Source organism: Castor canadensis, chromosome 2 (genome assembly GCF_047511655.1).
Source record: "Castor canadensis chromosome 2, mCasCan1.hap1v2, whole genome shotgun sequence".
Classification (NCBI taxonomy): Eukaryota; Metazoa; Chordata; class Mammalia; order Rodentia; family Castoridae; genus Castor; species Castor canadensis.
The window spans coordinates 176,402,836-176,474,352 of record NC_133387.1 but is presented as its reverse complement, the minus strand read 5'-3'; the positions used below and the strand labels follow the sequence as shown (position 1 = coordinate 176,474,352).

Here is a 71,517-nt window from a genome sequence, read left to right as displayed (position 1 = left end):
AATATTTACCTCGGATAAAGTAGACTTCAAACTTACATTGATCTAATGAGATAAAGAAGGACACTCCATACAAATAAAAGGGGAAATATGCCAAAAAGAAATAACAGTTATCAACCTATATGCACCCAACGTCAACACACCCAATTTCATCAAACATACTCTGAGGACCTAAAAACATATAGAAACTCCAACACAGTGATAGTGGAATACCTAAATACCCCCTTATCACCAACAGAAAGGTCACCCAAACAAAAACTTAATAAAGAAATCATAGAACTAAATCACACCATAGATCAAATGTACCTAGCTGATGTCTATAGAATATTTCATCAAACTTCTGCACGATGTACATTCTTCTCAGCAGCTCATGGAACCTTCTCCAAAATTGATCATATCTTAGGGCACAAAGCAAGCCTCAGCAAATATAAAAAATAGAAATGCATTCTATCTGACCACAATGCATTAAAACTAGAAATCAACAACAAAAACTGCAGTAAAAAACTAACAAACAATTGGAAACTGAACAACATATTACTCAATGATTAATGGGTCATTGATAAAATAAAAGAGGAAATTAAAACATTCCTGGAAGTTAATGAAAATGAAAACACTACCTACCAGAACCTATAGGACACAGCAAAGGCAGTCCTAAGAGGAAAGTTTATAGCCATGAGTGCATATATTAAAAGGTCAGAAATATCTCAAATCAATGATCTATACTACAGCTCAAACTCCTAGAAAAACAAGGACAGGCAAACCCCAAAACAAGCAGAAGGAGAGAAAAATTAAAAGAAGGGCTAAAATCAATGAAATAGAAACAAAACCAATACAAAGAATTAATAAAACAAAAAGCTGGATCTTTGAAAAAATAAACAAGATTGACAGATCCCTGGCAAACCTGACTAAAATGAGGAGAGAAAAAACCTAAATCAATAAAATCAGAAATGCAAAAGGGGAGATAACAACAAACACCATGGAAATCCACAAAATCATCAGAGACTACTTTGAGAGGCTATACTCTAATAAACTTGAAAATTTTGAAGAAATTGACAGATTTCTTGAAACTTACAACCACTCAAAACTGAACCAATAGGACATTAATCACATGAATAGATGTATAACACAAAACGAAATTGAAGCAGCAATTAAGAGTCTCCCAAAAAAGAAAAGTCCAGGACCTGATGGATTCACTGCTGAATTCTATCAGAGGTTTAAAGAGGAACAAATACCAACTCTCCTTAATCTGTTCCACGAAATAGAAAGTAAGGAACACTGCCTAACTCATTTTATGAAGCCATTATTACTGTCTTCCCAAAACCAGACAAAGACACCTCCAAAAAGGAGAACTATATGCCAATTTCCTTAATTAATATCGATGCAAAAATCCTCAATAAAATAATGGCAATCCAAAATCAACAACACATCAGAAAGATCATATACCATGACCAAGTTGGCTTCATCCCTGGGATGCAAGGGTGGTTCAACATATTCAAAACTATAAATGTGATCAATAGAAGCACATCAATAGAAGTACATCAATAGAAGCAAAGACAAAAACCACTTGATCATCTCAATAGGTGCAGAAAAAGCCTTTGACAAGATCCAACAACATTTCATGATAAAAGCTCTAAGAAAACTGGGAATAGAAGGAATGTACCTCAACATTGTAAAGGCTATATGTGACAAACCTATCGCCAACATCATGCTTAAGGGTGAAAAACTGAAACCATTTCCCCTAAAATCAAGAATGAGACTAGGGTGCCCACTATCCCCACTCCTATTCCATATAGTACTGGAATTTCTAGCCAGAGTAATTAGGCAGGAAGAAGAAATAAAAAGAATTTTTTTTTTGGCAGTACTGGGGTTTGAACTCAGGGCCTTACACTTGCAAGGCAGGCATGCTACCACTTGAGCCACTCCACCAGCCCAATCCCTATTTGCAGATTGTATAATCCTATACATTAAAAACCAAAAAAACTCTACCCAAAAACCCTTAGACACCATAAACAGCTACAACAAGGTGGCAGGATACAAAATCAGCTTACAAAAATCATTAGCTTATCTATACACCAACAATGAAAAAACTGAGAAGAAATACCTGGAAACAATTCCACTTACAACAGCTTCAAAAAAATCAAACACCTAGGAGTAAACTTAACAAAAGATGTGAATGACATCAACAAGGAGGATAACAAACCCCTGAAAAAAAAATCAAGGAAGACTACAGAAGATGGAAAGATCTCCCATGCTCATGGATTGGTAGAATGAACATAATAAAAATGGCTGTACTACCAAAAGCAATCTACATGTTTAATGCAATTCTCATCAAAATCTCAATGACAGTCTTCACAGAGTTTGAAAAATCTACCCTAAAGTTCATTTGGAAACAGAGACCACAAATGGCCAAAGCAATCTCAGAAAAAACATCAATGCTGGCTTTATCACAGTGCTCAACTTCAAACTATATTACAAAGCAATAGCAATAAAAACACCATGGTACTGGCCCAAAAACAGACATGAAGTCCAGTGATACAGAATGGAGGACCCGGATATGAATCCACACAACTATATTCACCTTACTTTTGACAAAAGGGCCAAAAATATATGATGGAGAAAAGACAGCCTCTTTAACAAATGTTGCTGGGATAAGTGGTTATACATCTTCAAGAAACTAAAACTAGATCCATGTCTATCACCCTGTATTAGTATCAACTCAAAATGTATCAAGGACCTTAATATCACACCTGAAACTTTGAAGTTAGTACAGGAAGGAGCAGGAAGCACTCTGGAACTAATAGGTATAGGCAAGGACTTCCTCAATAGAACCCCAGCAGCTGAGCAACTAAGAGAAAGGATGAATAAATGCAACTTCATAAAATTAAAAAGCTTCTGCAGAACAAAAAAAATGGTCTCTAAACTGAAGAGACTACCCACAAAGTGGGAGAAAATATTTGCTAGCTATACATCAGACAAGGGACTGATAACCAGAATATACAGAGAACTTTGAAACTAAACTCTCCGAAAATCAATGAACCAATTAAGAAGTGGGCAACTGAACTAAATAGAACTTTCTCAAAAGAAGAAATTCAAATGGCAAAAAAAACATGAAAAAATGCTCACCATCTCTAGCCATAAAGGAAACGCAATCAAAACCACACTAAGATTACACCTCACCCCTGTTAGAAGAGCCATCATCAAAAACACCACCACCAACAAGTGTTTGTGAGGATGTGGGGAAAAAGGAACCCTCGTACACTGCTGGTGGGAATTCAAGCTGATGCAACCACTCTGGAAAAAAATTTGGAGGCTTACTAAAAATCTAAACATGGACCTGCTATACGATCAAGCAATCCCACTTCTGGGGATATACCTAAAGGAATCCAACACAGGTTATTCCAAAGGCACCTGCACACCCATGTTTATTGAGGCACTATTCACAATAGCCATGTTATGGAAACAGTCAAGATGCCCCACTACTGACGAATAGATCAAGAAAATGTGGTATCCATACACAATAGAGTTTTACTCAGCAATGACGAATGAAATCTTATCATTTGCATGTAAATGGTTGGAACTCCAGAACATCATTCTGAGCAATGTTAGCCAGACTCAGAAGACTAAAACTCGTATGTCCTCCCTCATATGCGGTCTTTAGATCTAGGGAAAATACAGCAATGCTGTTGGACCTGTGTCACATAACAAGGGGAGGACACATACGGGAGGTATGGGGATAGGTAGAAAACCCAAAACATGAAAGCATTTGACGTCCCCACTCCAGAGGAACTAATACAGAAACCTTAAAGCCACAGAGGGCAACATGAGCAGGGGATCAGGAACCAGTGTAAAGATCAGTTAGAGATGAACCAACGTGGGTTGTAACACATTTGTACATGAAAGCAATGCTAGGAATCTCTCTGTATACTTGTCCTTATCTTAACTAGCAAAAACGCTATGTTTTTCTTATTGTTGCTTATTTCTACTCTTCAACGGAACTAGAGAAAAGCACAGAACAGGTTCTGCCTGGAAGGGAGGCAGGAGGGGTACAGGGTGGTTACGAGGGAGAGAAATGACCCAAACAATGTATGCACATGTGAATAAATGAATAATAAAAACAAAAGAAATGATCTCACATCTAAGACAGGCTTTTACACATTTTGGAGTGAGCCACTTCAAAAGTACTTAAGTTCCACCAAGGACTTCAAGCAGAACCTACAGGATCATCTCTCAGGGAAACATAAGGAGTTTTTCTCCATGATGCGGGTAAATTAGATGTTTTCTTAAAGTCTAAATGCTAAAATTTATACTCAATATCTGGAGTTTATAAACATTTTGTAGTTCACTATCACCACACTCATTGGCATTTGCCTTTTATCACTTTGTTGTTAATAAAAGTATAAAAATGTACATTTTCCTGTTAATGTAAATTATAATATTGATGAGTACTTGTTAAGAGTAGGGATAATTTCTAACATTTGAACTAATTGCAAAGTAGGATTCCTATACAAAGAAACTATCCCCTTCCATATTACCCACCTTTTCCCTAGAAGCTGCTCTCCTGAAACACAACACACACAAAACACACACACACACACACACACACTCACATGTTCCTCCAACTCTTCTCCCCTCCATTTCTTTCCCAGTCCTAGCTTACTAATGGATTGCTGAACTCAGCCACATGGAAGAATTCTCTTCAGTTCCCTGATTCTCTTCCTTCCATGGCTTGAGAAGATGAATTGAGTAGAACACAGAGTAAGTCTCAGTAGGACAGAAGAAAGCAGTGAGGAGAACAAGGGTTAACAGAAGTAGGCAGACATTTGAACACACATCAATGAATTAAAAATTGCATTGAAAAGGGGAAGAGACATGTTGTCCAAAGTTTCTAGAGAAGTTTCCTCAGTCAAAACTAGTTTGCATAGGAAACATGGCACAGAGTCTTCTCTTGAATACAAAATGTGGATTCCATACATAGCCCGTCTGTTAACCTAATACTGAAATGCTGAATTTATGATATTTTTAAATTGGAGAGTATTAATGGACCTAGAATCTTTTGAGAAAATGTCTCCAATGGCCCAATCCATGGACTCAGGAGGCAGAAAAGAGCAAAGGCAGTAATTACAGGCTTCCATTATATCCTTATATTCTTTCCCATTCTCTGCCTCATTATTTTATGATTTGACATATTCATAATGGAAGTAGTATGAAAACGTATGACCTAGTTCATAAGATTAAAGAAGCCAGAAAAACATTACCTTTCCTCAATCTTACTATTACTAATGCAAATATTTTTGTGTGTTCTTTCCAATCACTCCAACATACATTCACAGAATTAACTACTTATAGTCATGTTATATGCATATAACATATTTTTGTTTAATTTTAATTTAAACTTTTTCAAAATAGTTTTCATATCATTCAATTGTCACAGCTCTGCTACATCCTTCTCTACCTCTGCATGTACCTACTTACTCAAACATCTTAATTTTTCTAGATGCATTATTTTTAATACTTGTCCCATTTTTACCTAAATGAAGAAATATGAATAGAGAGAAAGATTAAAAGATGATAGATTTGAGGTAATATTTTTGCTATAGTCAAATATTTGAACACCCCAGTATCTACAAGTATATCTCTTACATTAATAAAATACACATCAATAAAAAGAATAAATGTATTATATACATGCTGTGGTTTGGATCTTAAATGTCTCCCCAAAAGCTCATGTGATGAATGTTTAATCCCACCAAATGATACTACTGGGAGGCAGTAGAAACTTTAGAAAGTAAACATATTTGAGGGACATAGGTCATTGGTGCAGGCCACTGAATGGTGTATTGGCAACTTGACTCCCTTCCTTTCCCTCACTTTGCTTTCCAGTCTTCATGAGATGAGCAGCTTTCCTGCACCATGTGTTTATGGCTATGATGTCTGGCTTTGCCACAAACCCAGATCAGAGGATTCAGTGATCATGGACTAAAACATCTGAAATCATGAAACCAAATAAATCTATCTTCTTTCTTTTAAGTTGATTATGTTAGTTACATTTTCACACAAATGGAAAGTTGACTAGCACAACATATTAATATGTACCTGTATTCCAAATATAGTTTATTTATATGTGATTCCATTAATTTAAAATTTTTAAATGCAAATCTTATCCATTTTGCTTATAAATGCCTTGAAAAGTGATGAGAAATCAGGATAATTATAGAAGTCATGAGAAGTGATGGACAGGATTGAGTTTGAAATGGAGGTGAGAGGGCTCAAAGGCAGCTGCCAAAGTTTAACTTTCTAAATTGAGTGGTGATGACAAGAACATTTGTATTGTAATAAATTTTTAAGTGTGCGTTTTTGTTTATTAACTTAAATCCACACATGTTTCATGCCACATGCAAGGTAAATAACTAAAACACAATTGCATTAGAAGTTTTCTACTCTGGTCCCTGACACAATCACAGGTGTTAGATTTATCCTGCCACACTAATTAAATAGCAGACTGGATCAAAAAGCATAGTAACAGATCTTTTCAGAATTGGTCAATAGGCAGCAGAAAAGTATAATTCCTGGGAAAGGAGAAAAGTGAGCTGAGTGCTTCTGCTGAAAGGTGTATTCTGGACCATGGTGCATGGATGGAGGCCTCAAGCAGAGCCAGGGGTATCGCTGCCTTGAAGAGCCAGGGTTAGGAGTTCATACTGATGAATAAATAATACCAAATTACAAATTGGCCTTTTAAAAATTGAGTAGGTAGGGAAACTTCCAAGCTCATTGTTTGATTCTGGAATTAACTTGATACTAAAAATAAACAAAGATGTCAAAGAGAAAGAGCTACGAATCTGTGTCCTTTATAGATAAAGATACAATTTTTAAAATTTTAACAAACTGATTCTGTTAGGTATTAAAGGTGATTTTTATCATGATCAAGTGGGAATGATTCCAAGAATATAAGTTTGGTTTAATATTCAAAACTCAAACAATATAATTCATAATACTAACATGCTAAGAAAGGAAAACTATAATCACCTCTATAGATGAAGAAAAGGATAGATTGCAAAATTAATCCTGGTGAAAAATCTCTGATGGGGCTGGGGATATAGCTCAAGCAGTAGAGCACTTGTTCAGCAAGCACAGGGCCCTGAGTTCAAACACCAGAGCAACTACCAGAACTGACACAATGTGCTGAAATGAACACTGAAATTGCACATTGTTGAGAGAAACTAAAGACATAATGGTGTTCATGAGTTAGATAATACTATTAAGGTGTCAATTCTCCATGATTGACCTATTGATTCAATGCAATGTTTATCAAAATCCAGCACATTTATTTGTATACATTAGCAAGTTGATTCTAACATTCACATGGAAATGCAAAGGACTTGTATAGCGAAAATTATTGTAAAAAAATAAGTAATGTTAGAGGAGTGGTTCCATGGTAGAGCCAGGCCAGTGATGAAGCGCCACCCTTCTGGAGTCTTCTTAGAGCATCAGCAGAAATCCCCAGAATGTGGGGATGGAATCAGAGGGGTCTGTCTCCATGAGGAAAGACTATCAGTGCAGATTCTTAATGACGTTGGAAGTTCTGGCTTATTTATCAAATAGAGTCTCACTGGCTTTTACTGAAACAGGGCCAAATAAGATGGATCATTCCTTTTTTATTCTTGAAAAGGTTAAAACTCAGCAAATGTTATTTCTGTGTTCTTCCTGATATAAAAAAGTATTGAACAAGATGTACAGTTCTCATAAAAGATATAAGTAATCCTTGAAAAATAGAAATAGGAGAACAATAATATTTTCTTCCTAATATAGTAACAGAGGAAAGAAAATTAATAGATGCTTAATTTGGAAAAGTAAAGGTGAAATTAATATTACATGAAGATGATACATAACGTTATAGCTATATAGCCCAAGAGAGTCAAGTTGAAGTTAATAGCATTTGTAAAGGTCTGTGAAAAAGCTGAAATGATGTATGAATCAACACAACATAATAGCATGTATTTGACAAAGAGATTTTGAAATATTAAGTAGAGCTGATTGTAAATAAATATTAAAATGATCTTTTGAGGAAGTATGGTGATTTTATATTAATTAAATATATCTTAACCTCAATGCATATCCAGCTCAGAAAATTGAGTGCTGTGACAGATTAATTAGGAGAAACATTAATGCAAGGGGCTTTGGTTCTTCAAAATCTATTCCGTAGAGTGACATTATCCATATAAATTTGACAGCCTTTCTATTAGTACAAAAGGCACAAAAAGCTGAAATTTCCTTCTTTAAAACTAAGAGTGCTTTGGGCTTCTACATCAGATCAATTTTGTCTCTTGTTTTCATAATACCCTTTTCCTGAGAGAGAAGACATAAAGAAAACTATGACTTTTTTTCTTTAATAATAATTCCAGTTAAATTTCACAGCAAACATAAACATGTTTTAAGCTAAGGGAAGGTATAAGGATAGAAGCCTCAGAGAAGAGGAGAAAATCTTTGAGCCAGAAAATATTAACTAGTATCTGTTCTTGGCCAGGAGCTTACCTAGTATAAGTCTGCCAAGTCTCAGAGCCAGGAAGTTTATTTAGTAAGATGTCTATCTAAAATGAATAGTATTCTGAATATCCCTGGGTCAGAGAATACTGACTATATTCAGCAGAAAATTAATAGTTCATTAAAGAAACTACAAACTTCAGTACAGAAATGTCCCTTTGCGGATAAAAGCCCATATTTTCCACTTTTGAAATCAGAGAAGAAATGGGGGGTGGGGTGGAATCAATCATTCCACCCCAGAAGAACTCTTCAAGCCCAGAGCACCATGTTTATTTATTTTGGAAATTAAGTTTTGGTTAAATAAAATACCTTATGAAATGATGGCCCAAAAAAGCAGAACCAATTTTAACAGGTCATTTGCATGAAATTCTTAGTGTTTATCATAATGTTGAAATTTTATTCTCATCCATGAAGAATGTAGAGTCACAGCATTATCTTCTGAGATATCAGATCAGTTTTACCTCTATTTAAAAAGAGTTTGTTTCCATAACATTTTTTCTGTGATTCCAGTTGTGAAAGAAAAAGAATACTACTCATCAAGGATTGAGACTTTTTTAAGCCTTGAATTCTGCCTAATTATGCAAAACTCAGCTGCAAAATTGTAAGTAGGAAAAATTAGTGAAACCTCAGCATTTCTTCATTGTTGAACACTTTGGTGTAATTACAGTGTAATTATGATCACAGTTCTGGTGTTCATCATTCTTGTTTAGCCTTGGGTTAGAGTCTTAGTCATTTTACAAAGGCATTACATGCTTTTATAAAATTCTCTAAGACATAAATGAATTAAGTGCTATCTCTTTACATTGACATTATAGTCCTGACCACCCAACTCAGGTATAGCTGAATTACACAGTGGAAAAGCCCTGTTCCTATCAGAGAGGAAAAAATGAAAATATGCTGCAGGTATGGGTCTGTATGACAGTAGCAGCCAGCCTAGAAATCAGTCAAGAGACGCTCTGTTTTTTGTTGTTTTTTTTGATGAGGTCCAAGAGTCCAGCCAACTTTCCCTTCAGTTTTTCATCCTTTTTCACTACCTTTATCTTTGAGTATTAATTCCCAGGACACCTAGTCTACTCTGTGAAGAACAAAGACTCACGTTCAAGCTCTGGAATAATAAAAATCCTAAAAGCAATAAAAACAATTTTAGACTATGTATTTTGTCTCTATTTTTAGACATACAGTTGTGTTCATTTCATAACAAGTATATTATTATATTTAATTTAGTCCTGAAACTCAAATGCCAGTTATACAGTTTAGTTCTCTTTATTATTTATCAGATATAATTCTTCTTGTGAATCTCAAAATACACTGAGATGATTTTTATCATGCTATATAAGGAGGATGAGTGTTTAATATCTGGAGAGAGAAATAATAAATATTTATATAAATATAAATAAAATAAATTAAAATAAATAAATAAATAATAAAATAAATTAAAATTTATATATTAATAAATATATAAATATATTTGTAAATAAATATATGTTGAGGAAAGAAATGGTGCTCTGACCACTATTGCATCAGTTTAGTTTCAGACTTTTTCATATAATCAGGCTAGAGATATCTGCTGTTAACATCACTTTGAAACAACACACCAATCTAAAATACCTTGAAGGGCTCTCACAAGATGTTAATTGTTCTGGGTTGGTCCAGATAGTCCTACTTAGAAAGAAAAGGCTGCTAAGAAGACTACAACTCTTCCCGTGTGGGAGCAATTAACAGGGTCAAGAGAGATTGTAAGGAGAATTAGCCTCTTTAGGACCTCACAGTGCAGAAACACTGAGGAACACACGTTCATATGCACACATACAGCACAAAAAGAGTTAAAAAGTCATTTGAAATACTTCAGCCACTAATCATGAATGCATGACCTCTGTAGTTATTACTGTTCTTGATCAGCATCCCTATGATTGTAAAATCTGAACATTAGGGCTGGGGTGGACTCAAGTTGTAGAATGCCTGCCTAAAAAGTGTGAGACCCTGAGTTCAAAACTCCAATGCTGCCCAAAAAAAAAAAGACAAGAAAAAAATCACAACTTTTGCGTGCACAAGAACTATATCTAAATAAAACATATTATTAAATCAGAGAGATGAATAACTCAATCCTCTGTGTCTGACACCCAACTAGAAAATTCATGTTAAGAAATTTTTAAACCCATTGTAAAAATTTGAGTCAATAGATCAGAACAACCATGTTCAACGAAAAAAAGACTAGAAACAGAAAAACTTAATAAAAAGAAATATTCCTGTGCAGTTGGATTTGAATATTGCTTAACAATGCAAACTAAAATGGAATGTGTTTAATACAGACAACTAAATTATATTCTTAATTTTGAAAAGATGAAATATCTCCTTCCTAGTGTTCATTTACTCTGAGAATGTGCTGCTTTGCCTTCAGCTTCAATAGTGCTTTCTTCACCTCCTTGTTCCTCAGGGTATACACAGCAGGGTTGAGCAGGGATGTGAGCACAGTGTAGAAAACAGCCACAACCCCATCCACAGCACTCCTGGAGCCTGGTCACAGGTAGATGAAAACACAAGGCACAAAGAAACAGATGACCACACTACAGGGGAAGCACAGGTCTGAAAGTCTCTGTGTCACCCCTCTGAGGTGCGGATCCTCAGGAAGGAACACACAGTGGACACATAGGACAGCACTACCAGGAGAAAGCAGCCACTACCCTGATGTTCACAAAGATGACCATCTCATTGGCTGAGGTGTCTGCACAGGCCAGCTTGAAGATAAGTGGTGCATCACAGAAGTAATGCTGGATCTGGTTGGGCCCACAGTAGGGCAAACAGAATGTCTGTTTGGTCTGAAGTAGGGAGCCACTGATCCAGGTGCCAGTGGCCAGGAGAGCATATGTTCATCCACTCTTCATGGTGGTGTACCTGAGTGGGGTAACTTATAGCTAGATAAAGATCATATGACATGACTATGTAAAGGAAACATTCAGTGCTCCCCAGAAAATGGAAGAAACAGAGCTGAGGCACACAGCTATGGAAGGAGATAGTCCTGCCTTCCAGGGATGCTAAAGTCATGAGCATTTGGGCACTGTGACAGTGGAGAACCACATGTCAATGAATGAGAGGTTGGTGAGGAAGTAGAACACTGGTGTGTGAAGGTGAGAATCTACCCTGATCACAAGAGGATGATGAGGTTCCCCAGCACAGTGAGAATGTAAATCACCAGGAAGATTCTAAAGAGTGTGGTATCCAGTGAGGGTGGGTGGGGAAGGCCTGTGAGGAAGAATGTTGTCACTATGCTCACGTTTGTCATTTCTTCCATCTTCAATCATATTCCCTGTAGAGATACGGAGCAACCACCTGTTGGCATGCTATTGAGAACAGAGAGCTCCTTCTCTAAGTGACAACTGCAGCATCCATGGTAGAAAATGCTAGAGTTGTACTTGACTTTGTTTCTTATAAAGCTTCTTTGGTAAAGGAAATGGAATAATTTTAGCATCTTTCTCACTCACATGCAAACACACACATAGGCAAAGACAGAGGCACACACAAATATATGCAGAAGAAAGTATGAGAAAATCACCTTATTAACCTATTGATGTATCATGATTTCCCACAAACTTAATAGCTTAAAATATGCATTTTTTTATCTCACCATTTTTGTGGGTCAAGTCAGCTAGAATATCTCCCCAGATCTCACAGATTTTGATTGAGATGTGAACTAGAGATGCAATCTCGTCTGAGACTCAGGATCCTACTTCAAGCTATTCAGGTTGTTGGAAGAATTTAATTCCTTGAAATTTTAGGACAGAGATCCCCAGGTTCTTACTGGTGTTGGCACAGCACATCATTCTACATTCTGAGAGGCCACAGTAGGTCCTAAAAAGTCCTAGCCACCTGACCTTCTCACACCATGCACAGGCCATGAACAAGAGTCACTCTCTTATTGCTAGGACAACATGTTATATGATAAATAAAATCCTGGAAGTGATATCCCATCATGTTCTCAGCCCCTCCCCTGCACGCAAACACTCACAAAGAGTTGATTAAGTAGAGCATATATACTAGTTGGCAGATATTTTGGAGGGTATTTGGAATTCTACCTACCAAATTCCATTTTCTATTCAGAGGTCCTAGGGAAATTGGGAGAACAAAAATTTAATTGTAGTAATGAATATTGATGAAGGCTACAGCATAATTAAATCATTTGTTAGCATCCTCATATGCATATAACATTAGAAACATCACCTCCATAACTAAGAAGCTATAAACAGTGCTTTGTTTATGATTGTTCCACAATAAGTAATAGTGAATTGTACAACATGTCTTGCAACAGTACTATAGACCTGCCTTTTGTAGGATGGTTGAGTTAGAAAGAGAACAAGTAAATTTTGGATGTGTTTCCAGGCAATTCTCAATTTGAAAGTTAGTTTTTGAGGAAGCCTTTTACCTTGCTCATGTTCCTGGTGCCCCCATTGCTGTCTAGGTCTGAAGATCCTCCCTTGACCTCTCAGTCAAGTCAGACTGTCGTTTACTTCCATAGTGGGATTCCCCACAACCTGCCAAAAGTTCAGAAAACAGTAAGGTTCATACACGGCTGACCTCCTGCTTCTCCTCCTCTTGACCTCCCTTATGAGAATCTAAGAATACAAACTTTGCGTGTGAGCTCCCAACTACAAAATAGAGTAGGGAACAGTTTTCTGTCTCAGAACCTTCTTTTCCAAACATCTGAATATTTTCTTATTTTGGCTTTTTTAGAGATATTTTGCTTCCCACCCTCTCTCATAGATCCATACAGTGCTCTCATAGGAGGAGTTAATTTTGCACGTCTGTGCTCACGTTCAACATCTGCAACCTGAAAAAGGAAAACAAAAGTAATGCAAGCAAAGGGCCTTATGTTAGCTCAATGTCAAGAAAAGTGTGCGAATTCTGTGCTACTGAGGATGAAATGATGTTTTCGACTTAATACGAAATATTTTCTAGAGGTGATGATTGTTGTTAAATTCACTGTGTCAGTAATTGTCATATGAAACCAGTTCTTAGGAGAGAAAGCAGGATCTGCTCTCAGCAGAGCCCAAAGGAAATCGGTCTTTACTCTAGGGAATGTGGCTTCAGCTTTATTAAAACTGCACTTTTTTAAAATATGAGAATAAATAGCAGATACCAGATTATTGCAATCACTTATATGAATGCGAAACTCCTTCAATGAAGGAAATACAACTTTGAAATTTCTATCCTATCAACTTGGCCCAATCACAAAGATAGCTTCATATTTAGATTTGATGAAAAGAAACATAACATGAGGCTTAAGGCAGGAATCTCTATCAGAAGTGTTAATGTTTGACTTGACTATCTGCTATATCAACTTGGTCACTACTTATAGCCACTCAGTCCATTAATCCATGTATCCATCTATGTACCTACCTATCTACCTATCTTCCTTTCAAAAAGAGAAAAGTAAAATGCAGATGAAATCTAACAATTTTCCAGTAAGATTGCTGTACATGAAGGTAAAGAAAAGAGGGAAATCAGGGGGAAATGAGCTAAATCTACCTAAGAACTCACTTTATAGGACATGACTCATTTCTGTAATAAAACTTGCCTGAGTTGTTTCTAAAAATTTGTCATCTTTGTGTTGTGCCCTGTACTAGTTTGCAAGCTATTACTCAAAGAACAGAGACACCAGTTATGAAAGACTGGTCAATTTCTAATCAACCAAACTAGTTAAAATGCAGGGAATAGAGAGTAACATGCCTAAATGAGTAGGAACTTAACTTGGTTTGGTGTCTCAGGGGATGAGACTACTCTTGGGTTTCTAGTTTCCCTCAGTGAACACGCAAACAACAGAAGACCCCAAGGAAAAGTTTGTCATAAACATGGGCATTTCCCCACATGTTTCTCATTTGAACCCTCCTCAGATGGCTTCTGTCTTCCTGGAAATAAAGAGGATAGATGTGGCACTCAGTTGCTCTTTTCCCACATTAGCGATGAAGAGATGCTTACAAATGCTTGCTCTCCACTTCAAATTCTCCAGAATCCATATGGGCATCACTTGTTTGCACTCTGCAGCTTCATATTACTGTCTTTTACCATCTTTCATAGTCAACTAAAACATCCACATTCCCAACTTTGCTGCTTTTGTTCTTTAGGGCTTTGCAACCATTTTTCCCAAAGCAGTATTTACGGATCCATAAAAATTTCCTAATTTTATAGGAAAAATTTGATAGCATTGATGTCATAATTTTCACTGATTTTACAAGCAATGGTAAGGACTTGATATTACCAAAGTACATCTTCTTTTGTAAATTAGCTTCTCAAGAATTCTATTACAGTCCTTATTGAGATAATAGTTTTTACTTTATGCATTAGCCTGAGTTTTTACAGATTCAGAACATTAATTCATTGTTCTATTATAAAGTAAAATATGCTGTCATATTTCTCATTGTTTATTATTGCTTGTTTACATATTTTTAATGCTCTAAAAATTTATCAATTGATTCCTTATGGTTTCTCATCTTGATATTTTGCTTTATAAAATTTTCCTTATACACCACTTATTAATTTTCAGTTACACAGTATTTTAATATTTTAAAGTTTTTTCCCTTCATTTAAATCTTTACCACACCTGGGATTAATTTTAATTAGGTCTGACATAAGGATTTTACCCATATAATTTGAGACTATACCTGTAGTTACTCCACTAATTAACGTGATATTTCAAAATTTGATTTAAATTCTCAGCACTTACATTTTTTATTTACTTATTATGCCCTAGATTTAATACATCATGATCAATTAAAACAAGCTCTAAAATTTGTATTTTACATATAATAACTTAACCTAATTTATCATTCTATGGTTAGCCTCTTTTGATTGTTTGGTCTTCAAAATATCTTTACCTAAGCAAATGTCATTTAATGCCACAATTATATTTACAATCCAGCTATAATTGATATTATCGATGTGCACATTGCTCTCAATATATTTGAGATTCTTTGGGTTTCACCAAAATACCCATTATCTCAAAATAATTTATTGAAATGCCCATCTTTCACTACTGCTTTGTGGGTTATCTTTGCAGATGAATACTCATCTATCTATGTCTTTACTATTCTGTTACTTTGTTACTGTTCTAAGCTTATACAAATATTACTCTCCCTGAATTACTATGTATCCGTGGTTACTTTTCTATGTGGTGTTGAGAATCATCCCATTTTCTTTTATTTCTTCAAGATTATCATGACTGTTTAGGGACCATTTCAATGCAAACTTTGGGATCCATATATCTTTATCAGCAGAATAAAATGCTTAAGTTTATCTGAAAATTCAGTGGATCTGTGGAACAATGTGAGAGAAACTATATCTCTAAAATACTGAGTCTCATAATCCACGAGCATACATTAACCTTTCATTTATTCAGCAACTTTTTCTTATTAAATCTATTGTCATGGTCTTACATTTAGATTCAGATAAAGATTTCTTAACTGCAACACTATGGAAATTTTTGGCAATGTAAGTGTTGCTCTGTGGCTGTCCTATGCATTATGGAGAGTTTACCTGTATTCTGGACATTTAAACATTATTTGGATTTCTATAAAATATACACAGAGAAGCACAGAGTCACTAAAAAGGGTTGAAATGCATTTGAAGGGTTACAGCCAGAGAAAACCATGACCTCTGATAATTGCTGCAACCTTTGAACAATATCAGCATCATCATATATACTCCCAAATTTGTGTACATAAGAAATAAAGCAAAAAAAGATCATCTTATCAACTTAGTTTAAAAAACTCAACCCTCATATTGTATTTCATTTCTATCACAGTGTTTACATTTATTTTAAAATGTAAAACAAATATTTTGGGGAGAAAGTAGATAAAAGATTAGATATGAGCACATTCACTATAAAGTAGAGATTTCTTTGAAACTTTTATTATTCCTTAGAAAATATATGAAGGATATATTCCTGGGGAGCTGTTTTTAAGCAATGATTTATAACTAAATTACATTATTTATTTTGAGAAAATGAAATATTTCCTTCCTAGTGTTCACTCGCTCTGAGAGTGTGCTGCTTTGTCTTCAGCTTCAATAGCGCTTTCTTCACCTCCTTGTTCCTCAGGGTATACACAGCAGGGTTGAGCGGGGGTGTGAGCACAGTGTACAAAACGGCCACAACCCCATCCACAGCACCCCTGGAGCCTAGGTAAATGAAAACACAAGGCACAAAGAAACATGACCACAATGCAGGGCAAGCACAAGTCTGAAAGGCTGTGTCACCCCTCTGAGGTGCAGAGTCTCAGGATGGAGCACACAATGGACACATAGAACAGCACTATCGGGAAAAAGCAGCCCAAAGCCACTACCCTGATGTTCACAAAGATGACCATCTCATTGGCTGAGGCGTCTGCATAGGCCAGCTTGAGGATGAGTGGTGCATTGCAGAAATAGTGGGTTTGGTTGGGCCCTCAGTAGGGCAAATGGAATGTCAGGGTGATCTGGACATCAGAGTGAAAGGAACCACTGATTCAGGTGCCAGTGTCCAGGAGGGCACACGTTCCCCCACTTATCATGATGCTATACCTGACTGGATAACTGATAGCCAGATAGTGATCATATGACACAATTGTGTAAAGGAAAAACTCAGTGCTCCCCAGGAAGTGGGAGGAATAGAGCCGGGGCACACAGCTGTGGAAGGAGATAGCCCTGCCTTCCAGGGATGTCAAAGTCATGAGCATTTTGGGCACTGTGACAGTGGAGAACCACATATCAATGAAGGACAGGTTTGTGAGGAAGTAGTACATGGGTGTGTGGAGGTGAGAATTGACCCTGATCACCAGAAGGATGAGAAGTTTCCCCAGCACAGTAAGAACATAAATATCCAAGAAGATTCCAAACAGTAATGGTGTCCAGGAAGGGTCAGTGGGGAAAACCTGTGAGGAAGAATGTTGTCACTAAACTCAAGTTTGTCATTTTTTCCATCCTCAATCAGACTCCCTGTAGAGATATAAGGAGCAATCAGTCTTTAGCATGTTACTGAGAACTGAGAATCCTCTATGTGGCAACTGCAGCATCCATGATAGATAATTCTAGAGCTCTACTTGACTTTGCTTGTTACAAACTTCTTTGGTAAAGATGATGGGATGATTTTAGTCTCTCTCTCTCTCTCTCTCTCTCTCTCTCTCTCTCTCTCTCTTTCTCTCTCTCTCACACACACATAACACAACACAAATATATGCAGAAGAAAGTGTGAAAAAATCATCTTTCTCATGAAGGACAGGTTGGTGAGGAAGTAGTACATGGGTGTGTGGAGGTGAGAATCCACCCTGATCACCAGTAGGATGAAGAGGTTCCTCAGCACAGTGAGAACATCAATCATCACAAAGATTCTAAAGAGTGTGGTGTTCAGGGTAGGTGGGAAAGCCTGTGAAGAAGGATGTTGTCATAGGCTCACATTTGACATTCTTTCCATTCTCAATCATGCTCCCTGTAGAGATCTAAGGAGCAACCAGCCTTTAGCATGAAATTGAGTACAGAGAATTCCTTCTCCAAGTGGCTCCTGCATCATCCATAGTAGATCATCTTGAGTTGTACTCAACTTTGCTTGTCACAGAGCTTATTTATAAAGGTGATCAGATGATTTCAGCAACTCTTACTCTCATATAGACTCACAGAGAAATATAGAGAAGAAAGTAGAAGGCTATTTTGTTACCTATTTATTGGTATGTTAGTCATCTTTCCATTACTGTAACAATCACCCGAGTCAATTTGTTTAATAAGGAAAAAGTGTTTCTCAGTCTCTCAGTTATGGAGGCTTTAGTCTGTGATTGGTTAGCCCCATTTCTTTTGGGCCTCTGTTAAGGCAGCCCATCATGGCACCAGCACATGGAAAAACAACTCATCTCATGGCCAGGACATAAAAGACAGAAGAAGAAGAAAGGGGCTGTGTCCTCATGTCCCCTTTAAGAGCACATCTCCAGTGATGGGAAATCCTCACACAAGACAAGATCCTTTAACTGTTCCACCAACTCCCAATAGTGTCACTGGTTGGGGAATAAGAGTTTAACATAAGAGCCTTTTGTGGGACACTAATTCAAATTATAGCCATTACTGTATTTTAAAATTAGCACAAGCTTAGTGAATGAAACACCAATTTATTATAGCACTGTTTCTGTGGATCAGGTCAGTTGGAGTATCTGCTCAATGTCTCTTCAATTTTAATCAAGGTGTCAACTGGGGATATAATCTCATCTAAGACTCAAGATTCTCTTCTATGTTATTGAGACTGTTACTAAAACTGAGTTCCTTGCACTTTGGGACTGAAGTTCCAGTTTTCTTGATAGTTCTTGGCAGATCAAATCACTCTAAGTTCCTGGAGGCCACTCTAGGTCCTAAGAAGTCCTATTCACCTGACCTTACATATGGCAGCTACTTTTCCAAAGCCAGAAAGAGAATCACTGTCTGATTTATAGCACAGTGTTATGTGATACTATGTAATCAACAGAATGAACCCCCATCATATACACAGGTCCCACACACTCAGGGTGATTTTTCAGGGAGTATTTACCTATTAGAAGGAGATTTTGAGGCTATTTGGAATTCTACCTGTTATATTCTATTTTCTTTGAATTTCATAAAGAAACTTGTAGAGCCAAGAATTTAATTGTTGATAGCAATTAATATTTCAAAACTCACAGTAACCTTCAATCATTCTCCAGTGTCCTCGCTTTTTATCTGATGTTACTAATACAAGCTTCCTGAGAAGTTACAGGCAGTAAATAAGATGATATGCATAAAGTACTTAGTACAGTTCTTCACAATACTAAGCTTGTCATGTGATAACTGCATAATAAATGATAGTGAATCACACAACATTGTGCCTTTTCAGAACTTAGAGATATAGAGAAGTAAATTCCCTTTGTATTTCCTCATACTTCTTATTTTCAAAAGGAGCTTTTTCAGAAAGCTTTCCTCTCTGTTATTGTTACTATTGTCCCACTACTGCCAGTTTCTAATAGGGTTTCTCCATGTTCTCAGAGAAAGTAAGAATATCATTCAATCTCCACATTGGGATTCCTCTCAATAACCCGTATGTTCCAGATGGAACTAACCTCATACATAGGCCAACCTCATGCTTCTCCTTTACTTAACCAACACTTATGAATTCTAAGAACATCGTAATTGCTCCCCCAGCCATAATCTATCAGGTAAGGGACAGTTTTTCTGTCATGCATCCTTCCATCCTCAGTATCTGAACATTTTCTAATATTTATTTTATTAGGAATCACATTTCATTCCCCCCACTTTCTCCTACTCCTCACACTCATAAACCTAGACAGTGTTCTCCTACGAGGAGATGATTCTATCAAGTGTATACTACTTATTCAATATCTACAACCTGACACAAAAAATAGAATCAGTGCAAGCAAAGGGGACCTATGCCATCTTTATAGTGAGAAACATTGGGAAACTGTACAGTTGAAATTGAGGCAGAAATGCTTTTGACTTAATACAAAGTACTGGAAAAAGGAGAATGATGGAGGTGGTGAATTCAACTATGATATTTTGTAAAAACTCTTCTAAATGTAACACTGTGCCCCAATACAAAAATAATAAATAAAAAGTTAATTTTATTCTGAAAAAATACAAAGTACTCCTGGTGATTAATTTTTATTAATATAATATGCTCATTGTTATTAAACCAATGATAGTTAATTGTTCTGTGGGAGAAGAGCATGAAACTCATTCCCTACTCAACTCAAATAAAATGTATCTTATCTCCATGAAACATGGCTTAAGCTACGTTAAATCTGTATTTTTTCAAATATTAGAATAAATGGTAGAGACAAGACTATAAATTACTGTTATAACTACCAACATGGTTCTTAGAACTGCAAAAATAGAACATTTCTGAAATTTCTACTGTATCAGCAGGACTTAATCACTAATATGGGTTAATATTCAGATTTAATAAAACTGTGGAAATTTTTCACCAGGTAAAGTCTAAGATAGCCTGAGACTTAGGCAGGAATCTCAGAGAGGTCAATGTTTGACTTGCAGAGACACGGTTGCTTTCTGTACTCACCCAATTATTCTGTCAATCAATTATCTATCACCTGTCTATCTGAAACTATTATGATGAGGATGAAGTTTAACAATCTCACAGTAACACTGTGTACATGAAAGCTTAAGGTAAACAAAAGAAAAAAATCAGGGTAGAATAAGTTATATTTACCTAAAACTCACCTTATAGGACATGATTCATTTCAGTAGTAAAACTCACCAGAATTTTTCCTACAATTTTTTGACAACTTCAAGCAATATACAGGCACTAGTTTTCAAGCTGTCACTCAAAGTACAAATACGCAGTATTTTCAATAGGAATAGTCCATTTCTAATCAAGAACCAAGCTAGTTAAAGGGCAGAGAATGGAGAGTAACACGGTAAGTGCGTAGGGGCTTAACTTGGTTTTGGTCCCACAAGTGATACAATTACTCCTGGGTTTCCAGGTTCTCTCAATGAGCACAAAAACAAGAAGACCACAGTAAAAGCTTGTAATAAACACAGGCATTTTCCTACATGTTTATTTGAACCCTTCTGGGATGGCCCATGTCTCCTGGAACTAATATTTATACCTAAGAGAGAGGTAGCACCTAGTTACCCCTTTCTCTCACAGGTGATGGAGACACACAGTTTGTTCTCAGTTTAAAATTGTCCAGAAGTCACAATGGTCATCACTTTTGTGCACGCTCCAGTTCAATATCACTGTTTTGCTATCTTTTTAGAGAAAGTTAAAACATCCCAATTCTGTTTTATAGGGTTTTAGACTCATTTTTTCCAAAGAAATACCTACAAATCCATAAAGATTTACCAAATCATTATGTAATAATTAGTTATTTCTGTTAATTTATCATTGCTTTTACAAGAATAAGCAAACACGTGTGATATTTCATAGGTTTATCTTCTTTTGTAAATTAACTAACTCTTCAGAAACTTTATTCATTTCTTTTGAAGTAGTAGTCTTTTTCTTATTGATTTGTCTGCAAATTTACAAATAAAGAATACCAATTCATTGCTTTATCATAAGGTGAAATGTGCTTTCAAATTTGCCTTTGTTTAGATATTTTATTTGCTTCTATATATTTTTAATGTGCTATTAAATTATATCAGTGGATTCGAATATGGTTCTTGATGCTGGCATTTTGCTTTACAAAGTTCTTTCTTACATGAAATGTTTATCAGTTTTCACTTGCATAATATTTAGTGCTTTGAATTTTTTTTTCCCCCTTACTTCATTTGGAATTGATTTTACTTTAGGTAATGTTAGGGGAGCAATGACAGAGGTAACTCCATTTTAGATGAGTGAGGCATTTTAGAAACAGACATGTAAAAGCCTCTAACCAAAATAACAAAATGCAACTGCAAGATGTGCAGCCCAAGTCCAGGGCGAGGTGACCAGACTTTCTTGGATCTAATGTCCACATATGAGGAGGAACATACGATTTTTGGTCTTTTGGGCCAGGCTAACCTTACTAAGAATGATGTTCTCCAATTCCATCCTATTACTAGCGAATGATAACATTTCGTTCTTCTTCATGGCTGCATAAAATTCCATTGTGTATAGATACCACATTTTCTTAATCCATTTGTCGGTGGTGGGGCATCTTGGCTGTTTCCATAACTTGGCTATTGTGAATAGTGCCGCAATAAATATGGGTGTGCAGGTGCCTCTGGAGTAACCTGTGTCACAGTATTTTGGGTATATACCCAAGAGTGGTATTGCTGGATCAAATGGTAGATCAATGTTTAGCTTTTTGAGTAGCCTCCAAATTTTTTTCCAGAGTGGTTGTACATTCCCAACAACAGTGTAAGAGGGTTCCTTTTTCCCCACATCCTCTCCAATACCTGTTGTTGGTGGTGTTACTGATGATGACTATTCTAACAGGGGTGAGGTGGAATCTTACTGTGGTTTTAATTTGCATTTCCTTTATTGCTAGAGATGGTGAGCATTTTTTCATATGCTTTCTGGCCATTTGAATTTCTTCTTTTGAGAAAGTTCTGTTTAGGTCACTTGCCCATTTCTTTATTGGTTCATTAGTTTTGGGAGAATTTAGTTTATTAAGTTCCCTATATATTCTGGTTATCAGTCCTTTGCCTGATGCATAGTTGACAAATATTTTCTCCCATTCTGTGGGTGTTCCCTTCAGTTTAGAGACCATTTCTTTTGATAAACAGAAGCTTTTTAGTTTTATGAGGTCCCATTTATCTATGCTATCTCTTAGTTACTGTGCTGCTGGGGTTTCGTTGAGAAAGTTCTTACCTATACCTACGAACTCCAGAGTAGTTCCTACTCTTTCCTGTATCAACTTTAGAGTTTGGAGTCTGATATTAAGATCCTTGATCCATTTTTAGTTAATATTGGTATAGGGTGATATACATGGACCTAGTTTCAGTTTTGTGCAGACTGCTGATGAGTTTTCCCAGCAGTTTTTGTTGAAGAGGCTACTATTTCTCCATCATATATTTTTAGCTCCTTTGTCAAAGACAAGTTGGTTGTAGTTGTGTGGCTTCATATCTGGGTCCTCTATTCTGTTCCACTGGTTTTCATGTCTGTTTTTATTGTTATTGTTTTGTAATATAGTTTGAAGTCAGGTATTGTGATACCACCGTCATTGTTCTTTTGACTGAGTTTTGCTTTGGCTATTCGTGGCCTCTTGTGTTTCCATATAAATTTAATGGTAAATTTTTCAATCTCTTTAATGAATGTCATTGGAATTTTGATGGGAATTGGCATTAAACATGTAGATTACTTTTGGGAGTATCAACATTTTTACTATGTTGATTCTACCAATCCATGAGCATGGGAGATCTCTCCACTTTCTATAGTCTTCCTCAATCTCTTTCTTCAGAAGTGTATAGTTTTCCTTGTAGAGGTCTTTCACATCTTTTGTTAGATTTACACTTAGGTATTTGATTTTTTTTTTTGAGGCTATTGTAAGTGGAATTGTTTTCATACATTCTTTTTCAGTGTGCTCATTGTAGTGTATAGAAATGCTAATGATTTTTCTATGCTGATTTTATATCCTGCTACCTTGCTATAGTTATTGATGATGTCTAGAAGCTTCTGAGTAGAGTTTTTTGGGTCTTTAAGGTATAGGATCATGTCATCTGCAAATAGGGAAATTTTGACCATTTCTTTACCTATTTGTATTCCTTTTATTCCTTCTTCTTGCCTAATTGCTCTGGCTAGGAATTCCAGCACTATGTTGAATAGGAGTGGGGATAGTGGGCATCCTTGCCTGGTTCCTGATTTTAGAGGGAATGGTTTCAGTTTTTCTCCATTAAGTATAATACTGGCTGTAGGTTTGTCATATATAGCTTTTATAATGTTGAGGTGCTTTCCTTCTATTCCTAGTTTTTTCTTAGAGTTTTTATCATGAAATGGTGTTGGATCTTATCAAAGGCTTTTTCTGCATCTATTGAGATGATCAAGTGGTTTTTGTCTTTGCTTCTGTTAATGTGGTTTATTACGTTTATTGATTTTCATATGTTGAACCACCCCTGCATCCCTGGGATGAAGCCTACTTGGTTGTGGTGAATAATCTTTTTGATGTGTTGTTGAATTCGGTTTACCATTATTTTATTGAGGATTTTTGTGTCGATGTTCATTAAGGAGATTGGCCTATACTTCTCCTTTTTGGAGGTGTCTTTGCCTGGTTTTAGGAGAAGTGTAATACTGGCTTCATAAAATGTGTTTGGCAGTTTTCCTTCCCTTTCTATTTCATGAAACAGTTTAAGGAGGGTTGGTATCAGTTCTTCCTTAAAGGTCTGATAGAATCCAGCACAGAATCCATCAGGTCCTGGACTTTTCTTTTTGGGGAGACTCTTGATTGCTGCTTCCATTTCATCTTGAAGTAGTCTCTGATGATTTCCTGGACTTCCATGGAGTTTGTTGTTATCTCCCCTTTTGCATTCCTGATTCTACTAATTTGGGTTTTTTCTCTCCTCATTTTAGTCAGGTTTACCAGGAGTCTATCGATCTTGTTTATTTTTTCAAAGAACCAACTTTTTGTTCCATTAATTCTTTGTATTTTTTTTTGGTTTCTATTTCTTTGATTTCAGCTCTTATTTTTATTATTTCTCTCCTTCTAATTGTTTTGGGATTTGCTTGTTCTTGTTTTTCTAGGAGTTTGAGATGTATCATTAGGTCATTGATTTGGGATCTTTCAGTCTTTTTAATATATGCACTCATGGCTATATACTTTCCTCTCAGGACTGCCTTACCTGTTTCTCATATGTTCCCGTAGGTTGTGTTTTCATTTTCATTGACTTCCAGGAACTTTTTAATTTCCTCTTTTATGTCATCGATGATCCATTCTTCATTAAGTAATGAGTTATTTAGTTTCCAGCTGTTTGCATGTTTTTTGTCTTTACTTTTGTTGTTGAGGTCTACTTTTACTGCATTGTGATCAGATAGTATGCACAGTATAATTTCTATTTTCTTGTATTTGCTGAGACTTGCTTTGTGCCCTAGGATATGATCTATTTTGGAGAAGGTTCCATGGGCTGCTGAGAAGAATGTATATTGTGTAGAGGTTGGATGAGATGTTCTGTAGACATCAACTAGGTCCATTTGATCTATTGCATATTTTAGATCTTGGATTTCTTTATTGGTTTTTTGTTTGGATGACCTATCTATTGATGATAATGGGGTGTTAAAGTTTCCCACAACCACTGTGTTGGCATTTATATATGCTTTTAGGTCTTTCAGGGTATGTTTGATGAAACTGGGTGCATTGACATTGGGTGCATACAGGTTGATAATTATTATTTCCTTTTGGTCTATTTCCCCTTTTATTAGTATGGAATGTCCTTCTTTATCTCGTTTGATCAATGTAGGTTTGAAATCTACTTTGTCAGAGATACGTATTGCTACTCCTGTCTGTTTTTCGGGCCATTGGCTTGGTAAGTCTTCTTCCAGCCTTTCATCCTAAGTCTATGCTTATTTCTGTAGGTGAGATGGTCTCCTATAAGCAACAAATTGTTGGATCTTCCTTTTTAATCCATTTCGTCAAGCGCTGCCTTTTGATGGGTGAATTAAGTTGGTTAACATTAAGCATTAGTACTGATAGGTATGTGATAATTCCTGTCATTTAGTTGTCTTAGTTGTTTGAAGGTTTGATTGTGTGTACCTAAGTTGAGGTTACTCTCTACTGTCTTGCTTTTACTTTTCCTGTGGTTTGGTTCTGCCTGTCTTTTCATGGTTAAGTTCGGTTTCTCTTTCTGCGTGCAGAATCCCTTGCAGAATCTTTTGTAGTGGTGGCTTTGTGGTCACATATTGTTTTAGTTTCTGCTTATCATGAAAGACTTTTATTGCTCCATCTATTTTGAATGATAGTTTTGCTGGGTAGAGTATCCTGGGGTTGAAGTTATTTTCATTCAGTGCCCGGAAAATCTCACCCCACTCTCTTCTTGCTTTTAATGTTTCTGTTGAGAAGTCTGCTGTGATTTTGATGGGTTTACCTTTGTATGTTACTTGTTTTTTCTCTCTTACGGCCTTCAATATTCTTTCCTTAGTTTCTGAACTTGTTGTTTTAATGATGATATGTCGTGAAGTAGTTCTATTTTGATCTGGTCTGTTTGGTGTCCTGGAGGCCTTTTGCATCTATATGGGAATATCTTTTTCTAGATTTGGGAAATTTTCCATTATTATTTTGTCAAATATATTATGCATTCCCTTCGCTTGCACCTCTTCTCCTTCTTCAATGCCCATGATTCTCAAGTTTGGTCTTTTGATGGAGTCGGTGAGTTCTTGCATTTTCTCTTCACAGGTCTTGAGTTGTTTAATTAATAGTTCTTCAGTTTTTCCTTTAATTACCATTTCATCTTCAATTTCTGAGATTCTGTGTTCTGTTTATTCTATTCTGCTGGATTGGCCTTCTGTTTGTTTTGCAGTTGTGTTTCATTCTTCTTTCTGGGGTTTTCCGTATCCTGGGTGTTTTCCTCTTTAATGTTGTCTATTTTTGTCCTGAGTTCATTTATCCATTTATTCATTGTGTTCTCTCTTTCACTTTGGTGTTTATACAGTGCTTCTGTGGTTTCCTTTATTTCTTCTTTTGCTTTTTCAAGTTCTCTATTTTTGTTGTCTTGGAATTTCTTGAGTGTCTCCTATACATTTTGGTTGACCCTATCCAGTATCATCTCTATAAAATTCTCATTGAGTACTTGTAGTATGTCTTCTTTTAAATTATTCTTGTGGGCTTCATTGGGTCCTTTGGCATAGTTTTTCTTCATTTTGTTGGAGTCTGGATCTGAGTTTCTGTTTTCTTCATTCCCCTCTAGTTCCTATACTAATTTTTTGCTGTGGGGAAACTGGTTTCCCTGTTTTTTCTGTCTTCCTGTCATTGTCTTTGGTGTTGTTACTGTCCCTGTACTGTGTGCAATTAAGTATTTTCTAGCTTGTAATATAAGAATGGTAATATTTAGAATGGAAGGGTGAGCTGAGATGGAAAGCAAGAAGTTAAAGAAAGGGGGAAAACAAATACACAACAAGAAGGAGAAAACAGAACAAGGTGTCAGACAAGAAAGTTTCAAAGGTTTAAACAGGGAGCATTAGTGTACTAATGGACAGTAAGGTGAACAGACATTAGAGACACAGAGAGAGGATTGAAAATCAAAAATAAAAAAAATAAAGATAAGAATAAAAATAAAAAATAAGTAAACGAAAGAAATACCTATATATAAAAATGAATTAAAATAAGATGAAAAATAGAAAAATTTTTTTAAAAAAACAAAAAACATCCAAGTTCAAATGCAATGAAGTTTCAGTCTTAATAATTTGGGTGTCCATCACAGTCTCCAATCCTGGAGATGGTGTCTCAGATGTTGTTCTGTAGTTGTCTCATGAAAGGCAATGCATAAAGTAGAAGAAAACTACACACACACACACACACACACAAAACCCCACCAAGTGTCCCAAGTTCAAATGCAATACAGTTTCAGTAAGTTTTTCAGCATGCAGGTGTAATTTGGTTATTCTCTCATCAAGGGTAGGGAGAAAAAGGATAAAAAGAGTCTGGAGACTGTTCTGAAAATGGTATCTGCAGCTGTGGCTTGCCTGCCCACTGCTGTCAGCCTGCTGTTGCTGGCAGCATTATTTATGCAGATCTCTGGGGTGAGCTTAGCTCTCACCTGGCCCCACAATGTTTGTTTGCTCAGAGTTCTCTTGTGCGGGTGCCTCTGCTGCAAGCTTTCCCCTTTCCAAGCACACTGGGAAAGGTGACACTGCACCTGCATTGTCAGGCCTGCATGTTTATTTACAGTTCATGTGGTTCGTGGGTCTTCCCCCCTCTACTGTGCAGTTTTCCTCCCACCGCCACTTTCACAAGCTTTCCTGCTCCTGATTACTGGGCGGTGCTGCTGCTCCTGCCAGCCACCATGTTTGTTTACAGTTCACATGGGAAGTGGGTCTTCCCTCCTCTCCTGTGGAGTTTTCCTCCCTCCGCCACTCTCACAAGCTTTCCCGCTCCTGGTTGCTGGGTGCATGCCCCCGCTCCCGCCAAAGCCTTTCCAGCCTGCCTGGCTTGTTTATTTACAGTCCCAGGAAGGAATCCCTTCCCCCAATCTTCAGCGCTCAGGGTGCCCCACCCTCTTTCCCACGTGTCTTTATTGTTCTTATTGCTTATTACTCATTTTCTCTTTCTTCCCTGTGTGGAGGTCAGTCTGTCCAGAAGGCTATGTTGCTCTGGCCCAGGCTTGTCTGTGGGAGTACCATTGTACTGCAAAGCTCACCTGGTCCGTGTCTTCCCAAGCCATCTGGGCGTGGGCAACTGGTGGCCAAGGGGCCCTCCTGGTTTCTCCATTTAACATGAAGTGGAGATTCTCTGAGCCAGTTGGTTAGCTTCAATGTGGCTGGTTCTTCATAAAGGGTTTTTTCCTGAGGTTTCTCAGGACCATGAAACAATACCCCAAGTTTTGTTCAGTAGGAACTTGAGATTGGATGTAGCTTTAACCTTTTTGGTTCCAGGATATACTGGTAATATAGCTGAGGATGTGGATGCTTAATTATCACAGCTGCATTGAGAGATTTCAGCTAATAAAGAGCAGTTGCTCATTCCAAACATCACTGGACTGTATGATTTCCAAAAATTGGACTCTCTGAGAACTGCAAACTCTTTCTCTCCTGATCCCCAGTCCAATGACAAAGTTATTGTTCAGGGTAAATCTGGCCAGCCCCTAGAGCACTATATTACCCAGCCTCTGTTCTGCTCTTGGGGAGACCTCCTCTTCTGTCACCCTTTCCTCATAGTACCTAAAACTCCAGTCCGTTTTATTGATTGACATCGGGTCTTGCAATCTTTCTGATCTCCACCTCCCAAGTAACTTGGATTATATTCTCCCATGCCTGCACTAGATGAATTCTTTCACCTGTTCCTCCTACTCAGCCTTAGAGAGCATGTAAATAGTATCTGCCAGTCTTTGCTAAAACTGAGCTGTTATAGTTTTAAATTCTTTCCACCAGTCTTTTTTTTTCTCTTCTACTTCAAAAGCAGAAGAAAATATAGGGCCTCACTGAAGAAGTTTCCCCACGTCTTTCCATGTATCCATTCATGTAGAAAGTCAATTGGAAAAGAAAGGGAGGTCAAGGCTCAATATTGAATATTGCTTTGGTTCAATAATAGAGACAAAAGTTCTGTCCTAACTTCTTGAGGCCAAGAATTCACATTGGAACCAAATCCTTTTTTGTAGTCAAGCATTCATTTATTCTTTATAAATACATGTTCTCATCTGGGATATCACAAGTCAGGAGTGCTTCCTGTGAGGAGAGGAATAGATGCTTGAAGTTTTAGGTCCCATTCTTCTTCCTTTCTATGTAGAATTATCTATTAGCAAAATCTGAATACTGACTTACATCCATGAGGAAGTAAAAAAAAAATCCAGGAAATCATGTCCATGCAATACAGAAATATATTGATAAATACAAGCCAAAATACTTGATGTTGGCTTTTATGATTCTTTAATAGAAAATGGCTCATCCAAAAAATAGACCAAGGACAATGTGTATTTCACAACTATGCTTCTTTCAAAAATGCACAGCAATAATATCTCAACTTAATTACAATGTATTATTAAACATTAAACAAGAAATGTTTTTTAAAATATTTGTTGATCTATAATTTTTCCAACAGAACCTGGGTGATCAAATCCGTAAAAAGATGAGGGGACTACTGAGTCCTGCTCAGTAGCCACCTTAATGAAGCATCCTTTGCTTTTTATAAACTCCTTTTACACAGAGAGCATTTGGTCAGAAAAAGTATGCCAAGTATTACATGTCAAGTTTACATTAGTACAGGGAAGCATAGTTAAAATTAACTCTTTGTTATGTCTCCTTTAAAATGGGAACAGAGGAGCAGGAGAAGAACAAGGTCAACATAACTTTCTTATTTACAACTGAAGTACATGAAGCCATCTGGGAACCTTGAATACTGTTTTTCTGGATGCCCAGCTTTCTCACAAGGCCAGATACCAACTCACACAGGCAAGGTCTGGTCTGAGACTTTTGCCCCAGTTCCTTGGAGCTTTCTCACAAGGCCAGATGCCAACTCACACAGGTAAGGTCCCACTGATAGCTCTGACAATTAAACATTAAACAAGAAATATTTTAACAAATATTTGTTGATTTATAGTTTTCCCAGCTGTACTTCAGAACTACAATGTACTCTATTCCCAGAGCTGGATGAATCCATAACAATTATCTACATAGACTTGAATGGATGGGGGAAGGACAATGATGGAGGGGCGTGAATTCAACTATGATATATTGTAAGAACTTTTGTAAATGTCACAATGTACTCCCCAGTACAGTAATTAAAAGAGATTTTTTTCTGGGCACACTTAAATTAAGAAATATAATTCTAACTCTTGGGTTCTTAGAAAATGAATAAGTTGCAATCTGACTCTCATATAAATCATAGATCAAACTGAAGAAAAACAACAGGATGTGTATTTTTTTATCAACCGATTTAATTTTAATGTGATTGTATTTCATCCTGACTTAAAATACTCTGTACATGTTCTTATCATCAGTTTCCTGATTATGTATAGTACCACCCCCACTCCATGAGGATGGGTTCCAAAACCCCCAGTGTATGCCTGAAATCACGGATGGTACCAAAACCTATACATGCTTTGTTCTTTCCTTTACTTAGATACATGATAAATTTATAAATTAGACAGAGTAAAAGATCAGCAACAATAACTTATAATAATTTTGAACAATTCTAACATTATACTTTAATAAAATCTGTGTGAATGTGATCTTTCTCTCTTGAAAGTCAAGGTTAATATTTTGGTCTGCAGTTGATTGTAACTAAAACTTTGGAAAGCAAAACTAAGGGTAAAGAATGGCCACTGCATATATACTCTGTAACCTCTAATTTTGGACAAAATTAGTGTTCCCCCAAACCAAGAAAAATCTCAGAGTTAGGGAGATAAAAGGAGAAAAACATAACAATAAGCAAAGAAAGAGAGTAAGAACCAGAGAGAGACACAAAGACAAAAACAGAGACTCTTCTGACCAGATCTGAGAGTGACCAAGTTCCTGAGTCATGCCTAGAGATGTTTCAGGAATATTAAACTTTCCACTCTGCTACTTCCTTTGGCAGATGTGAACAGCAAGGAAATGTGCAGTGGAAACCAGACTTCTGTGTCACACTTCAGTCTGGTTGTTCTGCACCAACCAGAGTTGGGGACACTGCTTCTTCCTACTCTTGTCATCTACTTCCTCACCATCTCTGGTAATGGGCTCATCATCCTCACTGTCTTGGTGGACATCCAGCTCCATCACCCCATGTATTGGTTCCTATGTCACCTCTCCTTCTTGGATATGACCATTTCCTTTGCTATTTTTCCCCAAGATGCTGTCTGGCTTTCTGGTGGATAGTAGGGTTATAACTTTAGGGATTGTGTAATCCAACTTTTTTTTCCATTTTCTGGGCTGCAATGAATGCTTTCTTCATACATTCATGGCTTATGACAGGTTCCTGGCCATTTGTAAGCTTTTACACTATGCTACTATCATGACCCACAGTGTCTGTAATTTCCTGGCCTTGGGCACCTGGCTGGGAGGGACCATCCAGTCATTTTTCCAAACAAGTTTCATATTCCTATTGCCATTCTGTGGCCCAAATCCCTGCCATCCTCCATCTAGCCTGTGTTGACACCACCATCAATGAACTAGTCACCCTTGTGGACATTGGATTCCTGGCCCTCACCTGTTTTATGCTCATTCTCAATTCCTATGGCTACATTGTGGCTGGCATCCTGCGAATCTGGTCATCAGATGGGTGCAGCAATGCTTTCTCCACCTGTGCTGCTCACCTCACTGTTGTTATTGTTTACTATATGCCCTGTACCTTCATTTACCTACTGCCTGGCTCACAGGAACCCCTGGATGGGGTGGTAGCTGTCTTCTACACAGTTATCACTCCTTTGCTTAACCCCATTATCTACACACTCCGCAACAAAGAGAGGAAGGCAGCATTATGGAAGCGGGGGGGCCTCAAGGAAGTGCAGACCAACTGACTTCCTCATCACAGGCAAGCAGTAGACACAGAAATGGAAGACATTGGATAGGATAGCAAATAATTGGAAAGATTTAAGACAGAAAGAGAAAGGATCCATGTAGAGAGGAAAGGACTCTCAGAAAGGAGAGATGGGACCCTGGAAAGTTCCACATTTTAACCTACTCTCAAAGATTGTTTTCCTTATCTTCCCTCACTACCATTAAAGTCAATTGAAGCCACTTATCAAAGATGGCACCTTGAAGGAAAAGTCCACAATCCTGAAATGTTCACATAAAAGCTCTGTTTCTTAGTGAAATCCACCTATGAGTATATTATTTATAATCTCTGTTGATACAAATAACCTTCTGATTTGACCTTCACAAAAACTATGTAACGCTAATGTTATTATTACCATGTAACTGTTGGAAAACTGAAATTCAAGGAAATAAGTGGCTTTCCCAAACTTCATTTCTTCTGCCTTTTACGTTGGAGAAGAAGATAGGAGATGACCTTGGACTTGAACTTGAGGGAGCAATTTCACCTTAATGTGAGGAATACCTTACATGTGCACTGGACCATAAACTGCATAGGTTTAGTCATCTGAGTTTACACAGATCTTCACTTTGGTAAAGTTGAAGTAGGTGTGTCAAGTCAAGGTAAGCTTCCTGCCCCTTGTCCTGCAAATTTAACTGAACTCCCTAATCTTCCATGCATTTTTTGGGAAGTTATTTTTATTTGCAGTACTGGGGTTTGAACTCAGGGCCTTATGCTTTCTAGGCAGGCATTCTACCACTTTAGCCACTCTGTGAACCCTGTTTTGTGTTGGATGTTTTCAAGATAGGGTCTCATGAACTCTTTGCCCAGGCTGGCTTCAAACCACCATCCTCCTGATCTCTGCCTCCTCAGTAGCTAGTATTACAGGCATGAGCCACCAGCGCCTGGCATCTAAAGCAGATCATCCAAGATGATGGGCAGGTACATGTGCTACCACACTCCTGTATTTGTTATGTAGTTTTGGGTGTGAGTGTGGAGCAGGGTGGAGTATAGCATGGTTTCAAGAAGATGATCAAACAGTGACCTGCAGCCCATGCTAGTGGCCTTTCTTGTAAGAATCTTGCCAGAACCTAAGTGGAGTGGAAGGGTGTTCTTCATTCTCTGCACCCCTGCATGCTACATATGCTTTTGCTGATGTTCCAAAAGTAAGTACATTGATAAATACAGCCCAAGGGTCACTATATTCCCCAGACTCAACCACAATTATTTAAAAAAAAAAAAAACTAGGGTAGTGAAAGACTACTGATTGCTCAGTACCAGAAACTTTGTAAGAAATGTGTGGTGTCAGAGAATTCCCTTGCTGTCTGTTGTTAACAACAGAGATGCAAAGTTAAACATCAAAATATGTATAAACAGGCAATTCAATTCCACTCAGCACAAATGCATTCAGTGTAACTCCAAATCAGTGACATTATTGTCTATTCCAGACCACTTTCTAATCTTTAGAGAAGAAAATTCATTTAGATATGAAACATGGTGGAAATATTTGACCAAAATGACTAAGAAACAATTGACATACTCCATTGTATAATATTGTTCAGGAAAAGAAGAGAATAAAGAAAGAGACTTTAGGCCTGGAATTTACAAAGCTAGATTCTGGAAAATATAAGATAATGTGTGCTTTGAGTGTTTTTTAAGACCTAGTTAGAAGAAGAGGGTACTTAGAATTTTTCATGTGATGTGAAAAAATAACCCCCTAGGGATAATCCTGGAAGAATGCTCTAGAGAAACCTAATTAACTATCTTAGGAAGAGCAGCCCGAGACAGTTACCAACTGTCTTTGGCAATACACAAAACTGCAGTGCCAATGGGCACCTCATGTACAAACCGAGGCAGAAGCTGGGTTTAATAAGGCCCTGTGGCACAGAACAGAGCCCAACTGGAAGTCAGATAAACATGAACACCAAATTCTCATCAGACCCAATGACAGACACAATGAGCCAAAAAGTGAAGAGTTATTGAAAAAAACTCTTTTTTTCTTTTTGCAGTCCTAGGGTTAACATGGAGGGCCTCATGCTTAATGGGTCAGGCCACCTGAGCCAATCTTCAACCCCAAGAAACTTCTTCATTTGTTGCTTTATATTTAATGAAGAAATACACATATTCCTCATTATTTTATAAAGAAAACTACCACAAAAAACAAAAAGGAATAAACTTTATTTTATTTTTTGTCCATATTTTTAAAAAGCAATGCAGCTAATATATGAACTTATCTGTGTCTAGAATTTGAACTCTCCATGCTACATATAGCAATATTTTGTTCAAATTCACCTTTTATAAGATACTATGATTTTAGATTTGTTTTGAGGTTATCTAACCATGAGAATGAGAAAAATAGCAGGAGAGAAAAAGTAGTGCTTTGTAGATACTTCAGTACTTAAAAATTTAATAAACTTAACTATTGTTTAAACTTTTAATAGTATGTTTTGACTTTTTGAGTTCCTATTCTAAAATTCATATGTACATGTTAATATATATCCAGATTTCATTAATTTAGTGTTTGTTAGTACCAAACTTTTTAAATAGCTGAGGCTTTAAAATACCCTTAAATACCCAGTAAGGCTTTTTACCATTCTTTTCTATTCATGTTCAGATAATTTTGGGGTATTTTCTCAAATTTATTTAGGTTAATTTCAGGATATTTTGTGAAGTAGTAAACAAAAATATTTCTGGCATCTTCAGTTCACATTACTTTTAGAAATTATCTTAAAAATAGTTACTTTCCACATTATATACAATCTGTTTTTAACATGACATGTCTTCTATTCAAACTTTGTTTTTCTGTCTTTGAACATGATTTCTTAGGGGCTCAAGATTTCCTGAACACACTTCATCAGACTGCCCTGCTTTTAAGTAATATATTGCTTCTTGTCATGACTGGATAACATTCTATCTAAGTTGTCTGCTCAGATCACTTTTATAGTAATTTTTCATTTTTAATACACAGCAAGAACTCTGATTTGTCTTTAGTTCTAAATTACTAGAGGATATTTCTGCTTATCACTCTCCACTTAGTTGCTTATCATTAACTTTCTTTATCTGTAGAATAAAGTTAATCAAGATGATCTCTAAGTTTACCTATATTTTGAGATTCAAAAGTTCTATAACTTTTTCCCTCCTACTACATCAATAAATGGAGGTGGTAAATGCTCCCAAAACTAGGTGTAAGGGACAAAAGTATTCTTGAGAAAGAGATAAGAAAAGAAATATCACAACAAAATTGAAAATTTTTGTCAAGATGGAAAGTCATTAGCCAAATTATTCTCATGCACCATTTTATATGCTGTATGGTATAGGTAATGAAATATAGCAAATGTGGTTTGTTTAAAAATTTATTTCTGTTTATTTAGTGTGTATTTTTACCTTATTTCATTAATTTCAAAGAACTAATTAGTAGAGATTTAAGTGTCCTGATTTCAACTATATACAAACAATAGTCTAATTTAGATGCCAATCTACTTAAAAAGGGTTTTCTATGAGTTATTTTTAGCATTTTGATTGTGGTATGCCTTATTTTTTAACATTTGCAGTACTTGACATTTATTGAACTTATCTGTCATCTATGTTTGCTTAAATTGTGGAAAAGTTTTAACCATGCTTTCCTCAAATATTTGTACCTAACCCACTCTGTTCCTGCAAATTCCTACTGCATGCACTTAAAATTATCCTACACATGATTATGGCTCTGTTCTTCTTTTCCATATTTTTTTCCTACATTCTTTAATTTTGGCAATTTCTAATACTATGTATTCAAGTTCACTAAACTTTTCTTTCACCCTATTTTAACTATGATTACTCTGGCTCAGAATCTTTTCCATTTTAGTTATTAACTTTACGCTTCTTTTTGGTTTTTATGACAGGTGCAGGGCAGTTGTACTTTAGGTCTTATATAACAAGGACTAAGACAATAGCTCTGAGGAGTCCAATGCTCTGGTGTTATGCTGTGTGGCAACCTGGAACTGCCTCTAATTTCAGCAGTGCTAGGATTTATTTCTTTAGTTTTCCTTCTTGCAAGAATAATATCCCTGTACTCTATTTAGTCCAATGGCTGAAAAGAGTTTATTCAGACATTTTGCTTAGTTTCCTACATTTTTATACTAAGCTACATGCTTAACAGTTCTTTTTGTTTCTTCCTTTTTTTATGAAACTGAGGTTTGAACTCAGGGCTTCATGCTTACAAAGCAGGTGCTCTACTGCTTGAGCCACACCTCCAGCCATCGTGCTGTGGCTATTTTGGAAATGGAGTCTCACGCCCGGCTGCTGTTCATTTTTACCAACAGACGCAGAAGGTGCTGACTGATTTTTGAATATTGGTTTCACACTCTAAATGTTTGCTGAGTTATCTTACATGTTATATTATTTGCCTGTGATTTCTTTTGTTTTGATTTTGAAGTTCTTGTCTAGAAAAGAAAAGACAAAATGTGAAATAAATATTTTTATTGTTCTCCTTTTGTTCAGTCTTCATGTAAAAAGAAAAAAATAATCATTCTGCATGAAAAAAACAATCTCACTGAATGTGTTTCATTCAGATACATTGCTGTAAGATACAGTGATAAAGAAATGGAAATAAAACGAACAATTTTCACATTCTCATTAAATAGTAAAAGCAAATGCTATGAGATTAAATTTCACTACTGTCTTCCCTAAAACCTAAATACCAGATATCTTCTTTTGGATTTTCCTGTCATTCATTAAAAAGACATAAGTGTTGACAACTGGATCTACATTGTAGAGGCCTAAGTACTTACAATGTGCCTTTAACCTCCAGGCTTGATAAAGCCCTTGGATCCCAATTTTTCATCTTTCACAGTAAAAACAAGTTACTTCATTTCACATTTATTATTCATTGTGTACATTGTAAGAAAATATAAATGAATTTATATTTAACATTTACTTCTCCTTTATGTCACTCAATAAATGTAAGGAATGTTTAGAATCAAAACATATCCATGTTCTCTTTTCTCTAGCTTATTGCATTGCCTAGTAACATCAGAAAATACAGAGTAGGGAAATTTTAAATGGGCATATTGTTTTTTCACTAACTTAAAGAGACATTCAAGCCAGGTTCTGGTGGCTCATGCCTATAATCCTAGCTATGTGGGAGGCTGAGATCAAAAGGTTTGCAGTTTGAGACCACTCTGTAAATAGTCATGAGACTACATCTCCAAAATAAACAGAGAAAAATGGACTGAGGATATAACTCAAGCAGTACAACACCTGCTTGTGTGCTCCTTCTTTGCCCTGAGTTCATACCCCTACTCCACCAAAAACCAACAACAACAAAATAAGCAAAAGGAATTCATCTAAATTTTCAACATTAAATGGGCAGTTTCTACAACAGTTGAGCTAGCAATTCTTTGTCATGCTTTTTAAACTTCCTTATTATTTTACTGATATAATGACTATTGAAATTTATTTAATACTTTTCTGAATTTATTGGATATTTCTCATTAATTTCTCAATGTGGTGAATTATAATATTTTTGTGATATAAAAATAGACTTAAATGCAAATATGATTCATGTTATCAAATGCATTTTCTTATTTCATGTGCATCTATATTCATAAAGTTATTCACATAAAATTTATTAGTTTGGTGTCTTGATTTGGTTTTGGTGGTACTGGGAATTGAACTCAGGACCTCACACTTGCTGGGAAGGCACTCAACCTCTTGAGCCACTCCACTAGACTACTTTCTTGTTTTGAAATTGATGTCCAGAATATGCTAATTCAATAAGTATGTTTTTTAAAAAAAAGCCTAGTTTCTGAACTAACACATAAAGTTATATCCAAGACAGATCTTAGTAAAACCATTATGTTTTAAATATAAATATAAAATTATCCAACCTTCAACCAAATTATCAAATCCTTCACAAAGGCAAAAGAATTAGACCATGCATCTCACACACACGTGCACACACACACACACACACACACACAAAATCATACCTCTAAATATGATGGCTTACACCTGTAATCCTAGCTACTTAGCATCCCAGACATTATGGAGATCCTACCTCAAAAAAATAAATAATAAAAGTAAAAGGTCTGGGGACATGGCTAAATGATAGAGGGATTTCAGAGCATAAATGGAGGTACTGGTCTATAGTATTGCAAAGAAAGGGGAAGAAGAAAGAAAAGAAGAGGGGAGGAAGGGGAAACAGAAGAAGAAGATGGAGCAGAAGAAAAAGGAGGGAAGAAAAAGAAGGATGAAGGAGAAGGAGGAGGAGGAAGAAGAAAAGGAGGAAAGAAAAAGAGGAAGGTGGTCATCAAAGTGACCAATATACATAGCAAGGCAATAATAATGCAAAAATGAGGAACATTATTCAGTGATAGTATTCAGAAGTCATGTGAAACATTTGACACATAAGAACTTAAGGAATTCTGCATTCATCAGCCCTTACCAAAGAATTTCCTAAATAATGAATATTAACCAACTTGAAAATGACTGGGCAAACCTCAGCAAAAGACAAATAGTGAACATTTTAACTTGCAGAAATATATATCCAAAACTAAACAAATGTGGAAGAGGATTAAAGACTAATGAACAAAGTTATATATTCTAATAAAGTAGAAATCAGGCATAGCAACCAGAACAAGAAGGACCTAACACACTTCTCTTTGACAAGAAATGCAAGTGACAACACACTTCTCTTTGAAAAGAAATCCTTCTTTGAAATTAGTCATTTCTTGAGGATCCAAGATGGCGACTAGAGGGCAAAGTCAGACAGTATGAGGTCCATGGATCAAGAATTTTGCTGAGACACTGGAGCCACACTTGGCAGAAAAAAAACACCAAGAAGAATAAAACTCTGACAACCTGAACCCTCAGCCCAAACAGGGCTTCTCCATGCCAAATTATGCAGAGAAAACAGGAGGGATCCCACACTGCCAGACACTGGCTCTAAACCTGCTTGGTAGACATAGACCAAAAGGTGAGCAAATAAGTGGCATGTGGTACTCCCACAACCACCCTTAGGGTAAACCAGCACAGCTCCCTGGACAGACTGATCCCTGACCCACCAAAAAATAAAACCTGAATAACACATAAGGAACATGCAGCAGAGGGGGCAGGGTGCTCTGAATGCACTGGAGAAGGGAGAGGGACAAGGAGGGTGGGTGATAAGCTGCTGCACCAGAGAAGGGTATAGAGGCAAGGAGCTCATCTCCACAGGAACTTTCAGTAAACAAAGACTGGAAAGGCAGAAGGGCCAACAGTGGGCGGGTAATAAGCTGCTGTCTGAAATAAGGCAGATAGGGGTCCCCAAAGCTCATCTCCTGAGCCAGTGAGCAACATCCAAAGTCAGACAATGTTCTAAAATTTAAAAACACTCACCAAACCAGCATAACACGCTGACAGAAGAGAGCTGGCTAACAGATCTCTGACCTTGCACCAGAGAAAGGGCGTGAGGCAAAGAAGCAAGCCCCCAATACACCAACACAGTGAAAACCTAACTCCAAAGCAAGATAGCTAGGGGGCCACAGAGCTGATCTCCAGAGCCTGAGGATGGGCCACAACTCACTGAGGGAGGAGCTGACTAAGCAGAAGCTGCTGAAAGACAGGGAAAAAGACATGGCAAGACTTCCCAACTACCTGGCCATACTAAGACACAGAGCTTCTGATTAAATACCAAAATCAGGACTGGATGCTGAAAAAGTAACACCAGAATGACTAAGAATGAATTTCCCTAAAAACAAGAATGAGACAAGGATGCACACTGTCTTCACTCCTATTCAACACAGTACTGGAATTCCGACCAGAGTAATTAGGCAAGAAGAAGGAATAAAAGGAATACAAATAGGTAAAGAAACTGTCAAAATATCCCTATTACTAGATGATATAATCCTATACCTTAAAGACCCAAAAACCTCTACCCCAAAACTCCTATACACCATCAACAGGCACAGCAAGGTGGCAGGATATAAAATCAACAAACAAAAATCATTAACTTTTCTATACACTAATAATGAACAAAGTGACAAAGAATGTATGAAAAACATTCTATTTACAATAGACTCAAAAAAAAAATCAAATACCTAGGAGTAAAATTAACAAAAGATGTGAGTGACCTCTACGAGAAGAACTACAAAATCCTGAAGAAAGAGATTGAGGAAGGTGGAGAGACCTCCCATGCTCAATGATTGATAGAATCAAATAGCAAAAATGGCTATACTACCAAAAGTAATCTACATGTTTAATGCAATTCCCATCAAAATCACAATGACATTCATCACAGAGATCAAAAAATCTACCCCAAAATTCATTTGGAAACACAAGAGACTGTGAATAGCCAAGGCAATACTCAGCATAAACAACAATGCTGGAGGTAGCACAATACTCGACTTCAAACTATATTACAAAGCAATAGCAATAAAAACAGGATGATACTGGCACAAAAACAGACATGAAGACCAGTGGAACAGAATAGAGGACCTGGATATGCATCCACACAATTATGCCCACTTTATTATTGACAAAGGTGCTAAAAGTATACGATGGAGAAAGACAGTCACTAAACAAATGTTGTTGGGAATAGTGGTCGCCATCTGCAAAAAACTGAAACTAGATCCATGAAATAATATCAACTCAAAACGGGTCAAGGACCTTAATATCAGACCCCAAACTGCTAAAGTTGGTACAGGAAAGAGTAGGAAACACTTTGGAAGTAATGGGTATAAGCAAAGACTTCCTCAATAGAACCCAGCAGCCCAGCAACTAAGAGAAAGGATGGAATAATGGGACTACATGAAATTTAAAAGCTTCTACTCAACAAAAGAAATGGTCTCTAAACTGAATAGACGACCCACAGAGATGGAGAAAATATTTGCCAGCAACACATCAAACAAAGGACTGATAACTAGAATATACAGGGAACTCAAAACACTAAACTCTCCCAAAATTAATGAAACAATAAAGAAATGGGCAACTGAACTAAACAGAACTTTCTCAAAAGAAGAAATTCAAATGGCTAAAAAACACATGAAAAAATGCTCACCATCTGTAGCCATAAAGGAAATTCAAATCAAAACTACACTAAGATTCCACCTCACCCCTGTTAAAATAGCCATCATTAGAACACCACAACCAACAGGTGTTGGTGAGGATATGGGGAAAAAGGAACCCTCATACACTGCTGGTAGGAATGCAAACTAATACAACCACTCAGGAAAAAAATTTAGAGGTTTCTTAAAAATCTAAACATTGATCTACCATATGATCCAGCAATACCATTCCTGGGGATATACCCAAAAGACTGTGACACAGGTTATTCCAGAGGCACATGCACACCCATGTTTATTACAGCACTATTCACAATAGCTAAGTTATGGAAACAGCCAAGGTGCCCCACTCCTGATAAATGGGTTAAGAAAATGTGGTATTTATAAACAATGGAATTCTAATCAGCCATGAAGAAGAATGAAATCTTATCATTTGCAAGTAAATGGATGAAACTGGAGAACATCATCCTGAGTGAGGTTAGCCAGGCTCAGAAGACAAATAATCAAATGTTTTCCCTCATATGGGGACTTTAGATCAAGGGTAAATGCAGCAAGATGATTGGACTGTGGTAACATGATAAGGCAAGAGGACACAAGGGAGGTATGATGGTAGGTATGAAATCCAAAAAACATGATAGTATTTGATGTCATCAATGCAATGGAACTAATGCAGAAACTTTAAAGCAACTGATGCCAATAGGACAAGGGGATCAGGAACTAGAGAAAAGCTCAGTCTGAGAAGAATAAACTTAGAATGTAACACATATGACATGGAAGCAGTGCTAGGAATCTCCCTGCATAGTTACCCTTATCTCAACTATCAAACCACTTTGTCATTATAATTATTGTTTATACTCTCTCTTCAACAAAATTAGAGAAAGGGCAGAACAGTTTCTGTCTGGAAGTGAGGATGAAGGGAGTAGAGGGTGGGAGCAGAGGGGTAAGGGAGGGTGCTGGGGGTAGACGGAAGAAATGACCCAAACATTGTATGTACATATGAGTAAAAGAGAAAAAAAAAGTCTGAAATTTCATTGTTCCTGAACCTGGAATTATTTTTTATGTGTCTGTTTGTCCACCACTATTTCCTGTTGATTTCTTTGGTCCTCTCTTTTTATAATCTTTCTTATTTCTTCATTTTCTTTTTTTATTTTTCTTTGTGTTGTTAGCTTAAGTTAGTTAATACTACCTTACACAGACCAGGGACAGAAACAGCAACAAGTGGAGTGATGGGAAGACAAAAAATGGATGGAAACTATTCTCCCCACCCCCAAAATAAATTAATACAGGATTCAGAGGGAAATGAAGAAAATGGATACCCAATTCTAGACTCCAACAAAACAAACATGAACTATGCCAAGGAACCCAATAAAGCCCACAAGAACAATCTGAAAGAAGAAATCCTGCAAGTATCACTGAGAATTTCATGGAGATATTACTAGATGCGGTCAACCAAAACATAAGGAGGCACTCAAGAATTTCCAAGACAACAAAAATAAAGAATATGAGAAAACACAAAAACAAATAAATGAACTCATAGGAGCCCTAAATGAACTGGATGAAACTGGAGAACATCATTCTGAGTGAGGTTAGCCTGGCCCAAAAGACCAAAAATTGTATGTTCTCCCTCATATGTGGACATTAGATCAAGGGCAAACACAACAAGGGGATTGGACTTTGAGCACATGACAAAAGCAAGAGCACACAAGGGAGGAGTGAGGATAGGTAAGACACCTAAAAAATTAGCTAGCATTTGTTGCCCTTAACACAGAGAAACTAAAACAGTTAACCTTAAAAGCAACTGAGCCCAATAGGAAAAGGGGATCAGGAACTAGAGAAAAGATTAGATCAAAAAGAATCAACCTAGAAGGTAACACACACGCAAAGAAAATTAAAGTGAGTCAACTCCCTGTATAGCTATCCTTATCTCAACCAGCAAAAACACTTGTTCCTTCCTATTATTGGTTATACTCTCTCTTCAACAAAATTAGAGATAAGGGCAATATAGATTCTGCTGGGTATTGAGGGGGTAGAGAGGAGAGGGAGGGGGTGGAGTGGGTGGTAAGAGAGGGGGTGGGGGCAGGGGGAGAATTGACCCAAGCCTTGTATGCACATATGAATAATAAAACAATAAAAAAAGAAAGAAAATTGAAAAAGATAACACCATAAATAGAGAGATAAATGAATTAAGGACGAAAATTGACAATATTAAAGAGGAAGTGACCTATGATATGGAACACCATAGAAAAAAGAATAAAACAGAAATAAAAAACACAATGGAAGGCTACTTCAGCAAACTAGAACAAGCAGAAGACAGAATGTCAGAACTTGAAGATGAAATGGAAATTTTAGGAAAAACTGAAGACCAATTAGTCCTGCAACTCAAGACCTATGAAAAGAATATGCAAGAACTCACTGACTCCACCAAAAGACCAAACCTGAGAATCATGGGAACTGAAGGAGAAGAGGCACAAGCAAAAGGAATTCATAACATAGTCAACAAAATAATAACACAAAATTTCCCGAATCTAGAGAAAACTATGAGTATTCAGGTACAGGAAGACTCCAGGACACCAAACAGACTTGACCAAAATAGAACTAGACCATGATATATAATCATTAAAACAACAAGCACAGAGAATAGAGAAAGAATATTGAAGACTATAAGACAGAAAAAAAACTAACACACAAAGGTAAACCTATCAAAATCACAGCAGATTTCTCAACAAAACAATAAAAACAAGAAGAGCATGGAGTGAGGAATTTGGGGCACTAAATGAGAATAACTTCAACCCTAGGATACTCTACACAGCAAAACTATCATTCAAAATAGATGGAGCAATAAAAGTCTTCCATGATAAGCAGAAACTAAAACAATATATGACCACCAAGCCACAACTATGAAAGATTCATCAAGGAATTCTGCACACTGATAATGAAAGCAAACAAAACCATGAAAGGGCAGGGAATACCAATCCACAGGAGAAGAAAAGTCAAGAAAGTAAAGAGTAACTGATTCAGCTGCACACAATAAAACCCTTTAACAATAAAAACAACTAAATGATAGGCATCACCACATACCTACCAATACTAACATAGAATGTTAATGGACTAAACTCCCCCATCAAAAGACACCAATTGGCAAATTGGATTAAAAAGGAAGCTCCAACAATCTGTTGCTTACAGGAGACCCATATCATTGACAGAAACAAGCACTGGCTGAGAGTGAAAGGCTGGAAGATTTACCAAACCAATGGTCCCTGAAAACAGGCAGAGATAGCAATATTTATCTCAGACAAAGTAGACTTCAAACCTACATTGATCAAACGAGATAAAGAAGGACATTCCATACTAATAAAAGGGGAAATACACCAAAAGGAAATAACAATTATCAACCTATATGCACCCAATGTCAATGCACCCAATTTCATCAAACATACTCTGAAGGACCTAAAAACATATATAAACTCCAACACAGTGGTAGTGGGAAACCTTAAATACCCCCCTATCACCAACAGATAGGTCATCCAAACAAAAAAATCATTAAAGAAATCCTAGAACTATATCACACCATACATCAAGTGGACCTAGCTGATGTCTACAGAATATTTCATCCAACTTCTGCACAATATACATTCTTCTCAGCAGCCCATGGAACCTTCTCCAAAACTGATCATATCTCAGGGCACAAAGCAAGCCTCAGCAAATATAAGAAAATAAAAATAATACCATGCATTCTATCTGATAACAATGCATCAAAACTAGAACTCAACAACAAAAACAACAGTAAAAAAACATGTAAACAATTGGAAGCTGTACAACACATTGCTCAATGATCAGTGGATCATTGACAAAATAAAAGAGGAAATTAAAAGGTTCTTGGAAGTTAATGAAAATGAAAACATGACCTACCAAAACCTATGGGACACAGAAAAGGCAGTCATAAGAAGAAAGTTTATAGCCATGAGTGTCTATATTAAAAGGTCAGAAAGATCTCAAATCAATGACCTAATGCTGTACCTCAAACTCCTAGAAAAACAAGAACAAGCAACTCCCAAAAAAAGTAGAAGGAGAGAAATAATAAAAATAAGGGCAAAAATCAGCAAATAGGAAAAAAAAAAGTATACAATGAATCAATGAAACGAAAAGTTCGTTCTTTAAAACAATAAATAAGATTGACAGACCCCAGGAAAACCTGACTAAAATGAAGAGAGAAAAAACCCAAATCAGTAAAATCAGAAATGCAAAAGGGGCGATAACAACAGACAACATGGAAAATCAGGAAATCATCAGAGACTACCTTGAGAACCTATAGTGTAATAAATTTGAAAATCTTGAAGAAATGGCCAGATTTCTAGATACTTATGACCATCCAAAATTGAACCAAGAGGATATTAATCACCTAAATAGACCTATAGCACAAAATAAAATTGAAGCAGCAATAGAGTCTCCCAAAAAAGAAATGTCCAGGACCTGATGGATTCTCTGCTGAATTCTATCAAACCTTTAAAGAAGAACTAATTGCAACCCTCCTTAAACTGTTCTATAAAATAGAAAGGGAAGGAACACTGCCTAACTCATTTTATAAAGCCAGTATTACACTCAACACAAAACCAAACAAAGACATCTCCAAAAAGGAAAACTACAGGCCAATCTCATTAATGAACATCAATGCAAAATCATCAATTAAATAATGATAAACCAAATCTAACAACACATCAGAAAGATCATTCACCACGACCAAGTTGGCTTCACCCCAGGGATACACAGGTGGTTCAATATACACAAATCTATAAATGTAATACAGCACATTAATTGAAGCAAAGACCAAAAACACTTGATCATCTCAATTGATACAGAAAAGGCTGTCAATGAGATCCAACACCACTTCATGATAAAAGCTCTAAGAAAAGTAGGAATAGAAGGAAAATGCCTCAACACTGTAAAGGTTATGTATGCCAAACCTACAGCCAACATCATACTTAATGGTGAAAAAATGAAACCATTTACCCTAAAATCAGGAACAAGACAAGGGTGCCCGCTATCACCACTCCTATTCAACATAGTACTGGAATTCCTAGCCAGAGCAATTAAGTAAGAAAAAGAAACAAATGGAATACAAATAAGTAAAGAAACTGTCAAAATATCCCTATTTGCAGATGATAGGATCCTATATCCTAAAGACCCAGAGAACTCTACCCCAAAACACCTAGACACCAAAAACAGCTACAGCAAGGTGGCAGGATACAAAATCAGCTTATGAAAATTAGTAGCTTTTCTATACACTAATAACAAACAAACTGAGAAAGAATATGTGGAAATAATTTCATTTTCAATAGCCTCAAAAAAAATCAAATACGTAGGAGTAAACTTAACAAAGAATGAGAATGACCTCAACAAGGAGAACTACACACCCAGAAAGAAAGAGATCGAGGAAGACTACAGAAGGTGGAGAGATCTCTCGTGCTCGTGGATTGGTAGAATCAACATAGTAAAAATGGCTATACTTCCAAAAGCAAACTACATGTTTAATGCAATTCCCATCAAAATCCCAATCACATTCATCACAGAGATTGAAAACTCTACCCTAAAGTTCACTTGGAAACACACGCGACCGTGAATAGCCAAGGCAATACTCAGCAAAAAACAGCCATGCTGGAGGTATCACAACACCCGACTTCAAACTACATTACAAAGCAATAACAATAAAAACAGGATGATACTGGCACAAAAACAGACATGAAGACCAGTGGAACAGAATAGAGCCCCTGATATGAAGCCACACAGCTATGCCCACCTTATTTTTGACAAAGGTGCCAAAAATATAAAATGGAGAAAGACAGCCTCTTCAACAAATGTTGCTGGGAAAAGTTATGGAAACAGTGAAGATGTCCCACTACTCACAAATGGATTAAGAAAATATGGTATTTATACACAATGGAGTTTTAGTCAGCCTTGAAGAAGAATGAAATATTATTCTCATGTAAATGGATGGAACTGGAGAACATCTTTCTGAGCGAGGTTAGCCAGGCTCAGAAGACCAAAAATCGTGTGTTCTCCCTCATATGTGGACTTTAAGTCTAGGGCAAAGGTAGTAATGTCATTGGACTTGGGTCACACACTAAGGGGAGAGCACATACAAGAGGAATGGGGATAGGTAGGAAACCCAAAACATGAAGATGTTTGATGTCCCCACTGCAGAGGAGCTAATACAGAAACCTTATAGCAACAGAGGTCAATATAGGGAGGGGATCAGGAAGTAGTGAAAAGGTCAGGTAAAGATGAATCAACTTGGGTTGTAACACATTTGTACATGAAAGCAAAGCTAGGGATCTCTCTGTATAGCTATCCTTATCTCAACTAACAAAAATTCTTTGTCTTTCTTATTATTGCTTATGTTTTCTCCTCAACAAAATTAGTGATAGGGCAAAACTGGTTCTGCCTCGAAGTGAGAGAGGGGGGGAGTGGGTAGGGGACAAGGGAAAGAAATGGCCCAAACAATGTATGCATATGTGAATAAATGAATAAAAGATTTTAAAAAAGTAGAAATCAAACACCTAAACAGTGAAAGGAGAGAAATAGAAGCAGGAAAACTGAATAAGCTCATTGTTGTACAGGTACTAGATGGACAGGAAGGGATACTGAAATTAAGGGATCAACCTGGCAACAGAAAACAAAATGACATAAAGAGAAGCAAATGAAATTAAAACAGTACAAATAAAGAAAATCACACAGCATTATCACTCATAAATGTCAATTTAAAATTACTAAATTGGACTGTGAGTGTAGCTCAGTGGTGGAGTCCTTGCCTAGCATACACAAGTCCCTGGGTTCAATTGCCAGTACAGCAAAAATAGTTACTAAATAAAAATTTGCAAATAGGATGCAGTACCACTTTAAGAAAATAATACATGACCATATAGAATGTATTACAGGAATACAAAATTGAATTCACATTAGCTAATTACTAATTTCGTATGTCATGCTAGGAGATTTAAGTAAAAAGTAATATAGTTATCTTCCCTGATAACTTATTTTTAACCTATTTTTAGTATATAATAGTTGTTCATTGTGACATTTCCATATATTCATATCATATACCTTGGTTTAGTTCATCCCCTCCATTGTTCTTCCTTTTCCCTCTCCCTTTCTTAAAATGACTTCAACAGATTTCAATGTTCCATAATCATACATGTGTAGAAAAATACATCAACAATATTGACCTTCCTTTACCCTTCCCCTTCTCCTAGTACTCTCTCCTTAACGTGTCCTGTTTTACATTCTTGCCCTTCATTGTTTAAGTCTCTGTTCATTGTTTGGGTGGGTTTTGACTTGGTATTTTACCAAGTCAATATACTGTACTTTATCAACCCAATCCTGTCTGTTTTTCTTCCTTTGCCTTTTCCCCCCACCCTGTATTGTTTTACAGTTTTCAGAGCATTTTGATGTCTTGTTCTTACACAGATGCAATGTATTTCAGTACTATTCACTATCATTCTCTTCTTCTTTCCTTCCTCCCCTAGTCTCCTGTAACAGTCCCACTTTTGGACATGTTCTGTATATACATATATATGATAATGCTTATATTTGCATTTTGATCTATCTTCCACACGAAGAGAAAACATACAACTTTCATCTTTCTGAACCTGACTTAATTCACTTAACATGATGTTCTCCAGTTCCATTCATTTACCCGCAAACAACATTTCATTCTTCTTTTTGGCTAAATTATATGATATATCACATTTTCTTAATCCATTCATCATTTGCAGGGCAACTGTACTCTTTCCATAGTTTGACTATTGTGAATAATATAGCAATAAACACGGAATAAAAGTTCCCTTTTCATGTCTTATATTGTCTTCCTTGATTCATTTATCTCTGTTTTTTATCTTCCTTGATTTCATTCAGATGCTTGTTTATATTCTCTTTGAGTTTGTTTAGTTGTTTATGTGCTTTCTGAAGCTGTTAATACACATTCTCTTGGATTTCATTAACTTGTTTTGCATGTCCTCTTTAAACTCCTTAATCATTCTTCTTATTATTCTTTTGAGCTCAGGAACTGAGTTTTCACCCCCCTGCTAGTCATCAGATTCTCTGTTGTGTGTTCATGTGTTGGGTTGTTTTTGACCTTTTAAGGAGTCCTATTCCCCTTCCTTTTCCTATTTCCCATGCTTCTGTTTTAAGATTTGATCAGTTCATTTATTGGGGATTTTAGTCACCTGAAGACTTTCTCTTCACTTAAGTTCTGCATTCTAGTAGTATTGGTTATTGTCTTGTGCACTGAACTGGAGGTATAATTTAGCTATAACAAATTTGTGAATTCAATATCAAACCATATATTTACATAAAATAATAGAATCTTTGGCAGTATTATCTATAAACGAAAGAGTGCTGGAAAAATAAATGTTGTTTGTGTAGAGATTAATATTTGGGTAGTGAAAATAATGAAGAGAGAGAAGACAAAGAAGGAGTATGGGGATAGAAGAAGATGTGTGAGGTGTGGGACCTGCAGTTAACGAGACTCTACTGTGTGTAGAGGTGCAGTTCCGTTGTTGTGGAAGAGGATGCTATTGTTAGGGAGTGCAGAAGGATAGAATGGATGGGTGTCATATAAGGTGGTAGAATAAGCCACTTAGTGAGTGGTTTATAAGGAAGAGCTAGGGAAAGTGGGGAAAATGGACTAGAAAGAAAGAAAAGGAAAAGTAAAAAGAAAGGGTAAGAATTGAAAAACTAAGGAGAAAAACATGAAATAAAAGAGGGAAAGACAAACTTTAAGAAAAAGGAAAAAGTAAGTCCAAATTTCTCTGTTTTGGAGAACAGTGGATTTCTTCTGTGCTCAGTCAGTACACTGTATGCTCCCCTCCAATTTTTGATCCTCAGGCTTTTGTTTGTGGTGCCCCTCCCCCACTGGGCAGGTTTGGGGGACTCCACTGAGGATGTTTAGGCAAAGGCTCCTCTGTGGGGGGCAGGAGGAGTCAGATTCAGCTTGCTTAGCTAGGAGGCTTGTCAGAGGTGGCTGAGCCTGGCTGAGCAGGGAGTCTGGGAATTTTAGCCTAGACTGTTTGCCCAAATGCTCTTCTCTGGGGGTTCAGTCAGATTCAGCTACTTGCAAAGCCTCTCAGAGGTGATGGAATGAGTTGTTATTCTCATGGGCTAAGCTCAAGCTTGGCTAGCCTGCTCCCTCACTGTTTTTCCTTTGAATAAGTCTCAAAGTGCAACACAGCTCCACCACCAGGCAGTGCAGGAGATTTCACTAAATATTTTAAGTCAAAAGATTTCTTGGGGGGAGACAGTCAGATTTCTGCAAATTAAGCTTGTCTGTGTCTTAGTCCTCAGGACTGAAAGCAGCGAGCTCACCTGAATGGTTTGCAGGCTCCTCTCTGGTATTGGAGGGATCCCCAGGTAGATGATTGGCTATTGTTCCATTCTCCAGTCTGGGACTTTCCAGGCTCCTGCAAGGCACAGGGCCTTGTGTGTTGATTTTTAGCATTTTGGATGCTCCTTGTGGACCAGAGGCTACTCTAGTCCAGGCACAAGAATAAAGTGAAAAAAACAGAATATCCTATAATGAAACTTAGGTGGTGGCAGTGCCACAGGTTCCTGGTGTGTGTCACCTGCAGGCCTGGGCAGGTTTGTGCTTTAAAATGCTTATTTAGAGGTTGCTCATTATAGATATGATTTGCCTATAAATTGGCACCCTGTTATTTAACAAACTAACCAAACCAACTACCCATGCTGTCACAAACAAGATTATCTTTCAAGTTTGTGGGGGCTGTCAGAAATCCATCTTACTCTCTAGTCCTCACTGATGACTTGTAAAGTCTTTGACAAGATTCAATACCCATTCATGCTAAAAGTCACTAAAGAAAATAAGACCTGAGGGGAACTTGACCTACTTGCCTTAAAAGACATGATAAAGTCTGTATACACTAAACAATGTGGTACTGATACATGAATATTAGACATGTGGAACAGAATAAAAGCTCAAGAAATAGCTAAAAATGTTTAAGAAAATTTAGTGTATGGTTGATCTGGCATCTTAGCCACTGTGATAACAAGAGACTTAGTAAATGCTCCTGAGAAAGTGGGTAGCCATTTTGAGAAAAAGATAAAACTAGATTTATACCTTTTTCACTATACATAGAAATAAACTGCAAATGAATTAAGTATCTAAACGAAAAATACAAATGTATGCATGTATAAAAAGAAAACATGAACGAGTTATTCTTTTGCCATGGTATAAGTGAACAGTTTTGAACTATGACTAAAAACTCATAAGCAATTTAAGAAAATGTGTGAATGTGTAAGTAAACATATTTAGACAATGAGAGCCAAGTTGCTTGCTATTGAAGACAGAAGCTATCAATGAGGAAAGCAGAGTGGTATTGGGATGGAAACTGGAAGTGCCAGCATAAATGCACAGCCTTACTCTGTGTACTGATAAATATGGAAGTATGCAGACACATGTACGCAAATGGGTTAATATTCACACACATATTTCCCATTTGTTCAGAGGGCTTATGATACTTACCCTCTCTGGAATAAGGATACTCCAGTAGCAATGATGGCACGTAGAATTTAGACCTTGCCTTCTAATAGCATTCACCAATGAAACAGCTCTTAAGTGAAGTCATTGAGACTAGGTTTGGGGCAATTAAAATATAAGAAGAACTTGGAAGATAAAAAAAGAATTTGTGCCAGGAAGCAAAAAAGTATGGGAAAGACAGGCGATATGAAGAGGATACAAGTGACAAACCAAAAGAACTCCAAATGTCCAAAGCTTAGAAAATTTGAGTAATAAAACAACTACCATACTGAATTATAACTCCTTGAATAACACAGATCACAGAGCTCAACTGACATAAATAAATAACTTAATAATAAATATGTGGGTAAGAATAGACTCTTCTTCTTTATAGAAGAATTTGATTTAATAATGTGAAAAGATTGAGGGAATTTACACCAATGGATTCTCAAATCTGGGTGTGAAATTTTGAGGAGATTTAGAATTTAATGTCCCAAAGGCATTGAACATAGCTATTAATAAGATAAGCTGACACCATGTATGATATGGACCCCTAAAAAAGGATACATTGCTTCTGTGTTAACAGTGCCCAAAATGCCTAATATCAATCTATTCTGCATAAAATCTATTCAACAGTTGTTAATATTAATGGATGTTGGGTCAATGTATATGGGAATTCCTTCATTTTTTTTTAACTTTCAATAAGTTTACCATTTCACAATAAAAAAATTCTTAAGATAGAAAAATTCAAATATTTTCTTATCCTGAGCAAAGAACAGTTTTTCATTTACTTAAATCATGTTTGTGTCACTTGACAGGCTTTCCCTTTTTTTTGTCCTTGTCTTTTAAGAACTTTTTAATGTATAATTTATATGCAATAAAATTCCCGTTTAAGCAAATTCTGCAATGCATGTCTGTAATCCTAGCTACTCAGGAGGCAGAAATCAGAAAGACTATGGTCAAAGCCAGCCAGAGGAAAATAGTTTACAAGACCCTATCTTGAAAATATCCAACACAAAACATGACTGGTGGAGTGGTCAGGTGGTAGAATTTCTGCCTAACAAGTGTGAGGTCCTTAGTTAAACCCCAGTATCACCCAAACAAAAGAGAAATAAAGTATAAATTCAATGATTTTTAGTAAATTAGCAAAGTTGTCTATTACAACATTCTAATTTTAGAACACTTCTATTACTTCAGAAATATGATTTTATTCCCATTTATACTAATTTCCTATTCTCATCTCTAGTTTCAGACATTCAATAATCTATGCTTCTCTTTATACATTTATATTTTTAGAACATTTTATAAAAATGAAGTTATGCAATATAGGATTGTTTTGTTTCTGGCTGCTTTCATTTAACATGTTTCTGAGACCCAACCATTTTATAAAATGTTTTAGTATTTTGTTCCTTCCTATTGCTGAATGGCATTCCATTTTATGATACTCATTGTGTTTTTCCATTCACTAGTTGATGAACACCAAGCCTAATTAATTCTAGGCTTTGGCTATTATGAATAATTCAACAATAAATACTCACATACAAGTGTTTGTATGGACATATGTTTTAATTTCTCCTGTTTAGATTCCCAGGAGTGCAAGTGATAAGTCATATATAGTAAATTCATTTTTGACTTTTTATGAAAACTGCTGAGCTATTTTCAAAAGCTGATTCTCCATTTTACATTTCTATTAGCAATGTATGGGGGCTTCAGCTTCTCCACATTCAATGTACTTATTGTTCTTTTTTTTAATTTTATCATCCACATAGATCAATAAAACAGCCAAAGAATAAATGCTTAGGTACTTACAAATAATGATCAAAATTGCTATTCATTTTCAGTAATTAATAAATTGGTATGAGGGGAAATATTTATGAAACGCTTCCAGAAGAATAAAAGTTCAAACTTAATCCTACAGAACAGACTTGGCAAAGTAAATATCGAAAATATTCTATTCGTGTTCAAAAATGAAATATTGTGATTCACTCAGAGACAGATTATGGCAAATAAAGGAGAAGATGAGGTAAATAGCACTCCTGGATAAGAAGAGTTTCTTTAGGGGACTGAGAAAAGCTTACGTGTATTTTTGAATACGTCAAAAAGATGCACTTAATGATACAGGCCACCTTGTTGAGCATCCACACAGCCGAGGGCAGGCAGCAGGCCTTCTCCACGTGCACTACCCATCTCACAGTGATCCTCCTGTACTATGTGCCACCTGTCTGTCTCTACCTGCAGCCTAGCTCCAGCGGGCCAGGAGCCGGCGCCCCTGCTATCTTCTACACCATAGTCACTCCCATGCTCAACCCTTTCATTTACACTCTGCAGAACAAAGAGATGAAGAGAGCTCTGAGAAGGCTGCTGTGCAGAGGCTCTAGAGAGTCATCAGTCCCTAACTGATCAGTGGTCAGTCCCTAACCATTCTACTTTGCCACTCAGGAACGCAACTGTTCAAACCTTATTTCGAGTAGGGATATTCATTTAAAGTGGAAATCAGAAAAACTGAATTTCAACTCAGCCACGTTTTCCACATTTTGACCATACGGCCTGCCTGAATGTCTTTATAGACACAATGAAAGAAAATATTTTTGGTATTTCCAAAATCGAAGCTCTACACTCCACAGGTATGTGACATGCTATTCAAAGCCTTATTTATTTTAGTATTTTTAACTTGTTATGAATTTTTGTTAAATATATAACACATACTAAGGAATTTCAAAAATAAAAGTACAGGTTGCCAAAATAAAATGTCACCCACCTAACAGGAGAAACCACATTTTATTGGAATGGTAAAATACAACTATAAGGAGAAAAAGTGACTTGCCTAAGATTCCCTTTAGAAAGTGTCATTATCTCATTTCTCCCACTCCACTTAGAAGGTAACTAAGACCATGCCGACTGACCATGAATTTTGGAACCTGTTGGGCCTACCAATATTCTAATCTTGATTCCACTAATGATAATTTTGTATAAATTTTATCATTCTTAGAGCTTTAAGTTAGATTAAAAATAACTACCTTACAGGGTGTCTGTGAGGTCTAAATTAGATCATTAAGTGTTTGTTATAAAAATAGATACTCTGGTTTCCTACCAAGCAGGCTACAGGAATCACAGACTGCTTATTACACAGACTAATATCCAAACTGTCTATGAAGGATTGACAAAGTTTTGATATCTTCATTGAAAAAGGATTTCAAGAGCAATTACAAAGAAAAAGAAAATTCTAGACTTCAAGGTACAAGTTTAACTCTATTATAAGCAACCTGTCATATGGTGGGAAGAGTTTTGATGCTGTCTGAAGTGAAAGAATGACCCTAAACTATTTTATGGACTGAAAAGGGCCTCGACTGCTAACCAAAGAACTTAGATTATGCACAAGACATTCTACCTCCTTATACTCTTCTTCATCGTCTGCAAGAATACTCTCTTCCTGAGAAGCCACAGAAATAAAACAAGGCATAAATACATTCTTTACAAAAATATGTTTTGTATCTAGTAGCGGAAAGGGAAATTATTAATCTCAATCTTTCCTCTCACATATTTCTATCATCTGTTTGATTATGAGATTTAGGAAACTTTGTATAATTATACTATTAGAGATTGACTCAAAATTTGAAGGAAAAGGAGGACTAGAGAATTAATTTTTATTATTTACAATAAAAAATTGACAAAGGAAGAAAACTACATAAGATTTTCTCAGCCTCCTTACCATGTAAATAATCCATGAACTTATATATTCTGTGTAATAAGTGTATGTCAAATGCACAGGAGCTAAAAGCATTATTTGTATAAGATGATTTTACAGGAAAGGATTTCCTACAAAACTGACTAATTAAATATTATTATTATTGTTCATTATGGTATAGAATTTCTGAGGCAAAGTTTCACCAATACTCCTGTAGTTGGATTATATGAAGGAAATCATGATGTATCTAATCAAGTGAAATAAGTATCCTCATAGAGTAAAGAGCTTCCACAGTAGCAATTGCAGTCAAGCAATGAACACGCAAGTGATTTATGATTTCAGGCTATTATTTAAGTAATGTCAAGATCAGTCAATATCATTGGGTACACTTCTTTCCCTAGCACTGGTAGAATTTAATAAAATGTCATTTCTTTAAAAGTATTCTGTTACTTAGAATTTTTGTAAGCAAGTTTATATCCACCTTGCATTCAAATTATTAATAATTTTATACAAATTAAAGTAAATTTCAGAAAACACACAAGAAGAAGAGAACAGACTGTAAAGACGGCATGATAAGGTAACGTTTGTCTAGGAATGTTGTAGAAATGCATAAGCTTTGGAATGAAATTCTCCAGAATCAGTTTTACCTCTCCTTTATCAAGGAGATTGCCTTGAGATAAGGATCTCAATCTTTGAACAACAGTTTTTGAGCTTAGGTCATCCATACACATACTTAAAATTTATAGTATTCTAAAATATTTGTATAAATTACATTTTCCCAAAGTGACATCAGTAATATATTTCTTCTCAATATCATTGATCTCTACCCATACTTCATGTGAAGAGAAAGAATTTAGGATTTCACAATTAAGTATAATGTCAGATGCAGGATATTCATAAGTGTCATTTGTCAGTTTCTTTTTGTCCCTAATTTGTTGACTTTTTTTTTTAAATCATGAATGGATGCTGGATATTGTCCAAAGCTTTTTATTTATCTATTCAAATGGTCACATGGTTTTTTGTTTGAAATTTGTTAATATTGTTACAGTATTTGATTTTTAATTTGAAATCAATCTGCATGCCTAGACTGACTTCCAGTAAGTCTGCACATATTATCCTTTTATGCATTATAGAAATTTATATGCTAAGAAGTGTTGAGTGTTTTGTATATATTGGTTTATACATTTAATTTATTTCAATGATTTTGTTAACTTTTGGTATCAGAATAACACTGACTTCATAAACTGAGATGGCAAGTAGTATAAATTCTTCAACACTCTAATTAGCATAATTTCTTCCATTACATATTTGATAAAAATCACTAGTGACTGATTTTCATACACTGTACTTCTGCTTCCATGTCTATTAATAAGATCACAATACATTATAATTATTTTTTATTATTTTTAAAAGAGATTACATAATATGAAAACGGCTTCATATATATCTATCTAGTTACCATTTCTAGTACTCCTTACTCCTTTGTACAGACATAGGTGTGAATCTAGCATTATTTTCCAAACTCTTAAGTGACTTCTTGTAATACTCTGGCACTGAAAGTCTGATAGTGATGAGTCCTTCTGATTGTTGTTTCTAGAAACACTCATTTTTACAATTTTATTGAACTTTCATGTTCAAGATATATACACCCACAGACTGTTGTAACAAGAAGAATGTGTGCAAGATGGCAGAATAGGAGTTTCTGGTGCTCATTCTATTACAGAACCATCAATTTGAATAACTGCCCACGTGTAAAATTGTCTTCGCAAAGCTAAGGCATTCAGGCGACAGAATGTAGATGAGGCAAAGAGATAAAAAGAGGACAGGTAGTGTTTTAGATATTCCACATCAGTCCTTTCCTAAACTGAAACTGCATAGCAAGGACACAGACATACTCCTTACGGAATAGGAGAGAAATACTAGAGATAGCACTGCTGTGGACACCAGCACCAGGTCTGCACCAATGAACTTTAATATCAGGCCCACACCTGTTAGCAAATAAGAGGATGATAAAGACAACAGCATAAATAATTGTCTGCTCAGATCAGCTTTGTAGTATTTTCAATTTTAGATACTCAGCAAAAACTCTGATTATCCTTATTTCTAAACTACCGGAGGACATTTCAATTTACCACTCTCCACTTAGTTGTCTCAGGATTAATATTCTTTATCTGTGAAATAAAGCTAAGCAAAATGATGTCTATGCTACCCTATATTTTGAGACTTGAAAGTCCTGTAATTATTCCCTTCGTCCATGAAAGACTTTGTTAAATGCTCCCAAAACTGTGTGCAATGGATGAAAGTATTTTTGAGAAAGAGATAAGAAGAGAGGTCTCATAGTAAATTCTTAATTTTCTGTCAAGATAAAAAGTCATTAGCCAGATTTTTCTCATCTACATCTATATACCGTCTGAGGCACATAGTGAAATATAACAAATGTGGTTAGTTCAAAATTTTATTTCTATAAATTTAATTCTTTTACTTTATTTCAATAGTTTCAAAAAACTAATTAGTGCAGATTTAAGTATCCTGATTTAAATGATGTGTGAAGAATATTCTAAGCAAGGTTCTGGAGGCTCATACCTATAGTCATAGCTTTACGGGAGGGTAATACCAGGAGAATCACAGCTGAGGACAGCCCAGGCTAAGAGTTCACAAGAGATCCCTTCTCCAACATAACCAGCAAAATGGAGTAGAGGTGTGGCTCAAGTGGCAGAGCACCTGCAAAACCCTGAGTTCAAATCCTAGTGCCACCCAAAAATATTTTTAATAAGAATATTTTAACATGTGAGCCAATCTGAATAGGACTTTCTATTAATTATCTTTAGCATTTTGATTGTGGCATGCCTTACTTTGGCTTTCTTTATGTTTATAGTGCTTAATATTTATTGAGCTTCTCTTATCTGTTGTCTATGATTTTCATAAAATTTGGAAACATTTACCATGATTTCTTCAAATAGTGTATTTATCTAGCCTTCTCCTTTCCTAGAGATTTCCAGTGCATGCGTGACAGAGCACTTAAAATTGTCCTACAGGTAATTAAGGCTCTGATTTTGGTTTTGGCATTTTTTTTTTTAGTTATACATTGTTTAATTTTGGTAATTTCTAATATTATGTTTTCATGTTCACTAATCTTTTCTTCACAATGTCAAAATCATTATTAATCCCATTTAATATATTTTTTCATTTATTATATTTGCCCTTCTTTTGGGTTTTTATGACAGGCGTGGAGCCACTTTTACTTTAAACCAAATATGCTCACGATGAGGCATTAACCGTGGAGATTCCAACGCCCCAGTATTATTCTACGCTGCAGCCTTATACTCTAAGTCCAGGCAACACTAGAACTTACATCATTTCCCTTTTTCAAAGAACCATTCCCCTGTACTCTATTTTGTACAACAGCTAAAAAGAGTTAACTCATAAACCTTTGCCTAGTTTCCTACACTTTTATACTAGGGGACTGCATCTGTGAGCACTTCATTTTTTCAAGGTCTGATGTAGAAGTGCTGATTGATATTTGAATGCTGGTTTCATATTCTTAATGCTTATTGAATTATTTTACTTGTTATAATGATTTGCCTGTGGATTCTCTTTTGCTTTCTTCTTAAATTTCATATCTATAATAAAAAGAGGTAAAATGTGAAATAAATATTTTTATTATTCTCCTTTTGTTCAGTCTTTAAGTAAAAGGGAAAATAACCGTTTTGCAATTAAAAAACTGTGTGACTGAATGTGTGGCTGTTTGGTTCATTCATATATCATGCGTAAGATCCAGCAACAAAGAAATGGATATCAAACAAAGAATCTGGACTATCTGATTAAATATGCGAAAGCAAGATGCCATGAGATTAAATTTCACTACTGTCTGCTCCTAAAATATAATTACCGGATTTCTTCTTTCGCATTTTTCTTTCGTTCATTATAAAGACAGAACTGTTATCCAAGTGAATCTACATTGTAGAGATCTAAGTGCCTACAGTGTACCTTCAAACTCTAGGCTTGATAAAGTACTTGGATCCCAATTTCCCATCTTTCTCAGTGAAGGTAGTTACTTCATTACATATTTGTTATTCCTTATTTACATCATAAGCATGTATCAGTGCGTGTATATTTAACATTTACTTCCTTTCTGTGTCACTCAATGAAGGCAACGGATATTTGTTTTACATTTAAAAATGTAAAGAGAAATTTCTCTAAGGTAACTGCTGATTCTAGAATAAAAATATATCCATATTCTCTTTTCTCAAGCTTATTACATTAGTTAGTAACATCAGAAAATAAGGAGTAAGGAGAATTTAAACGGTCATATTTGTTTTTTTGGTTTTTTGGTTTTTTTGCTAACTTAAAAAGGAATTCAAGCCAAGCCCCTGGGGCTCATGTCTATAATACTAGATGCTTGGGAGGCTGAGGCCTGCCTCACGAAATGGTTCATGAAACTCCATCCCCAAAATAACCAGAGCAAAATAGACTGGAAGTATGGCTCAGGTGACTGCTTTGAAGTGTGAAGCCCTGATTTCAAACCCCAGTCCCACCAGAACAATAGAAATTCATCTAAATTTTCAACATTAAGTGTCCTGTTTGAATGGTTGTGCTAGTCATTCTTTGTCATGCTTTTTAATCATCCTTATTATTCTGACTCCTGAACTTTATTTAATACTTTTTAAATTTCTTGGATATTTCCTTTTCCCATTAATTTCTTAATGTGGTGAATTATATATTTTGTGATATTAAAATATCCTTTGTACAAATATAATTCACATTATCACATGTATTTTCTTTGTTGATTTTTTTATCTGATGCCCAATCTATTTTTGACAGTAGGATATTGAAGTCTCACTGTCATTGTGTTGGCATCTACCTGTGCTTTTAAGTCCAGTAGTAATGAAGCTGAACATGTTGACATTGGGTACATTTAAGTTAACAACTATTATTTCCTCTTGATGTATTGTTCCTTGCATCAGTATGATGAGATCTTCTTTGACTCTTCTGATTAATTTAGGTTTGAAGTCTACTATTAAATATAAGTATAGCTACTCCTACCTATTTTCAGGGACTATTTGCTTGGGAAATTTTTTTCCATTCTTCCACCTTAAGTCAATGATTTTTGTTTGTTTGCTTTTTGTTGTTTTGTTTTTTTGTGGTCAGTGAGATATGTTTCTTGTAGATAACAAATTATCTGGTCTTGAATTTTAATTTTAATCCAACTCACCAATCTATGTCTTTTGATGGGACATTCAGTGCTAATATTGAGAGGGATGTAGAAATTCCTGTCATTTTGATGCATGTGTGTGTGTGTGTGTGTGTGTGTGTGTGTGTGTCTTTGTTATATGGTACAATTGCTTATCTACTCATCCCCTGAGATTTAATTATTTCTGTCCTTTCATAGCTATGTTTATCTTGATATTCTGTGTGTGAGATTCCATTGAGTATCTTCTAGAGTGATGGTTTAGTGGTCATAATTTGTTTTAGTTTTTGTTTATTGTGGAAGGTTTTTATTTCTTTTTCAATTATGAATGATGGCTTTGCTAGATAGGGTAATCTAGGTTTGAAATTATTTTCTTTCAATGCTTTAAATTACTCATTCCCTGCCATTCTTGCTTTTAAGGCTTCTGTTGAGATATTTCCTGTTATTCTGATGTGTATACCTTCATAGATTTCTCCATTTCAGATTTCAATATTATTTTTTTGTTTTATATACTTACTGTTTTAACTATATTCCATGGAGAAGTTCTATTTGATCATGTCTGTATGGAGTCCTAGAGGCCTGCTGAGCCTGGATATCTCTTTCTTAAGATTTGGGGAAGGTTTCTGCTATAATTTTGTTGAATATGTTTTCTGTGCCTTTGGTTTGTACATTTATCCTTCTTCAACACCCATGATTCATATATTTGATCACTTTATGGAGTAGTATAGTTCTTACATATTCCTTTCATATTTCTTCATTCTCTTCTGTATGTATTCATCTATATTACTTTTGTTGTATCCACTTTGCCTTCAAGTCCTAAAATTATGTCTTCTGCTTGCTTCACTTTGCTGGTGTAGCTTTCAACTGCATTTTTAATTTGACTAAAGATTTTTATTTCGATGGTTTCTATTTGGTTGTTTTTTTCTTTTTCTAATGTTCTATATCCTTATTAAATTCTCACTTCACATTTTATTTTGTCTTCCTTATGTCATTTTTTCTCTTTTGTCTTTTCCTTGATTTCATTCAGATGTTGTCTATATACCCTTTGATTTCATTTAGTTGTTTCTGTATCTTATCAAGCTGTTTGTCCATGTTCTCATGGATTTCATTGACTTGTTTTCTCATATCCTCTTTCAAATACTTAGTCATGCTTATTGTTATCTTTTGGGCTCAGAAATTAAGGTTTCAGGCTCCTCCCCACCCATTCTTTGTTGTGTGATTATTAATCTTTTGAGGAGTCATGTTCCTGTGATTTTTCCTATTTCTCATGTTTTTATTTTGTGATTTGCTCCTCTGCTGTAGATTATTTGCTGAGGGTTTTTCATCACCTGAAGTCTCTCCTTTGATTTAATCACTATGTTCTGGTAGAATTGATCATTTGCTACGTTGTTGGCTCATTCTTGTCCATTGACCTGAGTGTAAAACTTAGTGGTAATAAAATAGTACCAAATTGAGTATTAACTTGAAATATAACACCCTTGTCATTATTATCTATGAACAGAAGGACACTGGACATACAAGTGGTTTTTACAGAGAATAAAATGTAGGTAGTAAAAATAATAGAAGTGAGAGAGGAGATAAAGAATAAGGATAATGAAGAAGGAGGATGGAAAGAGAGTCAGAAGACTGTGAAGTGTAGGGCCTACAAGTTAATATGGCCCTACTGTTTGAAGAGGTATAATTCCACTGTTGTGGAGGAGGTGTTAGTCTCAGGTTTTGCAGAAGTATAGAATGAACAGGAGTAATATAAGAAGATGGTAGACTAAACCACTAGTTGAGTGGTTTATAATAGATAAAGATAGTTGGAGAAAAAGGAGGAGAAGAAAGAAAAGAAAAAGGAAAAAGAAGAGGGGAAGAATTTAAAAAATGAGAAAAATGTGGAATAAAACAGATAGACAAATTGAAACTAACAAAGAGGAAATGTCAATTAATCCAAATCTTGGAAAATTTGAGTAATAAAAATAATTACCATAGTCAACTATAACTCATATAATAACATATATATCAATGAACCCCTACTGATATAAACAGATAATTGAGTAAATAAATTTGTGGGTAAGAGTAGACAGTTCTTTATGGAAGATTTCCAATTAATGCTATAGAAAGTTCAAGGAATTTTACACTGATGAAATCTGAAATCAATGTGTGAAAGTTTGAGGAGATTTAAAATATAAGTATAGTCTCAAAATAAATCTCCCAAAGATATTGATCATAACCTGTAATACATTTATAAACATCATGTGAGATACAAATCCCTATAAAGGACAAATCACTTCTGTGCTATTATTGCAAAGAATACATAATCCCAATTTAGTCAACATAAAATCTACTCAAAAGTTATTAACATTAGAGGAGGTAGGCTCAATATATGTGTGAATTACTTCCTGGTTTTATTTTCTTTCCATAAATTTGTCATTTCAAAGTAAAAAGTTTCCTAAAGTATAAAAATTCAAATATTTTCTTATACTCATCCTGAGTAAAGAATAATTTTACATGTACTTAAATCATGTTCTATATCACATGGCAGGCTTTCTTTTTATTTTTTTTCCTTACCTTTTAAAAAAGTTCTTGATGCAAGAGAAATCCCTTGTTTAAAGTGTAAATTCAATGATTCTTAGTAAATTAACAAAATTATCTATTATCATAATCTAATTTAGAACATTTCTATCCCTTCAGAAAGACCTTTTATGCCAATTTATACTAGTTTCCTATTCTCATCCACTAACATTCAGGCATTCATTATCTGTGCTTTCTTTTTAAAGTTTTATCATTTCAGGACATTTTGTAAAAATGAAATTATACCATATGAGCTTTATTTATTTCTGTCTACTTTCATTTATCATAGCATTTCTGAGAGCCAATCTATTTACAAACTTCTTTAGAAATTTGTACCTACTTATGGCTGAATGGTATTCCATTGTATGATCCTCATTATGCTTATCCATTCACTACTTGATGAACAAAAATCGAATTTTCTAGACTTTGACTATTGTGAAAAACTCTACTATAAACATTCACATGCAAGTGTTTTTATGAGATAAATTGTCATTTTTCCTGTTTAGATACATACAAAGGGAAGTGCTAAGTTATATATAATTATATATAGTAAATTCATTTTTAACATTTAAAAAAACTGCTAAGCTATTTTCCAAACTTTACTGCCCATTTTACATTCCATTAGTAACATATGAAGGTTTCAGTTCCCCAAATTCAATATACTTGTTAAATTTTTTTAAAATTTTATCCTACTTTTTCTAAAGAGAAAAGCAAAAGTTCATTGGTTAAAATATCAGAGATAAGTACACACACAGAAAATTGAATCATAATATGTTGACCTACCCAACATTACTGTGCACTCGCTCTCTTGGTAAACTGGGTTACACTTTTTTGAGTGTACGCAAACAGATGTTTCATTGTGTGAGAAATGTCATAGAAATTACCAGTGAACTGAATAAATTCTCGAATGTGAAGAATCTAAGATCCTGTGCAATGTGCCTCACTCTAACCAAAAGATTGTAATAGCTACATTAAATGCAGAATCAATGACAATATACCCACTTTAAATTTAAAGAATGAAGGAACAAAGAAATAATCACCAGCATTCTTATCTTTCACTAATAAGTGGTTGACCAGGGGCTGACCTTAAATTCTTAGAAATCCATACAAACATGAATCCTTCCCATTTCTACTGCTCTATTTCTAACATGTTAATGAGAAACTAGAAAAGATAAGATTCTTTCCTTGTGTTCCTCTTAAGGAGACTTTGCACAGTCAAATAGAACAATAAAATAGCTCAAGGAATAACACATTTAGGCATTTATAGATAATGATATTAATTACCATTCGATTTCAGGAATTAATAAATTTGCCTGAGTGAAAATATTTTTGTAGGATCTCCATAGGAATTAAAGTTCAAAGTTAATCCTACAGAATAGATTTTGAAAGTATTCTATTCACATTCGAAAGTGAAATGCTGTGATTAGATCAGAGACAGATTATGACAGATAAAGAAGATGAGACAAATATCATTCTGAATAAAAAGAGTTTCTTTAGGGGATTGAGTTTACATGTATATTGCAAAAAGATGTCCTTCATGATAAGGCCCATGGGAAAGAGTGAAGAAGAGGAATAGTAAGCATGTTGTTTTCAGCACATTAGGAAATAGAATAAAAAATCATTTGTTAATTAGGGAGTAATTAAAAAATCATACATAGAATGTCTTTGTAAAAAATCTACATATAAAATACACAAAGGTAGGGCTAGTAATGGGAAGTAAAAACACAACAGGAAAAAAGTTAAAGAAAAATTTCACATTATACAGCATTTACTTAAGTTTAGGAGGTGAAGGATGGAAATAATTAAATAGAAATCTTAAATTTCTTGCCCAGAGAGGGAAAGAAAATGTTAGAGAATGAAAAGTACTGAATCAACCCAGCATATGATATAGCAGAATGCACTGTAAGCATTGAATAGTAAAGCGAGCATAGTGATAGAGAAAGAGTAAGCAATGGGGAGGTTAATATGATTAAAGCACAATATATACAGGCTGGAAGTACCAAGGTGAAACTCCCTTAGACTATCAATACACACTTTAAAAAGAATGAAGGACAGAAGGGTAAAATAGGTCTTTTCCAGCACTGGGTACCAGTAGGAGGGGGTTGAGCATAAGTAAAAGGTGAAGGAGAGTGGATGTACTTTGGATTCATATATGAAAATAGAAGAATAAAACCTGTTGAAATTGTTCTGAGAAGTGGCGGGGGTGGGGGGAAGAAGGAGTATGAAGGGAGCAAATCTAAGATTTATTTTAAGCACATATGGAAATATCACAATGCATTTTCATTTACAATTATTACATGAGAATAAAGAAAATAAAAATTAAAAAAAAATTTTCTGCCAAAAGGAAAGGAACAACAGAAAAGGTACAATAAAACAATTCCCAGAAGTCTGAGACAAGGCTTTATGGGAACAATATGTTGTGTAGTGAACAGTCATTCTGATAATTATAAGGTCTATTCTCCCTGGCTTCATTATCATACACTTGACGGTTGTGGGAAGCTGTAATTCCAAAGAACTCCCTCTGCATGAGGGACAGATGGGGCTGCTGTGTCCTGCTGATGTAATAGCACTCAGATTCTAAGCAAGGCTCCCCTGAAGATAGGATGTAACTCCAGGATGACAACAGAGCAGTGAACATCTAATGCATGACAGAGGAAATTAGGTGGGCAGAGGTATCACAGTTCTGGAATATGTGTAAAATACTACATACTCAATGAGAACAGGATTTGGATTCAATGCCTACATAGCCATAATATGGGGAGTATATTTTTTCAAATAATCTTTACATTCCATTATATGCCTCACAGAAACTGCAGGTTATGCACAAAAAGATTCAATCTGGAAGAACAGGCATCAAGAAAACACAAAATAGGATGAAACTTGAACCTCTAAATCTTTCTCTGATTTATGAGAGAAGACCAACATAGCCTGGCCAGATGGATAATGATATTTCAGGGAAGAAAACAGCTATTTACTCTGTCTGCTAATGTCAGTTTTTCTGTGTAAGAAGATGACTGAGAAGACAGAGTACCTCAGCCCTTTCTTCCTGGAGGGTTTGATGTACACAGCTGAACATCCTAACTTCTTCTTCCTGCTCTTCCTCCTCATCTGTAGCATCACAGTGACCAGGAATTTCCTCATTCTCACCACTGTGCGTTATGACCCTCACCTCCGCTCCCCTGTGCACATTTCCTGGGACACCTCCCCTTCCTGGATGGATGCTTCTCTATGGTGACAGTGCCCAAGCTCAAGGCAGGCGTGGTGACTCTGGATGGGAAGGCAAGCTTCTTCCAGGGCTGTGCTGTACTGCTTTACTGTTTCCACTTCCTGGCCAGCACTGAGTGCTTCCTTTACACAGTCATGGCCTATGACTGCTACCTGGCTATCTGTTAGCCTCTGCACTACCCAGCGGCCATGAACAGGCAGCTGTGCACAGGGCTGACTGGAAGCACTTGGTCCATAGGTGCATCCACTCTACAATTCTATACCTCCCTCACATTCCACCTGGTCTACTCTGGACCTCACCACATTGCTTACTTTTTCTGTGACGTCACCCCTGTACTGAAATTCCCCTGTGAAGACACCAGCATTAATGAGCTTGTTGTACTTACAAACATTAGTGTTGTGGCTGCAGCCTGCTGGATCCTCATCGTCATAGCCTACATCTTCATTGTGGCCTCCGCGTTGCGCATCCGCACAGCCGAGGGCAGGCAGAGGGCCTTCTCCACGTGCACCGCTCACCTCACGGTGGTTCTCCTGTACTATGTGCCACCTGCCTCTATCTACCTGCAGCCTAGCTCCAGCGGGCCAGGAGCCGGCGCCCCTTCTGTCTTTTACACCATAGTCACTCCCATGCTCAACCCTTTCATTTGCACACTGTGGGACAAAGAGGTGAAGCGAGCTCTGAGAAGGTTGCTGGGCAGAGGCTCCAGAGAGTCACCAGCAGGCAGCCCACCTCCCTAACCAGCACAGGCATTCTACTTTGCCACCCAGGAACGCAACTGTTCAGACCTTATTGTGAGTAGGAAAATTCATTCAAGTGGAAATCGGAATAACAGAGTTTCAATCAACCATGTTTTTCCTGCTTAGGTCATGCAGCCTGCCAAAAATGTCTTCACAGACATAATGAAATGTGGTGTTCTGACTATTTCCAAAATCCAAGCTCTGCATTTCACAGGTATATGAAATGCTGTTCAAATTCCCAATTATTTTAGTATTTTTTAATTCTTTATGAAATAGTTTTATAAAATATATAACACACTATAGAAATCTCAAAGCAAAACTGTAGGTTACAAATAATAATGTGAATCATTATACATTTGTCACCAACTAACAGAAGACACCATATTTTATTGGAATGAAAAATAAAGCTATAAGCCAGGCACCTGTGGCTCACACCTGTAATCCAAGCTACTTGAGAGGCAGAGATCTAGAGGATTGTGGTTTGAAGCCAACCCAGGCAAACAGTTTCCAAGATTTTACCTTGAAAATACCCAACACAAAAAAGATTTGGCAGAGTGGCTAAAATGGTAGAGTGCTGCCTAGCACAGACAGGTTCTGAATTCCACCCTACCCCCAAAAAAACTTACAAGTAGAAAAAAGTGACTTGCCCAAGGTCACTTTAGAAAGTGTCATGATCTCATATTTCCCATTCCACTTAGAAGATAACTTACCATTCCGATTGACCATGCATGAATTTTGGAATCTGTTAGAATTACCAATACTCTAATCTTGATTGCACTAGTCACTACATAAATAATTTTGAATATTTTTGGAACTTCAGTTTAAGTAAAATTAATTTAGTTAAAAATAATTACATTGTTGGGTTTTACGACTTCTAACGGTTCAAACTGTCTCTGAAGGGTTGGCAAAGTTTTGATATCCTCATTTAAGAAGCATTTCCAGAGCAACTACCAGAAGAGAACTGTAGACGTCAAGGTAGAAAATACAGCTCTAGTTTAAGTAATTTGCCATACACTGGAAAGTTTTGATATGTTGAAATGAGAGAATGACCCTAACCTGTTTTATGGATTGAAAAGGACCTTGACTGCTAAACCAAAGAACTTAGTTATGCTCAAGGCATTCTATCTCTTTTGTTTGTACTCTTCTTCATCATCTACAGGAATACTCTCATCCTAGGAAGCCATAGAAATAAAACAAGACACAAATACATTCTTTATATTAAATTTACCGATTATAAATATAATTCATAATTATTAATGCTAATCATTTCCTTTCATGTATTCTATTTTCTGTTTGATCATAAGATTTAGGAGATTTTACATAGCTATATCATTGCAGATCGAGTCAAAATTTGAAGGAAAAGGGGAACTAGGAAATTAGTATTTATTAATTAAAATAAAAACCTTGACAAAAGGAAGATAACTACCTAAGATTACCATTTTCCTAGTCTCCCTACCATGTAGATAATCCATGAATTTATGTTTTCTGTATAGTGAATATATGTCAAATGTACAGGAGATAAAAGCATTATTTGTACAGAATAATTTACAGGGAAGGATTTGCTACCAAACCGACTAACATGCACCTGCCATCCCAATAACAATGGGAAGTGAAATAGGAGAATTGTGGTTCAGACAGACCTGGGCAAAAAGCAAGACCTTGTCTCCAAAATAACCAGAGCAAAAAGGGACAGAGGCTTGGCTCAATTGACAGAGTTCCTTCCCCACAATTATGAAGCCCTGAGTTGAAACCCCACTATCTCAAAAAAAAAAATAGAATTACATGATTCAGAAATTCCACATCCTGGTATATGCTCAAAAGAACCAAAATAAATAAATTCAAGAGACATTTGTATATACATTCTCAAGCCAGCATTCTTTACAATATCTAAAATACAGAATCAACTCAAATGTCTCCCAACAAAATCTGCTACATACACAAAATGGCAATTTAGGTAGCCTAAAAAAGGAAAGAAATGTTGACACACTACAACATGCATGAACTTTAAAATATGTTATTAAATGCAAAATTCTGCCACAAAGAGGCAGTGTACAGTAAATAACTACTTGTATTTCCAGTAGTTAATCACAAAAACAGAAACCATAGTAGTTGTTTACTGGGGATGAAAAAGCATTGGGGAGTTACTATTTCATGGGTTTCAGAGCCCCAGATTTACAAAATGAAGGCACCCTGCAGTTGGCTGGTAGTGATGGTTGCATACCTTTATGATTGTATTTAATGCAATGAAGTGTACATTTACAATGTCTAAGATGATACATTTTATGTAGTCTATTTTACCAAAATGAAAATAAAGGGGCAAAAAGAAAAGATATCATAGCAAATAATGTTTGAAGAAGCTTTTTATTGAAAGGCTTATGAGAAATGCTGAAAGCACTGAGGAATGAAATTACATAAGTGGAATAAGGATTAAACCCTCTGTACCATCAACCTACACATGATGTATTACAAATCTATGTCATGGCATGGTATCCTGATTTACCCTCCTACACAACCCACATCTGGTATGAAATTCCACATCTGGTGCTGTAAAAAGAATATTACTAGTTAAGTGTAGATTACTTTATCTTATATTTGCCAGTTATCTACTAGAGGAGATATCTTGTGGTAGGAAGGCATTCCCAGATACTAAGACTTATTGCCAATCTTTGATTATGGATTATTATATTGTTCACTTGGAGTAGAGATTTAATCAAAGTCCTATAACCCACTATACAGTGAAAATTATTATAAATACAAATGTAAAGGTTTATAAATTATATAGACATTTACTGATTATAAACACTTGAAAATCCCCATACAGATCTATAAATTGATCTAAATGTAGAATATTTATGAATAGAATATTGTCAGCACCCCAGAGCCTTCTGTGTACTTCTTGATGTGGCTCAATGCTTTCTTCCCTCCTCTGTGTTAATTATGTTGAGATCAGTTTCTGGTTTTTTATTTACTGTTTCATCACCTAAATCAGGACTCATTTCCTTCTGCATCTAGCTCAGAAAGAAAAAAAGAAATTCAAAGAGCACCACCTGGCCCTTGAATGGTGTCTGGCATGTGTGGAACTGGCCTAGGTCATATCACTGCATGTGACACTTGGAGCATGTATTTGGTGGAAGGGGTGAACAACAGCCATCTGTGCCACACTAGACTATTAATGTTGGTACCAAACATCGCTGATGTGAGATCTGATGAAATATTGAGTACAAGGATTTGTTTACTGCTAACTCTTGAACTGAGTAGACATCCCAAAACAAGTATGATGATGTAGACCACTCTGATCTGTTTCTATTTCTTATTTAGGCCTGTATAAAATAACACTATATTCACACATTCTAAATTAGGCAATAAAATTATAAAATACGAACTATGAAGGATGTTTTCTGGACATTTTTCTTACAGGTTGCTCTCATTTGTATTCTGAGGCACATTTTATACATTAAAGTCATCATTTGCATCACACTGATTTTGAAAAATATGTAAATATTGTGGAATTTAAAAAACCTGATTTAGAATCAAAATGTGACAGACAGTCCAGTCTCAGCTTTACCACTTTTAAATTATTATTTGGAAAAAGCCATGAAAATATTTCAGTACCAGGCCAATCCTTTATGAAGCACACACAACAGTTACATCTCTCATTGACCCCCCACTTCTGATCTGAGAAGCACAGAGACTGAGAGACTGAAAGATGAGACAGTGAAGAGGAAACTGCACAACAGTCCTCCTGAGGGCACTGTACCACTGGCATGAGTCTCTACATTGATGCTTGATCTTGCTAAACTCCATGTCAGAGGAAATTTTAGCAATGCAAGTGATTCCTTCAGCCACTTACACATTGAGGAAGAAAGACGCCCTTCCCTCAGGATATAAATCTTCCCCACAATGAGTAAGATGTCAGTGTTTAAAGGTGCATATTTTGTTCAACAAAGTCCAGCAGATAAAACATTCTCTTCATCTGCTGCTCAGTTTAACTAATAGAGAAATGTTTCAAATGACAGAGACAAAAAAAAAACTGTACTAAACTAATGCAAAAATTTCATGTTGGTCCTCAACAATGAATGTGTTCCAACAAAACCAATTTTCAGACTAATTTTGACTATAAGACTATGGAATTTGTCCCATGTCAAATATTACACTACTATGTAGCATAACGAAAATTTACCTGCATATTTTTCTCCATGCCTTATTTCTGTTGGTAACATAGTACATATTGCCACAAGGTGCCAGACACTTTAGTGTTGCCAAATGCGTGAGGGAAGTACATGTGTATCTGTGTGTTTGTGCATGTGTTTATATAAAGGAGTAAATAATTGAATCAATGTGTATTTCTTCTTACTGGATTCAGCAAGTACTTCCTATTGAGCCTGACCTCTCTAGAACTGTAATCAGGAATGTATACTAGTATGTGCTTGCACAGAGAAGCAAGGGTCTAGAACATTAAGTTAATATTAGACAATTATTTCATA

The 71,517-nt window shown here is 36.0% G+C and overlaps 4 pseudogenes; 2 read left to right on the top strand and 2 right to left on the bottom strand.

Annotated features, from left to right (window-relative positions):
* Positions 1 to 10,898: 10,898 nt before the first annotated feature.
* On the bottom strand, positions 10,899 to 11,815 carry LOC109678102 (olfactory receptor 10G9-like; annotated as a pseudogene).
* Positions 11,816 to 16,550: 4,735 nt separating this feature from the next.
* Positions 16,551 to 17,472, bottom strand: LOC109678101 (olfactory receptor 10G9-like; annotated as a pseudogene).
* Positions 17,473 to 30,094: 12,622 nt separating this feature from the next.
* On the top strand, positions 30,095 to 54,041 carry LOC109677242 (olfactory receptor 10G6-like; annotated as a pseudogene).
* A 12,039-nt stretch (positions 54,042 to 66,080) lies between these two features.
* LOC109677246 (olfactory receptor 10S1-like) lies at positions 66,081 to 67,033 on the top strand (annotated as a pseudogene).
* Positions 67,034 to 71,517: the final 4,484 nt, after the last annotated feature.